Source organism: Motacilla alba, chromosome 2 (genome assembly GCF_015832195.1).
Source record: "Motacilla alba alba isolate MOTALB_02 chromosome 2, Motacilla_alba_V1.0_pri, whole genome shotgun sequence".
In the NCBI taxonomy this organism is placed as follows: Eukaryota; Metazoa; Chordata; class Aves; order Passeriformes; family Motacillidae; genus Motacilla; species Motacilla alba.
The window spans coordinates 42,284,595-42,342,163 of record NC_052017.1 but is presented as its reverse complement, the minus strand read 5'-3'; the positions used below and the strand labels follow the sequence as shown (position 1 = coordinate 42,342,163).

Sequence of the window (57,569 nt, the reverse complement as noted above, 5' to 3'; positions counted from 1 at the left end):
TTGCACAACCCTTCCCTCATGCAGCATTGTTGTTCTCGTGGAATGGAAAACACAGACATAGACAGAGGCAATCTTGTACAAAAGAACAAGAAGCCTTTATTCAAAGGAACCGCGCGGTTTTTATAGAGTGTTACGATAGATTCTATTTGATTGGCTAACTAACAAAAACATCTTCCTCACACACTGTCCTTGAGAAGGAGAAAAATAAGAAGTAGAAAAACACTACCTGCTAATTATTTCTTTTAACAAATTATCATGTCCTAGCAGCTCCCTCAAAATTCTCACAAGCCACTGTGAGAAACGCTTGCCGTTTCTCTCTCTTTGTCCCATGGCATCCACACAGCATGGCTACTCGATGCACTTGGCGCATTCCAGCTCGCCAGGAGAGGGTCTCCATGTGCCTCCTGGTCCCAGGCAATGCTCCTGACAGATGCTTTGTGACACCCGCTCCCTGCTGTGAGTTATCTCTGACGGAGCAAAGGTACCTGAAGTGTGCAGGCTAGAGCACAGCTCTGTGCAAAGGCAACCAGGTGACTGCTGAACGCTCTCTGACCACAGACTTTGCTTCCTACTAATCTTGTTATCAGGCAGGAAATTCACTCTTATCCTATTTTAACCTGCTGAACACGCAACATCCAAATCTTGAGCTTCTGTTGAAGATCTCTGAGCAAGCATCAGCTTCAAGCATCAGCTATGCAGAGAACCCTTCCCTTTAGATCCCAGCACAAATCCCATTTCTTTTACGTGCCAGTTGATTAATAGATGGAAACAGCATAGACATTTTAAGTAAAAGCATGGCCCAGAGGATGAGGGAAACAAATATCTATTCAAAATGACCTTCCTGAGTAGACCAGGTAGCTACAGGAAGATTTGGGATCTCATTATCATCATGACCAGCTCAAGTGCAAAGGCAGAATCATGGTCTATATCTAGAGAAAAAAAAAAAAAAAAAAGACAGGGATGGGCAACCAAATGGTAACTCCTGCCTGGAGTTGTGAAGGCAGACTGGCAGCCAAGAGGAAGACAGCTGGGAAGCCCAGAGATGGGGACCAACCCTTCCACAGCCAAGTCTCATTAGCAAGATATTAAGAAAGGTCTTTGCACTGTCTATTTGCTTCCCAACCACATTTGACTGCCTGTAAGCAGTGACAGGAGAAATAGGAAATGTTTTTATACCCTCCTCTATAGTTTCCTTTCCAGGCTGGTTATAGCCTATTTTACCTTGTGCCAGAAAATATGAAGCTTATGAAGTATCTGGATACAGAAAAATTTGTCAGTTTTCCAATCTGAATTTGATGTCTGCAAGATCCTAAGTGTCCACACTTCAAGTGTGTGCCCTTGTATATATATACATATATATATATATAAGATATTCAAACCTTTAAAATACTTGAATTAAAAATATCTGTCTTAGATTTGTACAAGTGAAAAGCTTCCTGTGTACAAAGCCCCTTTTTTCCCTCTCCCAGCATTAAGAGCTAGATTTTCTGCTCTGGCAGAATCAGACTTTTCAGTGCTTCCTGTTACATTAAAAATGGAATGATTGAGCACATTGTGTGTAGGAGTGAAGCAGAGTCTGTTTTAGCATCCAGCTTTATATGTCAGGAGAAGTAGTGATTAACTGTGATCCCTCTCCTGCCTTCTCCCATGCCATTACCTCCAGAAGCCTGCCGCTGCAGAGCCACATCCCTGCGTTTCCATCTTGGTGCCCAAGAGCAGCCTGCAGCAGCAGCACCAAGGCTGTGAAACCAAAGGCAGTCACACGGGGCAGGTTTTGAAGCCACCCTGGCACAACCATGCTGCAGCAGTACCTGACCAAATGCCTCACATCTCCTAGAGCTTAATAAACACTTTGGATTGCAATGCAGATCTCACCTCTGCTCCTCACTGCTCAAGTCTGTCATCTCTACTTCTCCCTCAGCATCCAACTCAGCCTTGTTTATTCCCCAGTCTCCAAACCTTCCCCTTCTTTCTACCACTGCAAGGATCATTTAACCCATTGTTTCCCTCCTTCCTCAATTTGTCTTTATCCTTCATTTCTCTTTTCCCTTTTTTCATGTATAAACTGTTACATAGCAATTGCCATTATCTATGCTGACAGTTCAACACCACAATTAGTCAAAATTATGCAGCTTCATCATTTCACCTCCCACTTTGGGATTGGGTTTGCTCATCTGTTGCAGAGACTGAAAAACTTTTGCAGTGCCATTTTGAGTATGTCAATCTTCCCCAGAGCAGAGCATCTCTTTTGCCACAGGAAACATATTCAACCCTAGCTGCAAATTCCTCTCCACTGAAGTCTCTCCAAGATGAGGGCAGTTTTGCAATTCCAGTGAACAACAGGTCATAGGGACAGAAATGAAACATTTTACTTTGAATGTCCCTGCAACTCACCCAGCTGTTACAATTTTTTCTTTTTTTTTAGATGCCCTCTAGACCTCCAGAGTGGAATTCACTTTGTGCAGGTAACTGGATTAAAAAACTACTCCCTTTTGTCTAAAAGGGCATTCATTCTTTGGTTTTCCTTGTTCTGTTGACACAAAAAGGTAAGATGACAATCCCTTTATTCTCTTCTAGTGACTATATCAGCTCAAATTGCAGGTATAGTTCCTAGATGTAACAGCCACTACATATCTCAGGAGCAAGTTCCACAACAGCAGGAAGAGATAAGGGAACACACATCAGCTCTTTGGAAAATCCTGCCCAAAAGGATCATGTTGAGCCTGACAGATTGTCCTTTATTAAGATGCAGATGAACACAAATCACTCCACACTGGGGACTGTGTTCCTCTGATCTAAAATGTGACCCCTGAGCCTCTTTCTTTAGCTCCTTGGCCTTTTCTCCAGTTTCCTCCCGCCCCTTTATTTCCTACCCTCCCACAGAGTAAACTCCTTTCAATTGAGCTGTTCACACCAGAAGGCACACATATACCCCTGCACCCACACTTCTGTCGAGTCACCAAGGCACAAACAAATCTCCTGTGATGCAAAGCATCTGAATTCCCCGCAAGTGGTAGGTATGCTGAATACCTGGGGGAGATTCTGAGTAGGACAGTGGGATTTTATATGTCCAAAATATGATTTCATATGTCAAAAAAAGGCTACCTTCATTTATCTGAGTTCTTCACATTACTTTTTGTGGAAAAGGTGTTCAGGTCCTGAAAAGAAAAAGCTGCCTAGGTGATTTGCTGTCAGGACCATTTCAGCAAATGGACTTAGGAAATCAACGTGGACAAAAGTAGTTTAAGGGATTTGCATTTGATGGGTGTGTGAGGATCATCCAGCCCTTATTTGGAGAAGGATACACACATTGCAAAATAAGCTGAGAAGATGTTTGCCATATCAATATCTCAACAGCCAACCTACCAGAAAGGAGAGGGATCTGCCTCCTTGGTCACAAGGAGGTTTGGTGTGCTCAGCACCCTGGAGACCCAGAAGGCATCTCTCAGATTTCCCAGACAATTTGGGAAAACTGTCAATAATGCAAACAAAAGCTGCTCGAATGCAGCCTGGCATCCACACTGCTCCCCAGTCCCAGCAAACAGGAGTGGGAGGGCACCCCAGTGTAGCAGCAGAGGCAGACTCAGTGTTCCCACTGCCACCACACAGTGCTGGGATGAGCAGTGGGATACCAGCACAGGAACAGCCTCTCCAAACAGCAGGAGATGAAACTGATTTTCAGGTCAGGCATTCTGCAGACAGAGCAAAAGCAACAAAGCAGATGTCAGGCAGTCTGCAGTACAGCTCTCCTCTTGCAGGCACCCCTTTGCAGCAGCAACTCTTTCAAGGGGGAAGGGGAGAAAAACCAGCCACCCAGCAGTGTGTTAATCTTCACAGATGGAGCAGCTTTAATGCTGTCTAATCCTCCAGAGGGAGGAAACAGCATTTCCTTTGTGCCAAGGATATCAAAACGGTTGAAGATGGCAATCTCCACTGACATTAACTTTATTAAAGGAGGGGTTTTTCCACAAGCTCTGAGAAGGCTTGGTCGAGAGCCAGCTGGAGATGCACTGCATGTAAACATCTACTCCTAACAACAGAAAACATCAGGCAGTCAGGAATTCCTGGAAGAATATACAGGCACCAAGCATGCACACAAACTGGAGATTGCATGTCACAGCCACACACATCAATTATACAGCTATCAAACAATTGCATAGCAGCAGCAATGTGAGCAGGTAGTTACTGCTGTTTGTTCTTCTTTAATTTGGCTCCTGTATTATTTTGTTGCAGCTATATAATCAACTTGTACTCTGAAGAGGGAAGTGGTGCCCCTGGGTTGTCATAACAAGAATACCAAACCTTCTTGAGCCACTTCCTTGGCAGCGAATGATTTTTACATGTAAATTGGATGCAGAAGTGAAAGAAAGGATAAGCTTTCTCAGTAAATTTTGAGTATCAGGAGCCAGCACCTAATTAAACTTTACTTTAAATAACAGTAGTATTTACATTCCACTAATAGATGCTTTCTTGCATCTAAATAACAAACAACTGTCACTTCACAATGGCATTGCATATAAAGTCAGTTCTTAAACAGTTTAGGTAGTGCACAATTCAAACATCATTTTGGATGTCAGTACATCTCACCCAGCCTGCTTGGGAAAAATGGAAAATTAAAGCTCTGGGTCAAGGATCTGAAATATAAAGCTCTACTATTGTAACAGAAGCAGAAAATACCCACGCATTCATCTCCCCTTCCTGGAGGACAGTTCAATTATCATCATGTCCCCAAGCAGATTTTGCACTGAATCACTGTGACATCTGCTAGGGAAATGAGCACAAATCTATATCTGCATGCAGCAAATACATTGGCAAGGTTGCAAAGGGGGGGAGGGAAATAAGTGTCACTTTTCACACAAACTAGAAAATGACAGCTTGTCACATCCATGAGTAAATACTAGCAGAAGTGAGAGGAGGCAAGATGCTTCTTCACCTTTTCCCCCCTCCATAGCATTAGAAAGATACAGATTAAGGACAAAACTGTGGCTTCTTCTTCCTTGCCTACAGTAAGAGCATCTGGATATTTCACCATCTGGGAACACTAACAATAATGGATCATATCTGCCATTGGCACAGGTTAGTAGAGCTCCCCTGAGTTCAAGGGAGCTGTGCCTCTTCCCTAGCTGAAGTGCCAGTCCAACACAGCAGAACCTTTGGAAACAGAATGTTTTTTTCTTTCTGGAAACAGAAAGAGTGAGAGTGCAGAGCAACATCCTTCAGGTCACTTCTGGTAAAGAAGACTTGCCCATTGCCTTGTCAGCAGCAAGGGACAATTCTATGATACAGAAGCAAGGGGTTTGGTCATGACTTGCATACATGCAAAAATCATGATGGATGTAATGTAGTTCAACTCTCTTTTTACTACATTAAAAAAAAAAAAAAAACATAGAAAAATGATAAAGTTAGCTTGAATACTCATGTATTTCCCCAAGGACAGGAGTATGCCCACAGACTACTGCTTCCAAGCCACTCACACATTAAAGCTGGTCTGTCTGAGCCCATGGGCACCTTTCCTATCTTTCAGTCCAGCACAAGAGGCTTCACCAGTTGCATCACATGGCAAGGCACAAAGTTGACTCCCAAGTGCAGGATGGAGGAAAGGCCATGGTATGATGTTACTGAGAGAAAATCACCTTCTAGCAAGAGATCCCTTGGCTCCAAAACCTAACACAGCTGCACCATCACACTGTGACCTCTCCTCCACTACAGTCACACACAAGGCTGGAGATGAAGGCAGCACAGCAGAGCACACCTGAGACTCAAATACCTTAGTCTCATGCAGGATGTGCAAGATGGATCTGACTTTACACACATAGAGGAAGCAGCAGCATCATTCTAAGCCCCTTTTAAGCTAATGATACCTTTTTCACAGGGTCACAGTAACCGCAGCTGTTTTAGAAGGAAACAGGCTCTCTCTCAAAAATACATAAATGGGTACAAAACCTCTGCATAGCACACCCTTACCTCTAGCAAATGCATTGCATCAACATTTAACGCCCTTTCATCAATTATGGCTTGTTTTCTGGTGAACCTTCACCACTGAAAAGCCTGTGTTCAGACATCTCTCTTCAGATATTCTCTGATTCAAATGGCAAGATGAACATGACTGTAAAAAGGGTATCATTACAGCTTCTTTTTAAAGAGATGTACAACCTTCCGCCCACTCTTTCTTGTGCTTTTGCAGTGAGAATTTCTTCCTAATTGGTATCCAAGTGTGCAGTCAGATCAATTTCTCTTCAAAAAGGAGTGCTGCTTTTTATCCAGATGAAAACAGATACTACAGACTTCACTTACAGGCTCTGATTTTAAAAACTACTCTAATCAGACTTTGATAGAACCACTCTGATAACAGATGTGTGACTAATGTGTTTCCTAATGTTATGATAATTCAATTACTAAATAAATAAATAAATGGTTTAAAATAAGAAAAACTTTAGGAATTTGGACAGTGGCAATGAATGCCTAATTCAGAGTTCAAAAGTCTCCTCTGAAATGTTGTTAGTTCATATCCTCCTACTTCTCCACAATCCTGATCTTTAAAACTTAGGATAAAGAAAGCTTTGAAATTTGGACTCTTGATGTGATACACTTTTTCATGTGAGAAATAATCTTTAAGCTTTCAGGAGTTACATATTTAGAGTCTGGTCTCACAATAAAGAACATTGATTCCTCTAGTCGATAGAAAAATAGAAACAGTTTCTCTTGAAAACTGCATTACATAGTTTACAACTAGGAACTGCCTGGGGAAAAAAAAAGGTAGAAAAGAAAGACTAGAGGGTTTTTTAAGCTATGTAAAGGAAGGTTATTATTAGAACTGCCAGAATTCTTTACACTGACATAATGCAGTAAGAACACTGAAATACTTCTCTACTAAATTATGGTTTTCAGCCAGGCACTTTAAATTGCTATTTTCACAAATCCACGTGGTTGATCTGAAGGGAGGCTGGCTAGAGCCATGCCACAAAGCAGAGGTGGAGAACAAGTGTGTGATCTGCCAGGTACCTCCTTGTGGGCTTGCCACAGCCTGACCCACAGCCAGGCTGCTGCTGCCACCCCTGCCCCAAGCACTGCCATGGAAAATTGCAATATTTTTGCAGGTCCAGGGACAGCAAAGTATGCCCTGAAGGGGAAAAATAAATGCAAGCAAGAAAGAAAACTTCAGGTTTCAAACTGACCTTCTTTCCAAAAGATGCATTAAAATGGTCTCACAGCTATCTTACACGCAGATGTACAAGCAATAAAAAAAATCATTGAGAAGTTCAAAAGACACCGGTTGCTTTTATCTGCCACACATTTTGCTTTTGAGCCTGCAGTTCTGTGGGGTTTCTCAGATGAGCAGACCTCTCTTCTAAGTATTTCTAAAACACCTATTGACTTAGATTCCTATCCTGCAAATCCTGACAGTCATTACATGCATACATTCTTGTCTGCAGTATCCAAAGTGTATTTTGTATCTATTTTATCTAGCCAATATATATTATATCTAGGACATCTTCAAAAATTACAAGCACATGAAACACAACAGAGTTTTATGAAGTATTTCTGTCACAATACAAAAAGCCCACCAGTTTTTAAATCAAGAAATCCTAGATAGGTTTCCCCATCAACTCCAGGTAATCTGGTACATTTCTCACCACTTCATTTACAAGAACTGTAAGTGGGGGAAGAGAAGGAGGAGAATTCTGCAGCTTCTGGATAATATAACCAAATATCCTCCTCCTCCTCCTCCTCCTCCCAAAATGGCTTAAAATAGTTTCACAGAAGACTCTCCATTTGGGGGTTCTTACTATCATGCCATTGTTTCAAGCTCTGCAACTCAGAGGATTGGGAACTGAGGTTGTATTTCTGGTAATGGGAACTGAGTCTGTAATACAACAGCCTGAACCAGGACTCCAAGAAGAAAAACAAAATAATAAAAGTGGGCTGCATATTGGGAAGACAGCATAGAGATTTAACATTGCACATAAAGCCTTATTTTCACACTCTTTGCTTACTTTCTCTTCTACTGGTGTCCAAATTGAGTTTTTGTCTTTCTTCTACTGCATGTGTTCCCTACTTTAAGGCCAACTGAGCAACTTTTCATTGTAGGGACTTGAGGAACTCAAAGCAAGACAATGAAAGTTTCCTTGAGAGCTAAAGCCAAGTCATGCCAAGTGAGCAAACTTTACTATTTATACTGATTAGGAGTTTGAGCCTCTCACTACTGTGTGGTATGTTATATCAAGAGCCTTCAGTCAGATGGAGATGCTTGGGAAAAACAAGAAGAAGGGAGTCACCTCTGACTGCCTGAAACTCTCAGCTGGGTCTCACATGAAGCCTCAAGGAAAACCAGAGCCTGCCTCCCTCTGGTCCTCTTTTCATATCCTAAACAGACTGCAAGAGTGGCCAAAATACATCCCGAGCTGCTTAACTCAGCATTTTCTACTTTGTCTATGCCCTTGCAGCTATTTAGCCCTAGCTAGTCTCAATATCTAAGCTCAGTGATACAAATCCCCTAATGAGCCTGTCCATTACTCTGCTGCTTAATCCTCCTCTGCCTCAAAAGACTGAGGATGGGACCTGCAGTTTAAATTTCTCCAAACAGATTTTCTATGTGTAAGACACTACCATGCATTTCCTAGCCAGCTTTATGAAAATCCTGTACTGTCCAGGTAACTCTAAGGAACAAAGCAAACTGTTTGGAGAACAGATAGCAGGAGCACTTATGTTGTCTTGCACCACTTGACCTTTGTGTTCATGTCACAGTAAGGATCCTCAACCAAATCAACTCTCTGGGCAATGATTTACTCTACTTGTGCTTCTCTGCTGGTTAAAGATTCCATGGTTTTTGTTTTTTGGAACCAAAGCAGAAGCCCACCAGCCTCTGTGTTTTTTTCTCACACACGTCGTGTGTGGGAAATGGATTTGTAATTCAAACATAATTCTCCTCTCCTCAAATCTCTCACTTCTTCACTTCAGCTGGGCTGCTCTTCCTCTCATGCCTACTTTCTGAAGGGAACATGACCCAAAATGGGAAAATAAGAACTGGGAATGGATCTGCAGAGCACAGGTGCTTCCTTTGCACAAATATCTGTAATAACCACTTGGCTAAAAGAAATTGGAACCTTAGCTTACAGTGAATGAGGTTTCCCCTTTTTCTGTGCAGCCTCACAAACCAGGCTGCATTATATGTTGGCTCACAGACCAATTAATTAAATTTAGGATCTGTTTTAGACTAAGAACTTGCTGAGATGAGAGCAAATGGCTGAAGGGAAGAGGCTGGATGACATACTCTGCTGAGCTGTATGTGAAGAGTGATGTGAAACTGTTTGAACTCACTAGTCAGCAGAATAAGATGACAGAGAAGGCTCTTGCTACTCATATTAGAAAAAATAATGTGAATCGTCTACATTTTTCTGAGGGCTTAACAGAAAAAGGAGAAATTAAAAGAAAAAAAATAAAAGGGAGATGTTGAATATGGGTATAATAAAGTGCAATTAACTCCATGTTGTGTGTAGAGCAATTTCCTGCAGCGCATCCTCCATGCAAATGAGGCACAGCAGGAACCAAGGTCAGTGGAGGGAGCAGTGCTTTTTTACAGAGCATTTACCTGTGGAACTTATCTTTTATAAATGATAAATAAGAATAAGGGTGACTAAATCCTGACAGTTTCAGCCCAAATTTGGATTCTGCTGTTCTAAGTACCATGTAAACATACGGGAAATCAAACCTGCCCTCCAATATCTGCAGTCTAAAGACAATAAGCTAGAGAAGGAAGGAAATGTTTATCACATACAGATAACAAGTGTTAGCTACATGGTAGCTTGCATCACTGAAGGGAGAAAGCCAGGCAAGTCAATTTACTTTAGGGTAGGAGGATAATAAAGAAGGACATTATGGAAAATGGGGAAAAGGGCTGGATAGGAGATGACTTGTTGATGGGCTTGATTTCCTGGTTCAGAACTCTGAACCAGGCAGAGTCAAGCAGGCACAGAGGTCTGCCTTGTGCAGTCTGCTGGCTGCAACCATGAGTCCCTGTGCAACATGGGACTCTGCAGAGGAACCTCCCAAAAAGTGCAGCATCTCTCCCTTCCCAGGCACAAACAGCCAGTGCTCCTCAGCATCCACACACTGCTCAGGCCTGATCATCCAGAGCCTGCATCACTCAGTAGAATGTCTCTCTCACCACTGTCTCTGAGAGAAGGAGACCCAGGCAGTGACCCAGGCTGCCAAAGCAATGCTCTGTAAAAACATTTGCTCCCCTTCCAATTTACTGTTTTTTGCATTTTCTGAAATTTCTCAGGAACCAAGAAATCCCAAGTGGCATCTTAAGGCCATCAGGATGAGTATACTCCATAATACAAGGCAGTACCCATGGAGACCCTTCTGGCTTTCTCCCTGCCTGCACAGATATTCTCTTTTTTAATGAAAACAAAGACTTTATGAGAGAGAAGGAGAAATGATGCACAAACAAGCCTATCCCAACATTCAGTCCATGCTGCAGGTCCATGTCCCACAGTTTATCTGAGAGAGCAGTATCCCAGCAATGCTCAAGGTTTAAATGCATGTATGCACTCTTTTAAGGCTTTCAGAACTTTGCTGGCACACCAAGCTTAAAAAAAAGTTTGAATTCTTCAAGCATTTTTCTTCCAGGTAATAGAAAAATGCTCCCTTTCTAAATGTGTATTAAATTTCTTTGGATTCATATATGAAGTGGACAATTCTGGATTTCTGCCTTCTCTCAGAACAATGTGCAAATGGGTATCTGTGCTGTTAACTCCCCTATTGATTTTGTGATTCACAGTGTAATCAATTTGCCTGTCTCTCCCCAATTTCTGCCTCAGGGCAAGGAGAGCTGTACTAATGGTATGGGACAGTGGGGCTGTCTCTGTTTGCTGCTGTTACAAATGCTGCTGGTCTGTGAACACACACTCTCAATTTTATTTTTTTTTTTCTTTTGCCTCCTTCCTCTCTAAGTGCACATTCACCTTAGGAGGTCAGCAAGTAGGTAAATCCCAGATTCCCATAGTAATTAGTATCCTCCCCATGTCTGCACTCAGGAAACTAAGAGACCCCATTCACAACTTACCAAGATTGTCAATTTGCATCCCTTGCCACCATGACTTAGGCTATTTCTGTTTCTCTTCAGTCATATCAGCGCTGTGTCTATGTTGATATTCCTGTATTTGTGGATCTTATCAGCTTGTGACTCACTGGCTAACTCTTTGCTAACACAACTGTGTGGTTTAGAAGAGATTTGCTTCAGCTGAAGCAGTATGTACTTTTTCTATCTTCCTGAAGCTCACCATCCTCCAGTCCAACCTATACTCTGCATTCCACTAGCAAGTAATACAACCTGTGGGTGTTTTTGCATCCTTCTTTCAAATACTGCATTGTCTTGGCTAACAATGTTTGCCAAAGTCTCTACATCAGCACATTTGGAGCTCTGGCATGTCTTTCTGCACTTCTTCTAGTTTTTAGATTCCATTTTCTAGTGCCTCCACAGTACTGGACAGTTGTTCAACCTTCTTAAATTTCCTAAACCAGCCTGGGGGTTTCCCTCTGCCTTGCAAATTATAATCGCTCAATATCATTGGTCAGTTTTGTGTTGTCTAGTTAATAATGTTCTCTGACCCCACTCAGTGCAGGCAATTCATCAGGGACCATGTTAACTCCCTCGAGGGAAAAAGCTGGTGTCTCAGTTTGCATTTTCAATTTGTATTCACATACTAAAAACAGAACAAGAAAATGCACTCTTCACCTCTTCTCTTTACTTGGTCACAATTCAAAAGTCTGAGGCATATCAACTGATTCAGAATCGGAGGAAAGAAAAAGTCTTATGACTGTCTTCATCTTTTGCTGGTACCCACTGTCTGCATAAAAGGCTTTTTCAGTTGGCCTCTGCTTCTCCAGAGCCACGTCAGCTGTGGTGCCATTTTTAGCTGTGACATTTTCCCCACTCAGAATATTTTCTCAGTCCATTATACCCCGTGCACCATCTGCCATACAATAGCCACACAGTGCCAAGGAGCCTGGTCACAGTCTGCTTTATTCAGTGGACGAGCCCTAATTGCTTAGCCTGGCACAATATGAGCCTGCCCACAGCACAGCCTCCCATTCCAAACGCTCGTGCCACGGCTCCTCCGGGGTACAGCAACCCAGGCCAGCCTGGCAGACAGCTGTGACCACCGATTCCTTCCGACACAGAGCGCCGTGCTTCCATGCACCTGCTGTGAGCACAGGAGGGAGCAGCCACGCCGCAGGCCCCAGGTGCCCTTTGTTCCCAGTGTCACGCTGAGAACACGGCCAACAGGAGGAGGCTGTGAGACTGGGAGCCGAGGAAGGCACTGCACGTCCTGGATGGAATTAGTCCGAGTGGTTCTGCTGTCCTGCCTGGTGCTAAAGAGTGCTGGAGGGGTGGGAACGGGAAGGCTGGGGTTGTAGTGTTGTCTCTAGCTTTGTATTGGATGCAGCCTCAGTAATGTGGGCCAGGTTCATCTAACCTGTTGAACAAAGGGCAGATGCCAGTTTTAGTATCTCCCTTGCAGGCTGTACAGTTGTTGGCTCTGAACACCTTGGGGCCAGCACTGTAGAGTGAAAACATCCAGTCTCATCCTTCTCCCCTGCGAGATGGCCACAGTTCCTCGAATCCACAGGGAAGTGACACAGACCAACCTGCCACGAGAAACACCACAGAGTAACACTCAACATCCTTGCTCCACCTCTGCTTCAGTGTGTAGTGAAAAAAGATGCCAAGGCTGAACACAGTCCTGACATAACCAGGGAAACCTCACAGTCCCACGGCTGTGACACCCCATCAGCCTGTGCTAACCAAGGAGGGAATACTTCTTGTCCCGCCCAAATACACCAGCACACTCTGAGCTGCTGCTCTCTCTGGGTCTGCTGCTCTCTCAGCCTGCACAGACAAAGGAATGTTTGATGTGACAATGACACATTTTCTTTTTGATCACTGGGTATTTAGAGAGGAAGTGGTAGGCCAGATGCTATTTCTATATGGTCGAAATCAGGACAAGTTTGGTAGAAAGGGAAGGGAGAATAACATAATGTACCAGGAGCCCAGTACCACAGTATTAATACTCACTTGTTAACCCCTACTGTAGTTCCCAATCAAAGTAACCTTTAATTGGAATGTCTCAAGGCCCAAATCTGTGGTATGGTGTGGTCCCTCCATCAAAGTCAGTGGGAACTGATGGCATAATGCAGCATTTTGTAAGATCAGGCCCTTGATAACAAGAGGGCTCTGAGCAAGAGAGCCCACCAGATGCATTTGTAGATAGCCACAGTGCCTGTCCTCTCTCAGTCCTGGAGAGGGGCCAGGAAAGAACTGGGCCTGCGGAGGCTGCCTGTGGGAAGCAGGTCCTTTGTGACACTTCTCCCAGGCTGAATATGCCTGCCAGTGCCACTCACCGCTGCCATGGGAAGCAGGAAAAAGCAACTCCCAGTCTGTTTCATTCCAGTTGCTGGGAAGGAGCCATTTGGATACAGCCTCTGCACTTTGCTTGGGGATAGGTTTCATTCATAGAAGCCTTTCCATGAAGTCGCTTGTTTTGGGGTTGGCAGATCCCACTCACTTGTGCAAAAGGCAAGGAGAAGCCAGCTCTAAATAAAGAGAAGGGAAGGTGTAAGAAAGGCAAGGAGATGAGCTATGTTGTTACAAATAAGTTTCTGCACTGGCGGCTAATTAGCATTTACACTACTTCAAATATTTAATATCCAAAAGAATTACTGTTCATAAAATGCAGTTGAGACAATTTTACATGTAGCTTATTAGCAGTAATGGATTATACTGAACACACCATGCTTAAAGTGAGATATAAAGTCAGCAATATGTAAATATAATTTTATTCTGGTCTTCCTCTTTCCCTTGAAATGAGAAGGGCTTGCCAGAGACAAAATGGGGATTACTAAAGTAGGAGAAGCTGTAAAATGGCAAACTAAACTGCAGCTGACTTCACACAGTAATTAATGAGAGAGATACTGCCTCTCTGGTCATGTGCATCCTATGCATCTCTGCTTGAATGGCTGCTCAACTGGAGAGCAACTCGTCTGTAAAACAAATAAGGGGAAAAAATGGGAGCAGCAGTTAATATAAACAGAGATTTTTCTAATATTTTTGTGGAATTAAAGAAGTGTTGTATTAAGGCACTGCATTTTGAATTTTGTATAAAGCACTGCAGTTCTTAAGGTATTGATGTAGTGGGACACAAAAAACAGCGAGCTGTCAATGCAACAAATTATTGCCTCATGGGTAGAGACAATTAGAATCCAAGCTGCCATTAACAATAATAGTATTTCACTGTTCCCTCCCTCACATTATGCTAAGAACATTCCCTCTAAATAACAGTATCTCTGAGATGCAGCTATATTTTCTTAAAAAAAAAAAAAAAGGTTTCCCTTTCTTTGATATCCAAGTGCTATTTAAGTAGACAAAAAAGAGGACTTGACTGAATGTAAGAAAACACTCTTAGTTGTCTGGTCTGCAGTTAATAATTTCCAGCTCCTCCTCCCACCCTGTTAAAGATTTAGACAATTCAGTGCTGGGACTTAAAGGAAGGTAGCACTGGTTAGTGGCTAGTGCCACCTTGTGAACAAAATCCCAAACACCCTTCCTTCACCATTTTTACCAAACTACTTATGCAGCAAAATAGAATAAAAAAAATAAAATCCAACTTTTGCACGAGTAAGTAACTTCATGATAAGAAGGTTATCCCATATTTAGGGATAAAACATGAGACTACTACTCCAACCAGGCCAGACAAGAGCTTGACAAAATAGAGACAGTCTAGAAAGAAGATAGATATTTTACAGTACAGCTGATGGTAAAAGAACCTATTCCTTTTTCACTGCATTTCAAACAACACAAACACAGGGATAACCAGCTCTCCAACTTCCCTATGGACTCCACAAGAGTGGGATTTGCAGTGTCCTGACCAGGAGCAGATAGGAAAGACAGGAGAGATCAGAATCAGAGCAGCACTGACACTTTTTATGACATACTAACATTTTTTATTACAAGCTGTGCACCTGGCACCACACAATTGTAGTTGAAACTGTGCCACTAAAACTAAAATTATTTTGTATTACTTAAGGCATTTTGATATATATTTCTCTTCCTCACCCACCTCTCCTACAGCCCCACTCCGTCCCATGGATTTTGAGTACCTACTTCATCAGGATTTTTTGATCAGGTTTGTCTATAGCAGTGGTTCCTCTTTTCCCAACATCAAGGGTCAGCAAGGAGAGGGATGCATTAGATCTCCCATCCTGAAGTGCAAGCCCCTTTGCCATCCTGGAGGTGCAAGCAGCTCTCAAGGAAGTCAGATGAATTTTCCCCTCAGCCTTGTCAGAAGGACCCTTTTACCATGCCCATTTCTAATTTGGGAAAGTACTTCCAGTTTTGTCCTTTTAACCAATCCTTTCCTTTTGAAGCTTGCATTGTGGTTAACTCTTCATCTCCTACACTTTAAAGACTTGATGTTTATAGCAGTAGGAAAATAAGAATTAGAGCTCACACCAAATGTAGCTCCTGGTTTCTTAAGAACTGGAAGGGCGGGACTTATTTCTTATTTCTTGTGGGGGGACTTCAACTTACCAGGTGTCTGCTGGAAAGACAACACAGCAGATAGGAAGCAGTGTAGGATGCTCATGGAGTGTGGGGAAGGTAACTTCCTGGCACTGCTGGTGAGGGAGCCACCTAGGGAAGGCACTGGACCTGTTGTTTGTGAACAGAGAAGGAGGGATGGGTGATATGATGGTTGGAGTCCATCTTAGATACGGTGATCACAAAAAAATGATAGTTTTCTATTCTCAGAGAAGGATGGGGATCAGCAGAATGACTAACTTGGATTTCCAGAGGGCAGACTGTGGCCTGTTCAGGAGACTGCTGATAAAGTCCCTTTGCCCCTCTGAAGGGCAAAGGAGTCCAGGAAGGCTGGACATGCTTCAAGAAGGGAATCATAAAGTTGCAGGTGCGGGCTGTCCCCACATGCCTAAAGAAAAGCTGGAGTGGAAGAAGAGAAGCCTGGCTGAACAGAGAGCTTTGGCTGGATCTCAAGGGGAAAAAAAGAGGAGAGTTTATGAGCTTTGGAAGAAGGAGCAAGCTTCTCAGGCAGACTACAAGGATATCTTGAAGTTATACAGGGAGAAAATCAGAAGGGTCAAAGCCCAAGGAGAACTTATTATAGACACTACTGTAAGAGACAATCAAAATGTTCCTATAAATACATTAGCAACAACAGGAGAGCTAAAGAGAATCTCCATTCTTTACTGGATGCAGGAGGAAACATAGTGACAAAGGATAAGGAAAAGGCTGACATACTTAATGCTGCCTTTGCTTCAGTCTTTAAGACTAACATTAAGTTGGTCTCTAGGTACCCGCTGAAGTGGAAGACAGGGACAGGGAGCAGAATGAAGATCCCATAATCCATGGGCAAATTGTCTGTGACCCACTACACCTATGGAGCCAGCAGGACTAGGCAAGTGATCATCCCCCTGTATTCAGCACTGGTGAGGCCACATCTTAAAACCTGCGCTCAGTTTTGGGCCCCTGAAAAAGGCACTGAGGTGCTGGAGCTTGTCCAAGGAAGGGCAGCAAAGCTGGTGAAAGGTCTGGAGCACAAGTTTCATGAGGAGTAGCTGGGGGAGCAGGGGTATTTAGCCTGGAGAATAGGATGTTCAGGGGGTGCCTTATCACTCTCTGCTGCTGCCTGAAAGGAGGGTGTAGCCAGGTGGGGATCAGTCCCGTCTCCCAAGTAAAAAGTGAGAGTACAGGAGGAATTGGCCTCAAGCTGCACCAGGGGATGTTTGGATATGAGGGAAAAATGTCTTCACCAAAAGGGTTGTCCAGCAGTAGAGCAGGCTGCTCAGGAAAGTAGTGGATTCACCACGCCTAGTAGTATTTTGGAGACTTGTAGATATGGCACTTAAGGACATGGTTTAGTGATGGACTTGGCAGTGCTGGGTTAAAGCTTGGACTGAATGATCTTAAAGAGATTTTTTTTTTCAGCCTAAACAATTTTATGATTCTTCAGTTTTTCACTCCAAGATCTTTCCCTTTTCCCCACAAGGCAGAAAGTGAGAGTAAGGGTTTGAAGGTAGCCAGGAAACCAACAGCAGGGCTGGGAATGGTACTTGTCATTCAAATTGCAGTGAGAAGTCATTCAGGAACCAGGTTTTCCATCATCAGAGCCAGTATCTCTCTTTAATAAATTAATAAAGACATAAATAAATTAATAAATTAATTAATACAGGATCTGCTCTGCATCAAGATGGCTTGCTAGTTAAATATTGAACCAAGATATAGGAGATAATTTCTTCAGTCCCATTTTCACACTAACTTAAATTTGAAGTAAGGAAAATATCAATCTCTGTGTCTTACCACAAGGGGGATGTCCTTTCTTCCTCTTCTTACCCATCTTGCATAATTGAATGGTTACAGTTTTAGGACAGGGATTGTCTCTTACTCTGAGTCCACAGCACCCAGGAAAATGCTGTCCCATTCAAGGGTTCCCAGGCATCACCACAACAAGCACGTAGTGAACATTTTCAAAGGGGTTTGTTCAATAGATTCCTTGTTGGAAGATGACATGTATTAAACTTGTCATTCAGGCTCCATTCACCCTGGTTTCTTAGACTCTCCTGTCATACTGTACAATCTACAATTCCAGTAATTTATATTTCTTTCCACGTCTTGAAATATTTAAGACACGCACCATAAAAATCAATAGCAACATAAAATTAGCTAAAGTAAAGATATATGATATGAAAGCAACATAAAATTAGCTAAAGATATATGATATGAAAGCAACATAAAATTAGCTAAAGTAAAGATATATCATATGAAAGGCTCCAGGAATTGTCAAATCAAGCCACAAAAGAAAATTTCTCATACTTTGGCTTATATTTATGCCTCATACTTTACTCATATTTATGAATGTAATCAGCAGTAACATATTCCCAACTCTCTACAAGGCTACATAAAACAGAAGTAACAGAGTGTTACACTGCTGCTACCTGTACTGCAAAATCATTTGAGTGTCACTGGAGCAAAGTCTGGCATTGCACATCTTCAGCTTTGTTTGGTATTTAAATAATGCTACTGTTGCAGCTACAGTTTGAGTTGCATGCTAGGATTTTGCATGCTAGGATGTTGCAGGCCCATTCAAACTCCTCTCTTGACATTTTTGAAAGATGCTTTTTTAAAAAAAAATTGTTTCTAAAGACAAGGATATTAATTTTTGGATTTTTTTTTTTTTTTTTTTACAGTACAACATAATGCTGCCTGACACTGAATTTCCTGCCAAACAATAGGCTGGTCTGGCACATGAACAAACTATGTTGCTGCTAGCTTGAACAAAACAGTCTTCCCCTTCATCAGTCATTCACAGGTAACCTTTTTTTTACAGAAGTACTAATATATCTTAAGATCTGTTCTAATTGCAAAGTCATTTTATCTCACTGATCTACTATTGGTGATTGAATCAGGCAAAGATCTCGCACAAAGAAGTCTGTGAAAATGAAGTACAAACTGCATATTATGGAATTGAGGTTAAAGCTCTCAGTTGCTAAGCTTACCCCCTCTTCAGTGGGGGGACCACTTGAGAACTCTTGAGAACACCACTGCTCTCCTTTAGGAGGTGAATGTGGTTAATGCTGTAGGGTCTGTGGTATTTTCTTTTTCTTTAAGGTTTATGGGGTTTGTAACTTGGAAAATAGCTTGGAAAGGAACCCTTAAGCCTAAGGGCAGGTTAGTATATTGTAGAGAGGAAAATCTGTAACAGGAAGATTTTTCACTATTCCTAAAATACATTCTTGGCTCTGTATTAGCTTGATTGTTTCAGTTTACTTTGAGGTGGGTTCTTGTCTCTTCTGAGTTTCATTTCTAACAGGCTTTCTCTGGGCCATTGTTTCCCAGCCAAGTAAAGGTCAAGACTACACAGATGATTGCTGATCCTTAATTTATTAGCTGCTTTCAAAACAAAACCACAACCTGAAACTGTTATTGGAAGCTGATCCAAAGCCAGCAAAAGTCTTTAGTGGCATACACTGGATGGAGCCAAGAGGGCATGCTGCTGTATCAGGTGGCAAGTCCAAACATCTGCATATTCAACTTTCAGTGACTCCAATTCATCTGGTCAAGAGGTCACAAATGTGTTGTTCCCTGAGGCAAGGTCTTAAAGGACTCAACCAAGAGCCCTCAAATTCTAAATGTGAGATCCGTGATTAGAGACTTCACACAGATGGTCACAGCCAAGTTTATGGAGTTGTACAGGATTTCAGAACTATCTTTCCAAAGGTAGTTCTGAAAAAAATGGTGGCAATGGTTTTGAGGTGTCTTCAAACTATTTTCATGTTTCTTTGAAATGTGGTTTGCAAATAAAACAAATAGAAGGGAACATTTCTTAGTTTGGTAATGAAAACAAGCCTCCTTTCCTCTCTCCTTATCTTCTTCCATTCTGCTTTTGAACACTCTGGTTTTAGCAAAATAGCAACAGGTCTGTTACATTGTAATGAAAAAGGCTTTTATTAGATGATAAAAAATCCAATTCAGTGTCCTATTTCAAACAGAAGTTAGAAGACAAATTTGGGGAGGAAAAATCCCAAAAAAGCACATGAATATCCTTACATTTCAGATGCACAACAATCCCATATGTATGAAGATATCATCATCCCTTTGAACAGCAGCTTCTCTGCTGTACCAAGTTTACAGCAGCAATCCAAGGGTCCAGAGAAATGGGCTGTGGAAAAATACTGAGTGGGGCCTAGACAGTCAGCAGGCTTGTCTACCTGTAATTTGCCTACTTTCTGACTTTTCCCGGTAGCTACCCTCATTTATTTCCATTCTAACTTCTCTGGATGCTACAGGCATCAGAAACCAGAGCTGCAGTTGATTGGTGCCATCTAACTTAAGACAGCACAGCACCTCAAAGTGGGAACTGTGAAAAAGCACTGAAGTGACAGTGAAGAATAAAGCTTTTTTCAAGTCAAAGGAGGAAAACAGAGCTGGATTTGTATTTTCAGTCACACAGCTGCCTTTCTGAATATTCCACATCATATATTTTTCAAGCATATAAGTTAAGCCTATGTCTTTGGCAAAGACTTTCAAAAGCAATCTAATTTTTCAAGAATGAGACCTAAAATTTGCTGGGAAAGAGAGTAAATGATCACAAACAGAATCATTTAAGTAGAAATACACAAAATCACTATTAATTTGGAAGAATCACGTAGTCTTTTTCTTGTGCCCTTGTCTTCCCTGATTTCACAGCACCCTGCTGCAAACACAATGAACAGTGCACATCAGCCTAGGAAGTGGGAATGAAAAAGGTTCCCTAATGGAACATCTTACCTGGCTAATAGCTTCTATCTTTGCAGGCAATGGCTCTGTGTGCCTCCCCACAGTGCAGGCTCACCATCTGCCTGCGCTCTAATAAATGAATTCACATTACAAACACAGAGCACAAACACACTCATATCCTGAGCCTACTGCACCCAAGGGTCAGATGTTTTTGCAGTGTGTATAACTAGCAAATGCTTGCTCCCAAATGTTTGAAATGGCTCACAATCTTTCCTAATAACAATCATAACCAGTGAAAAATTCATCACAGCTATACTGTGGTAAGGCAAAACTCCTTAAAAAATACTTATCTATTTTCACTAATTGTATCTCAGCAATATCTTTGCAATATAAAACTCTGCTTCCCACAGAGTCTTGCATGTGTTACTAATACCATACACAATCAGATGCCACCTTCCTGCCTCCCTGGAACATCAGCCTAATTTTGGAACCTGCAGGCTTCCATTTTCAAAATTTCACTTTTTAGATGAACAGCTTATTTAATTATATGTCATCCCTGATCTGTGAAACTCAGGGATTTTTTTTCCCCTAGAAATTTAAACATAATCTTCCATTTTCCTTCACACACTGATGCTCAACACTGATATCCTCTCCAAATATATATATATATATATTTCAACTAACTCTTCCATAAAGCACTTCCTAATTTTTAATTTGTGTCTCTCAGTATACTCATATATGCTTTTTTCTCAGTAGTTCATACTTCTAATGAAAGAAATGCAGTATCCACATAGTATAGACATAATACCTGTGTGGATTTCTGTCTAGTCGTGGCTTGTTGTCACACATCAGACAACATCAACCAAATTTGTCAGAAGCTGTCCTTTGACAGAAAGGACACACCATGTCAGAGAACTCAAAGACTTCATACTTCTGTAAATTTGATGAAAACAGATGACAGCCAGACCATACCCATGTCCTCACTGCTCATTTAACATCATTCCTTAATACATGCTGTCCAGTTCCAGGAGGAGACATCAGAGAATCCCACACTGAAAAGTGTCATTTAGGACTCCCTGACTTCAGGAAAAACCCTAATCCAAGTTCATACTTTATTAAACATCAGAGAATGTAAGCTCAGGGCACCAAATCATTAAAAAAATTGGGTTTTCTCAGTCCCATTACTTCAACAATTATTTCCTTCTATCCTAAATATTGCTCAGAACAGGATGTTGGCATAAAGGAACTTACTACTTATCCTTGCCAAATAAAGCAGCTAGTTCATCTTAAGGGGAACAAAAAGCAGGTCTTCTACAGACAACTGAGTCATCTCAGCAGCCTGCACTGACTGCAGACAAATCAAAGAACCATCAGGACATTTATTACAATCACAGCAGAGTGGCTTGCTTGTGCAAGATGAGCATGATTCAGTGCATATATGCTTTTTTCAAGTCATTTTAACACCATTATCCCTGATTACTACATCTCCCTAAGGACAGCTCTACACAGAATGGCTTGGGTTGGAAAGGACCTTAAAGATCATCAGATTCCAATCCCCCTGCCATGGTTCTTAGAGCCCCATCCAACACTGCCAGTGATGGAGAATCCCCAGCCTCTTTGGGCAACCTGCTCTGGTGCTTCACCACTCTCACAGTAAAGAATTTTTTCCATACATCTAACTTCAATTTCCCCTCTTTCGGTCTGAGCCAGTAACTGCTTATCCTATCACTGCAGTTTGTTCAAGGATACAGGGTACAGGTATTGCTGGCATGTGCTGCTGGTGAGCTTACTTGAGCTTGGGATGGCTGAAGAGTCCGGGGAGTAGATCCACTTTACTCAGCACTGCAGCAACCACATGCACCCCATCAGTTACTATGTCTCACATGATGAGGCAAGGATTTCTTGAAGCTGACTCAACTTCCTCAAACTTTACCACAGTTACAAAAATTTGCCATGATTTAAAGTTCACAGAAGCAGAGTCATAGAAACTAAATTAACCCTTCTGACCATTCATCTCAAAATAACATCTGCTTTATGAGAACTATAGCAGAAGATCTTTGTGGCAGGGGCATTAATGCATGCTGCTTTACTTTGCAGGTCTGACTGGAAATGAGACTGAATGAGATATAATAAAAAAAGTTAGAAATACTGCTCTCCATTTAACATGCTGCTACACAAAAAAAAAGTGTATACAGAGATACTGAAGCTATAGCCACACACAAAAACATGTATTATTGTTCTGGCAATAGTTCAGTGTAAAAAGGAACTCAGTGGCTGAGTCTATTAGCAAAGTCTATTGGGCTGATTCAGGTCTTCTGATTAATGTTTTTGATTCTTGCCTACCTCACATTTCCTTTTGGAGATGAACAGTTCATTGCACTTGCCTTTGCATATGATGACAAGCACACAGCCCCGTGATAAAGCACCATGCAAGGCATTCCTTCAGTCTCATTTATGTGCTGTATACTCCCAAAGGAGCAAGCCTGCAGTTCTGAAAGGCACTTGGAGTTACAGGCTGCAAGCACCACTAAATATCAATAGAGCTCAGACTACAGGTAGTCATTGCAAAACTGCCATGCTAAAGATGAACATGTGCTGATGAAAGCCAACAAATAATGAAAGCACAGATTAGGATAGTGCTGTCATCGTTATATCTCTTTTTAGCAATAGCTTTTCATTTACTGTAAGTGTTACTAGATATTTATTACTAGCATGGCAGAAAGAGCTAATGGGTTGCACAGCAGGGGCCAGCAATGCATAAATCTCTGGGATAATACCCTCCATAAAAAAAGGAGATGACATGTAATAACCCTCCTCAAAGGGTCATTAGGAGAATTGTGAATGATTTAAGCATTTTTTTCTCTGAGTCCAAAGATTTGTGATCTGTTGCAAATTTATTTCTAACCATATCAATTGAATAAGACCTTTGGCAGCTCCAATTTGTTAAAAAAAATTGACTGGTTAACTTTGTAACATTAAGCTTCAGGCTGGAAAATGATCACTTCTTTCGTTTCATGAGCAATACACCCAGAGTTAAGATCCTGGGAAAAAAATCATTATTATATCCTATGTCATAAACAGAGGGGAAAAGTCACCTCTGGTCCACATCAGATGTGTATGACTGGGTCATCTAACACACGAGTCCAGTGGAATGACAGCGTGAGTCAAGCAATCACGTATTCTTATATACAGCCAGAGATTAAATCCCTACTCAGAACAGGGCCACCCTCAAAGTCACAGGATGCTCAAGGCCTTGGCCAGTCCTATTCCAAGTATTCCCAAGAATGAAGGCTCCAAAACTTCACTGGGCCCTGCCCCAGCATTTGATCTCCCCTTAGTATTTCACTGGAATTTCCCCTGTTGCAAACTGTGTACATTACACAGGATCAGCCCAGGCCATTGCACAAGCCACCGGATACTTCTGGGCTTCCTCTGCTGCAGCGCAGCTGCTCAGAATGCAGCTTAAAGACCCAGGCATGATTTTGAAACTGCATCATCCAAGAACACAGAAAAGGTCCTGCAGTGCAAAGTGCCACAGTGCAAAGAGCTGTGAGGAAAGGATGAAGTTCCTTCAAGCAGTTACATCTGCAGCAGCAGCAGCACAGTGGCTTTTAGTGGCAGGAAGAGCAAAGACCAACACAACTTTCCTGGGAGTGATGGAAAAGAATTAAGACCTCTGCCCAGGAAAGAAGCAGCTGACTACACTTCAAATCAAAGAAAGTACTCCCAACTTGCTGATTTCAGTTTCAAACAGGAAATTGACTTGGAAAACTTCAAATATTTCTGCACATTACATGAAGAACATCTAAATTAATTAGGGATAAATACAACCTGATTTGCTAACATGCTTCTTCAAGCATGAAATCAGATAAAATAGGATCTGCCTTAGAATATAAACATTTGTTTACACATCTAAATGCTGAGCATGTTAAAAAGATACCATTATTAAAATATTAAGGCAGCTTACACTGTACTGCTCACTGAGTCTGTTTCATTCCTGTATCTTAGAAAGTACACTCAGAAGTCCTACAAGTACTGAAAGTAAATGAAATACTATAACTTTAACAAGCCTCAAAAATCACAAGTGACAGGGAACACAGGATACTTATTTTAAAACAGTTTTTAATAAAAATGGAAGTTTATTTATATGCTTTACCTGATCCTCCAAAAATGTTGCACAGGTTTTATTTTAGAAGCAGGAATACAGATGCTCAACAGGTTGCCTGCATCACTAAACTGTCTGAAAATTGAATTAGAAATAGAATTCATATTTTGTATCCTAGGATGGAAACCAACAAGAGGTACTGGATGCCAACATTTTCGGTTCACCAGAAAGATGAGCACACAGCTTATGTGCTAGTTTCCATTTCAAACATGCAATGCTGTTGCTAATCAGCAAGAACTTATGTCTCCCTGAAAGGCTTTTGAAACTTGCTTTGAAGAAAAACTCTTGGAACACGCAAGTCTTCTTTCCTATTCACAGTTTCTCGCTGCACATATTCATTGACCACTTGCTCATATCCCTCAGTCTTGAAAAGCTGAGATAAGAACTCTGAAAGAGAATTAAAAAAAGAAAAAAGATAAAATGTTATGTTTAAGCTATTTTTAAAACACCAGACAGCATTTATACAAGCATATGTTCTTATGTGTTACAGCATGAAAATCACACAGGCCTTCAGATTTCAAGCTGCTCTATGTGGGCAGACTGCTGAATAAAAATCAATAAAGATCTCCTTTGGAAACATCAACCTAAGCAAAACAGCTTGTAAAACTGGGGCTTAAGCTAGTTACTCAGTTGAATTTCCAAAAAATTGATGCATCTCTTATTTTTATTACGCCTTGCCATTCTCATTGTGACTGACACCAGTGCATTTTCCCCTCGTGCAGCTGACCTTCACTAGCTGAATACATCACTTGCCACAAATATTTCAAAGGCAATCCAGCTGTGCAGATGCACCTCTGCTCAGGGAAGAACAACACCCTATGTTACATGCAATTGCTCAACAGAAAAACTGACAAAATGGCAAAGAGGATATGGTGGTACCAAGACTCCACAAAGTTGAACTGAAAGTGTTTTCCATAAACAAATTTTCCTCAGAGCCTATCTCCCTTAAGGAAGGCAGAAGCACCTCACAGAGTGACCTGTGCAGCAGGAAGGTCTGCTCATGCTATTGACTTGTCACGTTAATTAAAAACCGTGATTTTTTATCTCCTGCACCTCAGTTCACTTACTCAGGCAGCAATTTCACAGTAAATTTAAGCTGTTCTAAACTTGTGTAACTTGATAGAAAACAAAGACATTCAATTTTTCACTGTTCAGGGGGATTAGCTCAATGAAACAGTAATCATGTGGGTACAGGAAGCACCACCAGAGATGGTGTGTTGAGGAAGATGAGACCACCCACTTTGGTGGCACTGCAGGATTATGTCAACCCAAGCCCACCGTGGCTGTAAGCATTGTGTGCTCGTGTAAAACGGGGACCCACACCAATGAAATACCAATAAACAGCACTCCACTGTGAATCTATTGAATCATATTGTAAGGAAGTTGCACATATTTCATAATATAAAACTACAACCATGCATTCCTCCACAAATTTAATATAATTTCAAACAGTAGAAGAATGGATTTTTTTTTTTCCCACGGAAGAAGTTCTGTGTTGTCATCTGGCATATTATAAACAAGTATAATTCAAATCACCCCATGCAGCAATAACTTGGTGTACCAATGTACTGCTAAAGAAATAAAAAATAGCAAGGGTTGCAAACTCTGTGAAAATTATGGGAGTCATGTCTCCAGTAACAAAAGAATTGTCAATATTAGGCAATGCTTATATGAAAATCTGTGAAATGGATGAGATCAAAATGATTAAAAATGGGAGTAGAGGTGATCTGTGAGACAGTCACAGACCAGCCCAAGGAAAAACAATTGCTGACACAAGCAATATAAAATAAATTCTCTCTTTTCCTCTTCCTCATCCCTACCTCAATTCTTCTTGCAAGGGAAATATGCATACTAGCAAGGAACTTCTCATTCAGAAACCATTCTAAAACACAATAAAAATGAAATTTAAAATTCCACAGATAGGTCAGTCTCTTATTTGTTCCCTTTAGCATCCATTCTCTTTGTAAGAGCTAATTGTTTAAACAGAACTAAAAATCACTCAATAAATAACAGTTCTATAAATGCTTCAATGAAGCTGTAGCACAGCCTGCATTATCTTAGATTTCATCATTGTCCTATGAAGAATAGGGGGAGCTCAGACAAGATTAATGGTTTTTATGTATCAGAAGCAATTAGTTAATATGTTATGGCATAAAATATGAATAACATTTACTTGGCTCCAAATCACTCTTCAGCAGCTGTATCTTGCTTTAGACTAAGAACAAAGAACTCCACAGAAATAAATTCACAGCTCTTGTTACACAATGCTCTACAAGTGATGGGGGGAGTAGAGACTTTAGCATGAGGAACTGGGAGTTAGAAGCTATAGCCAAGCTATAAATCCAATTCATTGTGAGAGTCTAAGAAAATTCCTTCGTGTCTCTGTGCTTCAAATTCTCCACCAATAAACTGCAATAACTACTCTTCCTCCTAAACTATTATGAGCACAAAAGAAAAACTAAATACTGTATCACATGAAAATGGTTTTTTGCATTGTCTTCACTAAAAAACAAACCCTAGAAGACAGAGTGACCACAGCTCATCAGTACTATCCCAGCAGGATTTGTGCACGAGCTTCTCAGCGCTGCAGTCGTGGTTCTGCTTTTAGAAGTCAACAGACCTCATTCTGCTCACCTGCACAAAGAATGATGCCAAAAGAACTGCTTACTTACTTCATGAGGATGATTAATTCTCTTACTGAACATAGGTCTTTTCCCCTTAGGTAACAAATCTGAATGAAATTCAGCTAATTCAGAAACTCCTGCTCTTGAAGAATTATAGCACATACAACAAGCTTATAAACAAGAAAGCGCTCCACGAAGTTCTGCCAGTCTAAATAACTGCTTCTTCCCAAAAAGGATGGTAAATGAAATAAACCACAATTTAACAGTTCATCCACACAAAATAAAACTTCCATGGACATGTTGGCAGTTCCCTGGAGAAAGCTGAAACAGTAGATGCACAGAAAAGGAAGCACTCTACAACATGTCTTACCTTCAGTAAAAAAATACGATCTTGTCCCATCTTGTCTGACATAAAAGTTTTCCCCGAGTTTGCTGCCTGATTTAAACCTGAGCATTGCATGATCATACAGGCCATAGTCTCGGAACAGGACACACTTGCCTGGTTTTAATACCTGTCACATAATACACACATGCTTTAAAAAGCTAAACAGATTTAGTCAGATATAGGTACATGTATTTGTGTACACATACAGACATAGGTAACTAAGACAAGGTAGATTAACAGTCAATACAAGATTACAAGAATACAATACAACAGTGAGATAGATATCAATACCTGTATCTATAAATAAATAGGTGGATGTAGATAGATAGAGATACAATTCATTCTCTGTGCAACAAAAAGATTGTGCAAAAACTGGAGTCTTTTAAAAATGTTTCCCCATGAATAAAAGACTACAACTAGTTTTAGAATACCTATTTGGATGCTGATCAGCTAAATTAGCAACACTCTCCTGTGGTTTTTGCAGGGCAGTCAGGATGAGGGAAGAGACGAGAATCTTGACTCCATTTTTCAGAAGGCTGATTTATTATATTATCATCTATGTTATATTAAAAATGTTAAACTAAAGCTATACTAAAAGAATAGAGAAAAAGGATTCATCAGAAAGCTGGACAAGAATAGAATGGAATGATTAACAAAGTCCTGTGACTAAGCAGAGAGTGTGACCCAGCTGCATCCTTGATTGATTATTAAGTAGAAACACTTAACATGGACCAATCAAGGAAGCTCCTGTTGCATTCCACAGCAGCAGATAGTTATTGTTTACATTTCTTTCCTGAGACTCCTCAGCTTCTCAGGAGAAGAAAATCCTGACAAAAAGATTTTCATAAAATATGTCTGTGACACTCTCCAAACACAGAGCAAAGAAGAAAAGACACAGTGTAACAAAAATTCCCATCAGGGCATTTTTTTCTGTTGGCTAGTATCCTGTTTAGCACCTGATTTTGTTTAATGGTTAACAATAAAATTTAGAATATCATGACATTTCTTTTTTTCATGGGAGAGAGAAAAATGTTGCAATATCTTGCAAAATAAATAAGAAACCATTTTAGGAAAGTGCATAATGGATTTTTTAAATTGTTTTTTGGTAAAGAAAGCAAGTTATCAAGAGTTTAGAATTTATAAATACATGGTCATTGCTCATGCTGATTCTAGATATCTAAATATTTATATGAGCTAAGAACCAATCCTGATATTGCAAAAACCCACCCTAATATTCCTTTTTCAAACTGAAAAGGCTGATTATTTGGCTGATAATAAGCCAAATAATATCAGAAAACACAAGACCTTTAATACACACATATGCAAAAGTAAAAAAATATATGTTGATTGTATCCCTCTGCAGTCAATCTATGACATCTCAGGAAAATTCAGAACAATAACAATTCAGGTCATTTAAACCACCCTTTGGATAGGCCTGTCCTAGTCTGTCAACAAAGACAGCTCATGGGGGTGAGTCTCTCTAGATTAATGTTGACTTCTGAACACTCCACTTTTAAATCACTACAGGTCAAATATGTTTCATAGTAACAGCAACATCCTAACTGCAGGTCACTGGATCTTGGGAAGTTAATTTTGGCTCACTGTCATTCACTCCTTATGAACACAGACAGCTCTGCAATATATAAACATTATTCACAGCATACAACCCAAGTCACAGCTTTAAAATCAGAGAGTCAGAGAGTGGCCTGGGATAGAAGGGGCCTGAAAGATCTCACCTGGTTCCAACCCCCCTGCCATGGACAGGGGCAACTTCCACCAGTTCAGGTTGCTCAAAGCCCCATCCATCCTGGCCTTGAACACTTCCAGGAGGAAGGCATCCACGGCTTCTCTGGGCAACCTGTACCAGCAGCTCCCTAAAGAATTTCTTCCTACTATCTAACCTAAGCCCACTCTCAGTTTGAATCCATTTCCCCTTCCTTGCCACTACATGCTCTTTCTTGTAGAAATCTCTCTCCATCTTTCCTGCAGGCCCCTTTCAGGTACATTGTGGTTTTCAGGGTAGTTAGGATAAGGGTGAGAGACGTGAAATTTTGACTTCGTGTTTTAGAAGGCTGGTTTATTATATCATGATATCTATTATATTAAAAATGCTACACTCAAACTATACTAAAAGAATAGAGAGAAAGATGTATTAGAAGGTGAGACAGGAATAGAAAGGAATGTATAACAAAGGCTTGTGACTCCCAGAGAGTCTGAACCAGCTGCATCCTTGACTGGTCATTAAGTGCATTCTACACTAACAGATAATAATTGTTTACACCTTGAAATTGAGGCCCCCTCAGATTCTCAGGAGAAGAAAATCCTGACAAAAGGATTTTCATAAAATATCTTGACTACAGTACATGAAGGCCATATTTTATGTATCTTTTTGTTACACTGACGGCATGAATTAGGCCTCAATCCAAATAATCTCACAATACCAGAATAAAAAAAAGGAAATTATAAAATATATTTTAGTCCTGCATACTTGGTGAACTAACAAAATACATCCATGGAATACAGTATGAAAAAATCACCATTGCAAGAGAGTAATTTTCTCAGAAAAAAATATACTTTTGAGCTAAAAAGAAGGAAAGCGCTCTAAAGGCTGTAAAATCAGTTCGTTTTACCTTGTAAATGTTCCTCAGGACAAGATGCATTTTGTCAGGATGAATGGCAGAAAGCACAAATATAAGTGTGACAACATCCACGGAATCTGCTGGTATATTGTCTAGAAGATCATCTTTGGTAAGATCACACTGGAACACTTTACATCTTTCAGTACTATATAAGGCATTTTTCTAGGGAAATTAAAAGAGCAAGCTTTCACTGAAAATTAGCAGCATTTGTTGCTACAATAAAGTAAAAATCTTGTGAAATTAATCGGTAGAGAGACACAAAACACAGTGGCAAGAGAATATTAACCTCCAACAGGTGGCTTCTGCAATCAGAAATTCTTTACTGCTAACTACAATAGTGAAACTACAACTAGTAGAATAGCCTGTTCCCACAAATTTGAGAAGTAATGTGCATTAAGACAATTCAGAAAATATACTATTTCTGCTTTACCCCTGCTTATACTCTTTAAAGAATACATAAACACTATTGAAAGAAATTACGTATTACAGGGTGATGAAAGTAAAGCTCTTAAGTTACAGGTAGACTGCAAACAGTTGGGGTTCCTGTCACGTAATCTGCAGCTGGGCTGCTCCAGCCCACAGTATTTCTGTGGGGAAAAAACAAAATAAAACAAAACGGTCTTGGCAAAAAATAAATTCAGCAAGAGCCATGGAGGCAGATGCCATTAAGTCATCCAAAATCCAGGGCTCAGCCCAACGTCATCTTGGGGTGCAGCCACAGCATCCCAGGGAGCTGCTGTCCTCTTCTGTTTGCCACAGGTTTTTCTTTCCATCTTTTGCATGACAAATGCTGTCTGTGTCTTGTGGTTCTTGGTCACAATGCTTTCAGTTAACAGATATATACAAATTTACCCATGATTACGAATTTAATAATCACTTTTAATGCCCAAAGCACCCACCAGAACTACTGCAAGGCTCCACTTTGGACTGCAGTACCCACGACTACGTGTAAACATACCTATTCCTAATCAGGTTACAAATCCCTTTTAAAATAATTTTCCCAGCCTTGTTTTTAAGGTTCTCCTTGGGCCTCCCTCTATTAAGGTCAGGCTTCCATGACAAACACAATTTTGCTTTTACTGCACAGTCAGCAGAGACACAGTAGTGCACCCAAAAAACACTATCTTCATAAATCATTCAAGTAATATACCATAATGCTCTAACTGACACTGAAAAGCCAAGTCTTGAGCGATGATTTGGCTTCTTACAGAGGATCTCCACTGAAATACATCAGTCTCAATTCTTTTGGCAAAGCATATTCTACCCTTCCTACAAAAAGGAAGCCAAGAGAAGTCTGTTTTTACAGTCATTTGTAATTTTAGAAGTTTCTAAAAAACCCTCTAAAGATGTTCCAAATATCACACCAACCTTCACATACTCAACAGCTCTAGGAGAGAAATCACAGGCATATGCAAAAATATTCTTATCTTCTTCTAAGAGTGGAAACAAGCAGTTCCCAACCCCACAGCCTGCTTCCAGAATGGTCAGTTTTTGATCTGCAAACTGGGGAGGAAGCAATACAAGACAAAACATAATTTTTGTTTTCTCATCATGTAACAGAGGCATTGTTCAACCAGCATTTTAAAAGCTATAATCAATTTTAATAATGATTCTTCAAAAAATAACCCAAAGTAGACAGCCACTGCATAATCTGATACTAAAACCAGACATCCCAAATTTCCCCAAAATTAGAAATAATTTTAGAACATATTAAGATTTCTTCAGTCATCTCTTAAGTAATCAACAGACTGTGCCATTTCTGTCTTATCTTTCATTCAGCTGTAAGGAACAACAGATGCATCTGGCTATTCCCCTTAACTGTGTTCAGCAGTCAGCCTGCAATTCTGGATGCTTTTCTTTAAAGCAGTGTACTGAAGTGCACCAGCTTGCACACAGAGAGACAAGCTGTCTACTTCAGGACTCAAAACCCAAATATTCCAGACTGCATCCTCAGCATCCAGGATGCTATGAACAGCATCACCATCCAGTAAGGGCCAATTATAAACTGATGCATATGATTCTGAGAAGTTATCTTTGATATTGAAAGAAAATACACAGGGCACTGCAAACTTCACATGTGTCAAAACCCAAATGGCTTTGTTCCAAGTATTATTAACTCCCCCGGAAACAACTGATTGGAAACAATCAATCCCATCTTTTACAGCAGAATTGTACAGATCTCACCTCACGACACGCCTTTAACTCTTGAAACTCTCTGGTTGTCCAGTGTCTGTCTTTGAAGAAGTTGGTGCTGTTTCTTTTGTAAAACAGATCCCAGTTCTTCTGTGCCTCTTTCTCCAGTTTTAGTTGTTTGAACTCAGACACCAAAACCTGATCTTTTGCCAGTTTTTCCGCTTCTTCAGGGCTAAGGACTCGAGCACTATGGCCCTTTTTTTGGAAAGCACCATCTTCAGTAGATGTTGGTACTATATTTAAGCAATTCGCTGACACCTTTTCTTGGAACATCCTAGATTCTTTCACACAAACATGAACACCAAAGACCCAAGAATGGTTTTTTTTCTTCAGTGTATGGTTCCATCACTTAACTTACGTAAAATAAGCGAGGAACTAGAAGCAGAATTCAAAATGATAAATAATTACAGTATGTACTTACTACAACTTTAGTGATCTGTCCCACCTGATGGACTTACATGTCACCAGATTTCTCTTAATTTCAGAAAACCTTCATCTAAACTAAGAACTGTATACAACATCGCACTGATGTCAACGTTAAAGAAGATACTTCAGAGTCTCCTGGTCTTCCCTCTGCATTCTAGAAAGCCACCCAACAAGAAAAAGCTGCTGCCGCTCTAACTTTATTTTCACTAAAAGAGACTTGAGAGGGAAAGCAAGGGCTTTGTTTCTCATTAACCTCATATAGAACACTTCAGAAAAAAAGTGTTCTAAGAACAGATGACATTTAAGGGTCACATTCAAATTAATGAAACAAAGTGTATCCATATTGGCATTTCTCCTTCCTGCTCTTAGCTCTGTGAGAAAACCCTGGTGAAAACAACAGCATTTATAACACCACGTCACCTAAAGAAGAGAACAAAACCAGTACTGAGGCCAAAATGTCCAGAGCTGGCCAGTGCCAGCATTCATCCCACTGCCTCCTCCTGAGGATTCATACTGGTTTCAAGGATCACAGGTGGTTTTATTTTCAGCTGTTAACAAAAAGAGCTTCATAGGCTGGGAAGGGAGTAAAATATTTTCACTGATGTTAAACTGGTTCTGACATCTGCCTTGTCATAAACATGCAGATCCTGGATGATGGAACATGGGAATTAAATCCTGCATGGCCCAGTAACTCCCAGGGAAGCCCAGGCAGCAAACGCACACCACTTATGTACATCAGTGCCCAGAGCCAGGCATTGGTGTCAATTTACCAAAAAGGAAATGAGAAAACCACAACAATACACACCCTAAAACAAACAAACTAACAAACAAAAGTACTACTTCACTTCTGTATTTTATCTTATGATAAAACACATTCTATGATTCATATCATGGATTGTATGTACACGTTATACATGCTGTTTATGACGCTATCATGATATATACATGTCATAACACAAACATAAAATACGGAAGCATGCAGATGAAGTAAAGAACTGTCAGAATTTCGTCCAGGGTCACAGACACACCCCCTTTTCCTCCAAGAACAGCGCAAGAGGCTGAAGAAGAGGCTCCTTCGAAAGGATGTCTCTTCAAAAAGAGCATATGCTCAAAACAAACAAACAAAAACTTAATCGGCAACACTTCTGCCGTATTTCTACACACGCCTATATCCTGGGCACGCTCCATTATTTCATCACAGAACGAGCGCAAACGCAAACAAACAAACGCAAGGCAGTCCTCTCAGTGACGCATCTGCTGCGGCGGGAAGGCAGCGCGATGATAAACTCAGTCGCAACAGCCCATGCTTAGGCTAAAGAGCCTTTTAAAGGTGTTTAATCCAGGGCTAAGCCCACAAACATGTAACACCTCTGTGTGATCCTCCGGTCCCCCCACGCGGAACCGGCTTCCCTCTGGCAGCTCCTGTCCCAGCGTGGCCGGGGCTTGGCTACCCCGGCCGGGAAGGAAAGGAAAGCCCCTCCTGCCCTGCTCCTGCCCTGCCGAGGGCGGGGAGCGCCGGGCTCCCACCTCCCCGGGGACCCTCCCCGGGGCAGCAGCCCCAGCCCGGCCCGAGCCCCCGCCTCGCCCCGCCGTACCCGCCGCCAGCCCCGGAGAAGGTTCCCGGAAGGGAAAGCCGAGAATTTCCGGGAGGACGCCGGGCGGCAGCGCACGGAGGAGAGGGAAGGGACCGGCCGGGCCGGGAGCGGGGCCATGAACGGCTCGGCGAACTCGTTGCTGGACAAGGAGGAGCACCCGCTGCAGCTGGGCGAGAGCTTCGAGCGGCGGCCCAAGGCCTCCTTCCACACCATCCGCTGTGAGCGCCTCCCCCGCGGCCGCCTCTTCCTCCCCGCTCGCGTCCCGTCCCCCGGCTGCGCTGCTCCCGCTGCCGCGCCCGCCCCGCCGCTCTCCTCGCCTCCTTCGCTCCGCCGTCGCGGGGCTCCGTGCCCACTCCGTCCCCGCTTTCTTACCCGCTGCCCTCCTGCCCCCTCGTCGCCCGTCTCCCCCTTCCCTCCTATCCCCTTCAGCCCCCCCACCCTCCGTTCTCTGCTGCCCCTCCGTACTCATCTCCCCCTTTCCCGCTCCCTCGGCGCCCCTCTTTCCTCTCCGCGCGTGTTTTCCCCACAGAGGGGTCCCGCCCGGGAGGAAGGGGAGGGTGGATGCTGGCGGGGAGGGGGTTTGAGCGAGGCAGGCCAAGGCGAATGAACAGCTTTAGAAAGTTTGCCAATAATCGCTTGGAAGCATGAAGAGTCCCCCCCCCATAAGGGGGTGGCTTTGCGATCTTGTTTTGTTCTCTTTGTGGCAGTTAACTGCAGGACAGGTGCCACCGTAGGCCCGGCCTGGAGAGGCAGCCGGAGCATCCAGAGTTGGGTTTTTAACTCGCTGTTTTACTGATGAAGCAATGTGTAGCCCAGCAGAGCTGTCCCTGGCTGTCCCGACTCCAGCCAGCTGTAATAAATCACTGTGCCAGGAAAGCGAGCAGAAGGGACTCAGACACTTACAGTAATGGCTAATAAATGCAAGATAAATCCTGAGGTAGATTGTTTTGAAGAGGAACTCATTGTATTACCGTACTTGAATTCTGTAGGGCAAGAAATCTGAGCAAAACAAGTCCAGTTTTTATTACTAAAATAACTGGTAAACCATCAAGAGTAAATGTAAAGAATACTAAACTTATAATTTAGTCGTTTTCTATGAAAATGGGGAATTTATACAAAAAACCAGTAGGATATTTTGGTTTATGATGCACAAATACAGGCCTGGAGTCATTGCCCATATTCATACACCACAAATAGTAGTTTTAGTGGTACTGGGCACCCAAGTGAATTAAACCCAAACTATATCCAGGTGGAAATATACTGCATTTCTAGAATGGAAAGTGCTTCAATAACCAACTTTCTTAAGGGATTGCAAAGCCAAAAGTCTTCAGACTACTACTAGAAGAATGCAGTTTTGTTTCAGAAGATCTTTCTGAATGCTTTGTTTTCCATCTGTGACTTTCAAATGAGATTTCTTCGTTGTCTTGTTATATTTTTTCCCCCTAACTGTTGTTCTGGAATGATTTTTCTGGGATCCAAACATTATATTATTGCCATAAACCTCTTCACACAAACTACAATGAGAGGCTACATTTGTTTCAGCCTTCTTAAGATACTTCATTCCTGTACTGAGAAACTGGATTATCCTTGAAAAACACATCTTGAAACATTTGATTTTTGGGAAAAGAGCTGTGGGTATATTTGGAGGGAAATACGTGCTCTTGATCTACATGAGGATTAGCCAGGCACGTGCTAACAGAATGGAAACAATTAGTTGAGTGTTTGTTTAAAGTAACTCTGTATTGCTGTGCCTAAGAAAGAAGTCTGGTACTGATATTCCCTCTAAGTTGGTGACTGTGCTGTTGAAACTCTTGATCCCGTTTTGGCAAAGACACTATCTCTTGTACAGCTGGTTTATTTTATTTAGCAAGCTTGCACATAAAGTAGGTGGGAAACAATAGCTAGAAACAGATTGCTCAGATGAAATTGAAGGCTGTGATTTGATCTGGCAGTTAAGGCATGAGGATTAAGTCAAGTGTGTCTGATTCTGCTTGTTGTGCTGTCAAAGTAAAACTCAATTAAACATTAGCATCCTCTTAATGAGAATTTATTACAAACCAGGGTTTGGAGTTTTTCATAGTGAAATTATATTTTAAATTTGTTCTGAGGTATTAATTTCATAACTAATGCGGTAATTAAAAGCCTTGATCATGAATATAATTGCACCTCTTCAGATGCAGGGATGCTAGAGTTGAATGTAGGCTTCTTATAAAAACAAACACAAAGCAAACTAGCCTATATCTGTGTGACTTTATTTCAATTTGTCTAAATCCTCTCTCAAGATATTAGAGGTTCTGATAGTTTGGGGTTTTTTTGTGTTATGACATAATAGCACAACAGAATAATGAGGGGAAAATACTTTTGACTTAAAATGTTCTCAGTTCAAATGAATACATTAAACAGAAGTGCCTTGGTTGGGAGACAAAGCATTGTACAACAGAGCAAAAATACCTATAACAAGTGTTAGTTTAAAGCCTGAAAAAGCTTAAAGCACTGTAAAGTACAGTGCCTCCCCTTACTGATACTTTCTGTCCACAGTGGCTTTGGACCAGCATGAAGCTGCTGTAGTAAGATCAGCACCTCTCTCTTTCCTCAAAAGTGAGAGCTGAGATCTCCTCCACCCATGTGGAGCTTTTAGCACGACTGTGGAGGCGAGATGGCCCTTAAAGAGCCTGAAATATCTCTAAGACTAAATAAGTGGGTGTCATTAAATTGGTGTTTGTCACAGAGGAGTCCTCAGGTTTGCAATTGGCAAGAGCTAAGCAGAGCCCAGGGTTTTGGAAGTTGTTACTCTCTTGAGCTTGGTTGGTACAATTTTACACTTGCTGGTAAAGCCAAATGCCACTCAAAGCTACAGTTGTTGTGGCAGGCAGAGGTGGTAAGAGTGCTGTGACCTTCCCAGGGAAGTGTCTTTAAAAAGACATCCTGGGTGGAAGGGACAGAGTCTTCGTATGGGGTTCCACCGAGGATCTTTATTGAGCTTCTGCCAGAAAAGGATCCAGGGAAGAGGGACTCTCAGGCACAGTGAGCAGGGGTTTATATAGGGATAGCTAGGCGTGGGGGAGAACATCCGAATGATTGAGATGAGGGCACAGGAGTGGAACAAGGGGAATGGCCAGTGGGATGCATAGAATCAACATACTGCGACAATGCATTTTGGGGGAAGCTTTTTCCTCACCACGACCAGAGGTTGTTGCTTAAGGGCTGTCCTTCAAGGGGACGGTAGTCAGCTTCTCAGCCAGTTTACCAGCCTCCACAAGTGTCATTAAATTAGTGTTTGTCACAGAGGAGTCCTCAGGTTTTGGCAAGAGCTAAGCAGAGCCAAGGGTTTTGGAAGTTGTTACTCTCTTGAGTTTGATTACAGTTACAGTTTTACACTCGCCTGTAAAACCAAGTGCCACTCAAAGCCTGGGGTTTGGAGAAGTCTGCTTTTGGTGTTCAAACACAAGATCTAGAACCTTATTTCCATTTCACAAAGGAAGCTTGGAATATGGTATTGGCATATGAATGAATATGCCAATACTATGAGAATATGGCAACATGACTGGGTTGCTACATGCAGACACAATGTACTGGTGTGTTATTCCACCCTGCTGTAAACACTAGTGTGTGTTTTACCATTCCCTATAATCACAGTAAATGTCTGGTGGCTCTTTGCAGGGCACGTTGATGCTTCTGGACACTCTAACAAATGTAATCACAATTGTTTTCCTCTTTAGATGATTTTAAGCCAGCATCGATTGATACGTCTTGTGAGGGGGATCTCCAAGTGGGTAAAGGAGATGATGTTACCATCACTTTGCCACATATTCCAGTAAGTCTCTTATATATGTGCTCCTGTTTACTCTCCAACAAATTTGCAGTGTTGTTACACTCTAATGTAAATGCTGTTTTCACTTTCTTTATTAACACTGGGGGTTCAGTATTTAAGCAGCCGGACTTGTAGTTTGTTACCTTAGGAAAGGACTGTACAGTTGGATCTTTGTAAAGGGCTATATTTGTAAGGTTGCCAAATTGTTCTTTACTTTGATTCATTCCTTCCTGCTCTTCCTTGAAAGACAAGGAGACTTTTACTATTAGCTGAAGCTGTACACCTGGTTCCCATCCATTTTTAGTGCTGTGTCTTGCTGAAGAAAGGCAGTGCGACTCAGGCTTCAGTCAAGGTTGGATGTTCAGAGCCCATAGGCAGACCTGTAAACATGTTCCTGCCCTTACTCAAACGTGTGCCGATAGGGCATAGAGGGTTCCCTGCCTTTGGCTTTATCAGTGGAAGCAAGGGGGCAGTCCTGGTGAGTGGCCATGAAGTAGTTTCCCATCCACTTCTTTCCCTAATGATGCCATAAAGATCTACTGTGTGGGGATGATGGTCAAACAGCAATAAAACAAGTGATCAATCTGTTTATAGGTGCAGCTGGTTTGTAATTGAAGATTCAGTGGTTTCCTTACCAAAACAAAAGAAAGTGCTCATGTGCTGGAACTGGATTTGTTTATTAGCTGAAGTTAATGCTATGTGTCAAGCCAATAAACCAGAATTCACAGACATCAATGGGTCTGGTAGCTGCAGGGGGGCACCAGTCAGTTTGGAAGCCATGTGTCAGATCCTTTTGGTATTGTTCTTCCCAGCACGCCCATGGCTTTAATTGGTAGGTGATGGTAGTGTGATAATTCTCACTGAATGAAGCTACAGCCTGCTTCACCCTGCTCCTGTTCATTATATGGCTTTGGTCAGTGCTGCAGGAGGTCACATACTGGTTTTTGTCTGTAGAAATGATGAGCCTGGTAGTGCTATTGGAGAGCAAGTAACAGCACAACTAACAGCAGCATTCATCTTGGATTAGTTGGAAACAGAGTTGCTTATTCATTTTTTGTGTTGAGCAGCATCACTTGTAATGTTCCTTTTCAAATCTCTGTACTGAGGAGCTTAATTTGATTATCTTCCCCTCAGTATGAGCAGCCTTGAGTTCATGGTATGCTGCAAAGGCTGAGGCAGCCAAGCCACTCTGTGTATGTTGTTCCAAGGCAGTGCTGCTTGTGTTCTGGACAGAGCTGGAAAACGCTTGGCATACTGGAAAAGAATGAGAGGTTTTGAGATCGTTTCATCCTGACAAGTTTCACTGAATTTCTTGGATGCTGCTTTGCTTCCCAGTTGTCCAGCAATTGGAGAGGATTCAAATTCTGAGTTGAGGTTTTCTTTTTGAAATTGCCTAATCCCTGAGAATATCTCTGATAATTTGTTGGTGGAAATATTTTGGTGTCTCTTGCAGCTTGGATAAATTGAAGTACTATTTCTACATGTGGATTTAGTGACTTTAATACTTGAAGAACAGTCTGGATTAGGGAAGGGAAAATTTCTGCTTGTTAGACTACTACAGAAGAAGATCATAGACTATCATAGTTGGAAGGGTCCCCACGAGGATCATCAAAATCTAGCTCCTAACCCTGCACAGAACAATCCCAAGAATTACATCATGTGCCTGAGAGCATTGTCCAAAAGCTTCTTGAACTCTGTCAGGCAAAAAACCCTCACAGGTCAAAACAATTCTGTCCTGTAATCTGCAAAATCTGTAAGCCACTGATACTTAGGCACTAACATAAACCCTTAAACATTTAGTTTTAAGTAGAAGAGTGGGACTTAATTTGCTTAAGCACTTCACTGCTACTTACTGTTTAGCCAAAATCACAGTCTTTGCTGCTTTAGGAGGCTTCTGGGTAGCAGAATGATAGCCAACAAACTTTGATCAATTTTCATTACGTTTGTGCCATTATACGTTTCCTGGCTTAGTTGTCAACAGCAAGCAGGATTTGACTTTAAGCTTTCTTTTTACTCTCCTAAATGTTGCTTTCCTCTCTTAAATGTAGGAATGATAAAAAATGTAACATGCCTTTGAAGACTAGACTTTCTCGAGACATCCCTTCTGAATCTTACTTCTGAATCTCTCTTACTGTGTCTTTGTTAGGAGCTCAGATTTTTCACACTTACTGTTCAGAACCTATTTTAAATTCAAATATATTCTATCTGTGAACAACATGGAGAATAGGAATTGCTTTCAGAGTAGTTAAAATGTGATTGTTCATTTTTGCTACTCAGAATAATATATAGGAGAGTGCAGTTTTTTTCCATTTGCTCCCTGATTTCAGTTGCTTTCCTACAGCATGTGCAAAGGTTCATATGATTAAACATTTATTTTTAAAAATACATTCTTTTATACAGTATCTGCACATTACAGAGAAGCCAGAGAATGTTTCATAGCTGAGAACATAAACCCTTGAGTAACAGCTTTTTGACATGGCCAGGTGTGTATCCATTCTATTACATGCAGATAGACCATGGATTCAGCTGGCTGTAATGTTAAAACCAGGTGTATGGGCCAGGCTGTGCAAGGATGCAGCACAGCTGAGCATAATCTCAGCGTTACCAGTTAGCCAGTGTGCACCAGCACATGAGCTTGTTGTCTTTTTTGCTTCTCAGTCTAAGCCTTTAGACTTTTAAGGCTCTGTATAGTGTTGTGTGGACTTGGGAACTTTCTGGAAGGCATCAAAATACCCCACTTGCCTTTGAGAAGACATTTCAGTATAATTGCATGGGCATATGCACGCTAATCTGACTTTGAAGAAGGCAGCTGCTCTTGCATAGTTTGTAAGTGACAGTTGCTTGTACTCCACTGTGAAAATACTGCCATATATATTTATGTAAAATATACGGTGAAGTTTAAATTATTTTTCAATTGACCACATATTTCCTTGGGCAATAGTTCTGCTACACAAATATTTCTTATCCAATCCCATGATTTCCAGGGCAGAAATATCAAGAAAATTTCTGATACTTGTCAGGGACAGCTATGCAAATTTAGTTACACTGCCATTTTGGGAATGAGAACTGTAAATAAAGGCAGCTATGGAGAAGATGTTTTGTCACTACAGAGACACTTATAATGATGAAAGGCATAATATTGCTATGAGGAAATGTCTGATCTACTGCACATTTTCTCTGTATTTCTCTCTTCATGAATGAATATTTTCTGTAGGAACTAAACATTAAGTGCTTAGCCTCTTTTTCAGAACAAAACATACATTCCTTCCTCTTAGTATTCATAAATTTTTGGACTGGGTAATATAACCAAATATGTGCTCTTTCTTTGTACCAGGGTTCAACTCCACCAATGACTGTGTTTAAAGGAAATAAAAGGCCGTATCAGAAGGACTGTGTGCTTATTATCAATCATGACACTGGGGAATATGTGCTGGAAAAACTTAGTAGCAGCATTCAAGTCAAGAAAACAAGGTAAAGCTGGGGACAGGGTTAATTGATAGGACTAATTATTGATGAAGATTCTTATTAAGACTGGGTTTTGAAACAGGACTCTCTTATTTTGTAGTGATGTCTAATTATTAAACATTAGCTTTACATGGCCAATTATCATGCCTAAAAATGCAAACAGGAGTGTGAATTCAAGAGTGAAGAATTTGTAAATTCTCCACAGCTGAAATGACATAATTATAATTTGCAGTGAAACACCTGTGATGATTTGAGGCTTTAAACGCTGGCTGAAGGATGGGATGTGTTTCAAGAATCTCTAGTTGACCAAAGAAACCCATGAAAATATTAGACTGTCAAAAGGATTATTGGACTTTCTAGGTTTGTTCCCTATAGCTTCCTATGGGAGTCATGATGTTTCAATAACATAATCTTAGGGAACAAAAAACACTCATTCCCATATTGGATAAGCAATATATTAAGTGGAACACAAGTACAAAGCCTCCAGCTGGTGAAGGTGGGCAAAGCTGTAGAAATAATGGTTATGGTGTTTTACTTAGAAGAACTGATGGAGCCAGAAATCCTTTCTGACCCAATACTCTGCTGGACAAATGCTACAAAGTATGCAGCTGGAAAGTTTTTAGCAGTCCTACTGCTCTGCAAGTACCTGAAGTGTCTGGATCTTTCAGCATCACTGAACCACAGGTTGAGACATAAAAAAAAAACAGACATTCAAATTAAGAAAAAACTCTTGAATAAGTTTAGAAGTTTTACATTAAAAAACACTTTGTTGCAGTATAGAACCCCTAGCTGCCTAAACTACTAGAAATGTGGGTTGCGGCACATTGGTGTTTGCCAGGAACACCTTGAGTTCAAGGTAAATGGACTGTAACTCTCCTCTGAGTCAGTGATGTGAAAACTCATCCATGTGGTGTTCATCTCGTCCAGTGGATATGAGCACATGAGAGATGAGATTGGAATTCCCAATTTCAGTTCTGCTGGACTTTGTCTGGGTGAAGCTTAAGTCAGAAGGGAGCAAATAAGTGCAGGAGAGCCTGAGTTCTGTGAGATGTTTGGCTATACTGAGTCTCATGTGAGTAAAAATACTTCAGATTTTCTCAGGTAGTAAAAAGTTGGAGGGTCCCTGTTGTGATGAACAATGCTTTGCAAAGTCATTGATTTTCTAGATCAGAAGTGCCTTTTATTTTCCATGGCTACTCTGATCTTTAACGACCTGTTGACACTCTGTGGGAACAAGGCTTTTAGTGTTAATACCTTGATGACATTCACAGGGGAGTAAGTGACCTTACTCCACATAAAACCATCTGTAATTCCAAGAGCATAATTAATACTGGAAATCTTTGACTTCTACCTTCCTTGATACAGTGAGTATCTTGCCAGCTCCTCACTTCTGCTGTAGATAGACTGTAAGCTGCATTAATGTGGTATCAACAGCTGCATGTCACTGATGAATGAAGAGGGGGTTCTGTGTGAGGCTGAATCTAGTGTTCACTGAGGCACAGAGATATCCCAGTAAATGCTCCATGTACCAGCTCTGCTGCCACAGGTGGTTTAGGTGAATCCCCAGGAAGTTCGACATGGGCTTGTTTAAGTTATCTCGCATTATGGGATTAGCTTCCAGACACAAAGGTTACTCAGCTGGGACCCTCCTAGAACAGAATCTGAGCTCGAATATCCACAAGCTGTTTCTGTGCTGCACTGCATAAAGCCATAACCCCAAAGGCTTTGCTGTTATGCAATAAATACACCACACCCTTTAACCTTATTATGGTCTACTGTAAAGGAACCTGCTTTAGGTCTGTGGTTGGTTTTTTGGGTTTCTTTTTCTACCAGGGGTATTGACTGTTCTGCAATATCACTCACATCAGAAGTTCAGTAAAAGGCAGAAATGCCTGGTTTGAACTGAACAGGTTGGAATAGTGTTATTCTAGAGACTATTTTCCACTAGGGAAAGTGCTTAAACTGTTTTGAAGGGCTAACAGCAAATGGATACAACCCAGGAATTAAATGCTTGTATGCTGTATTTAGCAGTAAGAGTGATTACTCTAGCCAAGTTGACCTCTAAGAGAGTTCAGTTTGAAATGATTTAATTGCAAGTGAGAAAATTGTTTCTTTTGCTGTGACTGTTTTAAGCAGGATTTGTTGTGAATGGATTTGTAGTTATTTTAAATTTCTATGATTGATCATTCTTTTTTAAAAATACAACTACTAATTGCTAAATTAAAGCCTTCATTGTTGTTCCAGTAGAGAATTTGGCATCACTGAACCACATCTGGATTTGAAAATTCATTTTGTAAGGATGTTGCAGTGTAGTTGTATATGTTTCTTTGTCATCGAAAGTAGGTGTTGCATACAGAAAGCTGTAATTCAATATTCATCTTTGTAAAACAAATTAGAAACTTGTACAAAAAGAAGTAATGATGCATTAGCACAAGGATATCAAAAAAGCTGGACATAGTTGCACAGTACCACTAAATGTGTCTGGTTGTTTCTTCAGAGCAGAGGGCAGCAGTAAGATCCAAGCCCGAATAGAGCAACAGTCTGCCCGAGCATCTCAGCCTACTTCACAGTTCAGAGCCCCAACCAAGCCAGCAGTTGGACCTAAAACTTCTCCTTTGAAGGATAATCCTTCACCGGAGCCCCAGCTGGACGATATTAAGAGAGGTAAAGAAGGGTTTGTAGTTTCTTTGTCTTTCTTCTTTATAATAAAAACTATGGCTGTGCAATTTCTAAAAACATTCAGGGATTAAAAGATGGTACTTGACATCTGGGTTGACTTCTTTATATCTTGTTTCTTTATTCATCTTAGTAAAGTAATTATTTATTCTCTTCTACTAGAATAGCTATTTATACTGCCATCTTCTCTGGCATGAGAAAACTTTCTGGATAATTTTCTCTCTTCCAAACTATTTCTCTGCTCAGAAAATAAGAAAAAAAACTAATGTGAATTCAGAAACCTGTATTTCAGTGCTGGACCAATTGCACGGGTGTCTTAGGCCACCACAGCACCAATAACAAAGTGTGATGGTCCAAGGTCACTTGGAGAAAGTACCCTGCACTGAGCAAGGTTGGTGGGATGGAAGGGCTAGGCAGCTGTGTTCCCCGTACAAGACAAGCTTGCACCATGCCAAGCAGTGCTAGTAGGGGAGGAATGAGAGAGTGAACAAAGCTGCAGCTTAGCCTCTTCCACAGCCACTCCTTTGCAGCTTTGACACACACGCCATATGGCTGCTAAATTTCTCTTTAAAAAGTACCTTAGAGGAATCAAATCACTCTTCTGCTTAGGCAGAGCTTTGTCTTAGTGTTCTGCTGTGGGTAGGATGCACTTTCTTTGCCCATGCCCTTCTTTTGCTACTGATGTGATACCTGTTTTTGCTATGGATAATACAGTCAGGATAAGGAAGACTTTAAATTTTTGTTTGGTTCTTCTCTGGCACCGACACCAGACACAATTATTTTATTTTAAGCTTGCTCTTTCTGTCTGCTTTTTTTTTTCTGGGTTTCTTTCTCTTTTTGCTCTGTCCCATATAGCTATTTTTGTCTGTAGAATTAGCCTATATTAATTGCCCAGATGAAGTTAATTACTCAGCAGGGTATTTTTTCAGTTCATGGTAATCACTAGGTGACATTTTTGCTGCTAAGCTGTGTGTTTGCATAGGTGCTGACTGGTCTCACTTTTCTGCAGCAGTGGTGTTTTCAATACTTGGATGCTGGTCAGCAGCCAGAATCAGCATCTGAGAGATTCTGTTAGCTACATTGTTATTTTTATTTTCTGTATAATAGGCAAGGAAAAAGATAATAGGTGATAAATCAATTTTTTTTAACTAAATCAGTTGTGGATTTTAAATGTCTTTTCCTGTAGGGTATAATAAGTTACTTAACATTCGGGGCACTCTTTTGTATATGTACAGCAATTTGTAAAGGTTGTATTACAGTAAAATAATTACATTTGTCTGGGGTGACACCTATTCTAAAAGATCATTTTCTAGTGGTCTAAAGTATAAGTCACATTGTTCAGAGCTATCCTAATATTTTCTTGCCACCTGATAAACTTTTATATGAAAGTACCTCCAAATAAATAACCTGAGGGGTTTTGTTTCCAAAATCAAGAGTTAGAGCACCTGAGCTGTACTAAAAATAGGACTTTAATTTGGTGCTTTATAGGGGGAGTTGTACAAAGCCCCAGAAGAGCCAAAAGCCTGGGCAGGGGTGTTTTTGCTTATAGTCTGTAACTTTTTCCAGCACTGATGATCTAGAGTGTCAGCATTGCTATGCCATTTGTATCATAAGAACCTACTTTAAAAAGGCAGAATTAAATGGCACCATTCCACAATGAAATGTAGTCAATGACCTGTAAAAGCTGTAAGGTAGTCTCCGATCCTGTTATCTTCCCTTAATGTGTGTTTTTATGAACACAGACTTGTAAGTTCTGAAGAGCATGTGTTCTTTCCATTCAAATAGTAGCTTTAGTTTTGGTTGAAGTACTTCCTCTGTATGAAAGAAAGATAAACAGAAAGCTGAAATTCTGTGGGTTTTGTTTAATGAGCACAGCACAGAACTTAAAATTCCCAAAGGAGCTTCTTGAAAGGATCTCTGGCACTTTGACACTCTCTTGCTTCCAGTATGCCCTCCTTAAGGGTGTGGTGAGACATCCAGCCCTCATGATGTCTCACAGTTTTAAGGCAACCTCAATGCAGGTTTCTGCTTTCCCTGGTACCCTCAGCTGTGCATTTCCACCCCTCCCTTACAGATGAGCTGGAAATGAACTTTCAGGTAGGTCACTTCTGTCCCAGTACACAGCTGTCCAAACAACAGTGTCTGAGGACAGAGTCAGAGCATCTGGGAATTGAACCACTCCCTTCCTTCATGGACAGAGGCTGTGTCAAGGGTTTTGCACAAGTGGATTCCTTTCCTCTTCAAGCTTCTATATTGTCCTCTTGCCTGAAGGGAGCATAGGAGAGGGTAGGAGCTGGTTCTTTTGAACTCTCTCTCAGCTACATCTGATAATGTCTCATTAAGCTGTGAACATTTGCACACATAAACCACAATACAGCCATTTATTTGCACAAAATAATTGACATTTATCAGACCTATTTGACTAGAAATGTTTTCAACAGTATTGACATAATTACAGCATGCAACACATTGATATTGAAAAATTACAGCATGCAATAATATTGACATGATTACAACATTTGAGAAAAAACCCCACAGAAACATATTTCAGGTTTGAAGACTCAGTGCTTAAACATCTGAGCAGATTTTACTTACCTGGAATGTAGCTGTGGTATGTGAAGATTATGCCATAGCACTGTTTGTCTTTTAAGATCACCTCAGTCAAATTTTCTGCACATCAGTATGAAATACTGCCTCTTCTAGCTGCCATCTCCACATGCTCAGGGTGCCAGTATCAAGTTGATTTCTCCACTTTGCATTCTATTATTACCAGTAAGTGTTCTGCTATAGGCATTCAAACTTAACCCTCCCTAAAGCTAAATTACTTTTTTCTGGCAGTCCTTGGTATTCTTGCGGTCTAAGGTGAAGGCTGTAGTTAAAAAATCTGCACAACCTATTGGAATTGAGAGAAAAAGTAGGAACTTAACTGTTCCTTCTGGTATTTAATACTGAATATATACAGAAGACAGCCCTGTTGAGAAGGGTTGCTCTGTTTGGATAATGATTTCTGACCTTTAATTATTTTTTTTTTTTTTTACTCTAAAACTTGCATTGCCTGCCAGTGTAAAACAGTCATTTTGTCTTCTTGAAAGAAATTTTACAGCTGTAACATGAAATGTAGAGAAGTTAAGGTTCCCAAAGCAGTGTCAGTCTTTTCAGATGATGTAGACTCAATTAAGGCAAGTGCTCAAAACTGTACTGTATGGAAAGCTTTTTTAAAAGTAACTGCTGCATATCCTGACTCTTGTCATCTTTCAAATTGCAAAGGCGCGTCGACATGAGGTGTTAGATCTTAATGTCACAGAAAGGAAAGGTCAAATTCTTTAGTTGTTCAGCTTAGAATATATGTACACATACACACACAACTATTTTAATTGGAAGCACCATGAGGAAATGTTTAAACCCATGTCTTCAGTACCTATAGCTGTACTAAGCATAGCAGTCAAATGGGAAAATGCAAAATCGAACCATTGTAAAGCAGCCTTGGTTTTCCTATAAGGCTTTGATGTCGTCATTGGCTTAGTCACTGACGGTGTGAGACAAGAGTGTTTTGAACAGAATTCCCTAGTGGTCCTGCTGAATTTCTCTTGACAGTCTTCTAGTGGTGCTGCAGCCACCAGAACGTTAGTGAAAACAACTGCTTTTCTCTCATCTGCTCGGACAAGATGTTTAAAATTCTGGGCTCAAGGAACGAGAGACAACAGAGATCTGAGGGGAAGCTGTCAGCCTGTGAGACAGAAGTTGACTAGAAGATGGACTCTGACCAAGTTTCTACCCGTGACCAGTGTCACTGATAACAGCCTTAATTTCCCAGTCCTTTAGCTTGTGATACTGGTTCTGTTTTGCCTTTTCTTGCCTCTGTTCAGCATAGTGGGCTTTAGCACTACTTCCAAGGCATTCTCTCATTCCTTTCTCATAACCAAACCTCTTTTGTGGGCTCTTAGTTTTCTGCTTCCCCAGCAGAAACCTCCCATTCTTCATTCTCACACTAATCTCCAATTCTGTTTAAAATTGGCCAGGCTAATCTTCCTTTCCCATTGGTCAGACAGCATCACTTCCTTCAGTGATCTCCTCACCTACTGTATCGAGTCCACGCTTCTTGCTTAAGTTTTTTTTTTCCCTAATTCTCTGCAGTGTGTTTTTGTTTTAACTTTTCCCTCTCACCACCAAAGCCTAAGATCACCTCACCTTCTTCACTCTGTTTTACATATGGGCTCTATGTTCTCAGTGCCAGCATTCTTCCATTTCAGCCACAGAGTCCAGCTTTGTAGTGATACATGTGTCATTCTCAGGCACTTGTCCTGCGTTAGCCTGGTCTGTTGTATTTTTTTGCACTATGGATTGTGATAGGTGATGGTGCTTGCTGCAATCCAGGGTATTCTAACAATGCATTATAATCACTGTAATTTGCAACTAACTCCATCACTAGAAGAATGTAGAAATTTTACAACATTAAGCTGGGGGGGGAAAAAAGTTTAAACCTGGGCATTTTAAAGAGAAAGTGCCCTTATTCCTGGTTACCATTCCTTTAGCTTTCCCCTCTTAATTTCCTCGCCTTAAATACAAGGAGGGTCTATAATCTGAAAGCTTCAATATGAGTAGGCTGAGAACAGTGATTCACAGGTGCTCATTTGTTTGTGTATCAGACTCCAGGCCTGAAATGTATTTTTAAAGCCTGCAAGACTCTGTTGAGAGGCAATAAGGGAGAAAGATATTACAGTACAAAGTAGTATCTGCTGTTGACCAGTTGAATCAATATATGATTCTGTTGAATCATTTTTTCTTTCTCTTCCAATGGTCTCCTATGCTAAGTCTTCAAGCTGAAAGAGTAGGTTTTACCTGGCATACTGGTAAACTACAGAGAGCACAGATGGTATAGGCAGGAATCTAGATGTAGGAAATAAATTGGAGAAACAGCACTGTTATCCTTAAATACCTGGCTAGAGTATAACCATAGCACTTGAAATTGAGCTCTAAACCTTGAAAGTGAAAAATAGTGATTTTAAATCTGGCAAAAGAAAACACAATTTCTCAAACTAATACATGCTAAGTTGGAGGAATTCTCTCTAGCAAATATTGCAGAGGCTGGAAACTTTAGCTGTTACTCTTTTCTTTTTATTGGGCTATTTTTTAGCCCAAGGAAAATGAGTCTTATTTAAAAAGGGACTCTCTACCACATCTGGCCTAACGTGAATTACTCTCGGCATCAGTTCTCCACTTTTTAGGTGGGGGTGATAATACCTCATCTTTCCCTTCTTTCATTCTTGTCCCTTTAATCTGTGAGTTTCCAGGGCAGGCACTGAGTTCTAACCCTGCGGGTATGGTACTGCTGGCACAACAAAAGCCTGAATTTTCAGGGTTTCACATCCTGTGCTTAATATATGTGTGGATGTTGTTCTCCCATGGAAACCTGCCAAGATGAACTGAGTCATTAGATACTCAGCCTTGTGGGTGGACACAAAGGAGTTGTCCTCTACTAGTTTTTAGGCCACTTATAATTATGACAAATTTAACAATATTGTATAATTTGGGGTGACATACCTTAACTCTTTAGTAACCAGTCATTCAGCCAACACCAGCTGTTGCTGATGAGGCTGTTGTGGTGCTGTCATGAAGTTCCAGTGTTTCTTTGCACTGGAAACCCTAGAGTGGGCAGTGTCTTTAGTTGTATTACTTCCTAGTTTCAGAGTAGGTTTGTTATTTCCTGGCTATTTGTAAGCTCTATAGCGGGTTATGGTATTTTTGCCACTCCCCAGTATGTGAAAATTCTCAGCTATTCTCATCTGTCCCACTGCAAAGTCATTTGACGTCATCCATCTGCTTCTGAAGTTTGTTTACAATGGGCTGTGTGACTGTGTTGAAGCAGTTTCATACATTACCTGAAGTCAAGGCAGTTTCTGTTGTGATCATTTGCCCATGTCCATGTACCCACCCCCCAACACACCATTTTTTGTGTTTTCCAAAAGCCTAAATGTCACCAGCATCTAACAATTCAGATTTAGATTTCCTCGATCGGCTGATGTGCTTACTTTGTATGTAGACCATAGCCTATCAGAAATAATGAAGCTGAAAGTGCTTTCAGGAGTGTGAAGTATATGAAGAATAATTGTGGAAGTGAAGGTTTTATGATAGTAACCTGTGCTGTTGCTTCTTTAAATTTAGCTACAGCAATAAGTAAAAAAGTTTTCAGGATTTTTTTGTTTCACTTCCTGTCTCGATTTTTCATGTGAGATAGTTTGGTGTGATAAACTATACTTGACAAAACCATTGCATTTGCATATTCTTTTCCAAAATTCCGTGGGGCCCTGTTTATGGTATCAACCAGATGAATTCCTTTTTATTTCAGAGCTGAGAGCAGAGGTTGAAATTATCGAGCAGATGAGCAGCAGCAGTGGAAGCAGCTCATCGGATTCAGAGAGCTCATCTGGGAGTGAAGATGAAAGCTCCAGCAGCGAGGGGGAAGAGCCAGCACATGTTTCCCCTTCCCAGCCACCACACCAGCAGTACAACAACAGGAATGCTGTTGCTAATGGCACCAGCAGGCCACAAGGAAGCAATCAGCTCATGAACACGCTCCGTAAGTAAATGCTTGTGTCTTACCACTGGTGAAAGCTGATTATGACCACTCATTTACTTAGCATGATAGGCTAACTTCATGAAATGCCTTTTGCCAAATAGTAGTTCCAGGGAGTTGAACTGGCTGAAATACATGGGCAGATTATATGAATAGGGGACTGAGACTTGTCTGAAGGTGTGGAGAGCCTGTGGGCATCAGTGCAGTGGTCCCCATTGTCCCTGTTGGATCTTGATTCAGGCCTCCAAGTAGCCACTGATGTGGGAGGATCCGGTGCACTGGAGGAATTATTTTCATGTGAATACACGGATTAAATGGAAATAGTGGGTTTGACACATGTCAGTTAAAGGTCTGTAAAGAACTGTGAATGGCTCAAGGCTCCTGGGTTCCTAAATGCAGTCTCTGTGGTCTTCATTATTGCTTTGTCAGCATATTTATTGTGTTGGTCTCAGCTGTATTTTCACAAATACCACATTTTGAAGGGAAATTTAAATTAAAATTATGTTAAAATATTGCAGCTATGGTGTTACAAGCATTGAATCAGTACAAGCTCACGTCACCCTTTAAAAAGTGTCAGGAATATTTTTTTAAACCATAGTTCTGTCCCATGAGACTCTCTCTGGGGACATGGTGTGCATCTGTGTTGCTCTTTCCTTACGCTACATCAGGTGTATATTAACTCAGTGGAGTTAAAATATTGAATATTCAATTGCCATAAATTGTTCTTAATTCCTCCTGAGGCATATTTGCACACATCTCTTGGCACCCATTCACAGGGAATCACTGGAGTCTGAATACAGATATGTGTAGCATCTCCAGCTTTGACAAGATAAGTATATTGTACAGACCACACCAAAAAGCTCTGCTGGAAAACTTTGAGGCCTGCCAGTCTTCCTGCCAGTAATGAAGGACCTAGTGAAATCCAAAGTTCAACAAAGTCATTAGGACTGTGTCCATTTCCCTATTTCTGGTTATGAGCAGCCTCCTTCTTGCTTCTCCTCGACCTCAATACTGCATGGGTTTGATGATCTGAAGCCTCTGACTGCAGGAGAATCTGGGAACTACTAGGGTAGCTCCTCTATTCATGCAGTACTTTTTGCCTTTGGATTTAAAATACTTTTGTGCGGGGAGAATCACCCCTAACCCAAGTTCTTATCTCCCGTGTCTTGTCTCTCTGTCTGTTGAATAGATGCCCTGCAGCTGTTTTGAGGGGAGGGCAGTGGGAGAATGCTGGAAGAGTTAGGTTCAATTATCAGAACACAAGCATGGTTCTTGCCCCTTTTTAACCCCTCCGTGTCACCAAATCACCACAAGTGTTCTGCAAAACAGGATCAGATCCAGTAGGTTTGATCCATATCCTGGCCTTTCATCTGATCTCTGCACTTCGGAGGGCAGCCTTTACCTTCACAGCACGTGTCAGCTTTGTTCAGCCTTGAGTTGTGATGGCTTTAACAGCCTTTTGGTTTATTGACATGTGGAGGCCTTGCCTTGGCTACCCAAATGGCCTTACACCCCCAAAAAAATCTGTTTTTAAAGGGTAAAGAAAGCCAAAGAATTCCCCAGTGCCTTGTTCCAGAGCCATATATGGAGCTTTGCTGGGTGGAGGCTGTGGAATGTTTTCTCCAGCTGCTAGCATGGAGAGGGCTGTTGTCCCACCTGGGAGCACCTGTGGTGGCTCTGGAGACAAGGATGCTTGGTTTGGCCTGAATCCAGCTATTAGCCCCATGCAGCTCTTGATGTTCTTGGGCAGTTTCATTAAATCACAGATGATGTTTGCATTCATTTCATGTGTTATTCTTATTTAAACCTTCCAGTGTAAAAGTGACTGTTCTTTGGTTTGATTGCCATGAAATGTGAATTAACGCCTACTCACTTGTTGTGTGTTGTTGGTTTTTGTTTTCCATAGGAAATGACTTGCAGTTGAGTGAGTCTGGGAGTGACAGTGATGACTAGAGGCTGAGCTTTTGCTGTTTCTGTTACATATACATGAAGAACTAATTTACCTTGAAGTGATCCTATTGCTTATGAAGAGGAGCTGGCACAGAGATGGTTCCATGTGTGGAATTTTAATAGAAGAAATGCATAGCCCTACAAAATAGCAGATGTTGAGGACTGTTTTACTGTGTGAATTACATGTATATATTGTGTATATTCTTATTCTGCTAAAGTTTTAAGTACATATGTACAGTGGATGAGCCAATGTATGTTCCTGTCCACCATCTGTAAGTTTAACATGTAATTATGTGAGGTCATCTAAAAATCTCTTGTTTGTAGGTATGTTCAGCGCATCATGACTTTGTCGGGGGGCTTTTGTATATAGGGTGAGCATGTGCCTACAATGAATTTAAAAAAACATGCAGGAGCTAGTGTGTGCACTGAAGTGGGACTGCCATAAATTAAGTTTCAATACTAAATTGATTTCTTTGGTTTGGGACTTTTTAAATGCCTTTTTATTGGTATTTATGGTTGATTTAATAGACTGACTTTTAAACAGTTGGACAAAAGGAATGATTAAACCATGTTTGTCACAAACCTTGCTGCATCAGTGCCTTATAAGCAGGTTTTTTAAATAGGGCTTCAATTCCTGCCACCTTCCCTGTATGGAGCAATACTGAAACCTCCTCAGATTGCTTCTGCAAACAAGAGCTGTGTGTCGCACACAGTCTGCTGTGCTCCGAGGGCAGTGACTCTAGCAAGATAAAGGACACACATCAATCACCTAAACTCATCCAAGTAAGAATCAGATAATCATTCTCTTTAGAAACTGAAGGGTCTCATTTAACTCAGACTTTCAGACCTAGTCCTCAGAAACACTTACAAGCCCAACTACTAGTGACACTGCAATGCCACAAACACAAAATATTTGACTTATTGAAATTCTAAGACTGGAGCCCTCTTTGCAGTTTCCTAGAGAATGCAAAAAGAAGAGGTAACAAAACAAGCAGCCATTAAACAGCTGAAGTCTCTTTCCCACCACAGTTGTAAGGGTAGACTTTAGTCCATAGTGTTCATTGGATGAGACCTCTTTGTGCTTGGCAGGAGTACACAGAACATGAAATATTTGCCAAGGGTGAAATTCACCCCTGTTTAAAGGGTATTTAAAGGGTGCTTAGTTGGATTATTATTAACTTTTTTGCTCACATGGAAAATGAGTGCCATAGGCAGCCTCTTGTGACTTTTTAAAATCAAAATTCTGCTGACATAGGACAAGTTGCACCTTAGTTGTGGTGTAATCCTGGGGAATGGGAAGCTGAATCAGATGCCTCTCCATTCTCAGGTGTCTGCTTTGCACTGCTCTCATCTGTCAGTTTGTGTTTTAACTCCTGTTTGTTTACTGAGCTCTGTCCTTTTTTTTAACATGTTGAAGAGCAAGGGGACAATTGAAGGGAGATTTTATTAAATGGTTTATTTTTTTGCATTAGATAAATATTTAGGCATATTTTTGCATTATTGTACATACATTAAAATACTTTGGTTTTTTAAAGTGTTTTGTGATGTAGGTATGTATTTTAATGGACAATTATGAAATATACTTGATGAAAAGCCACAATTGCTCTTGGGGTTTTTTTTTCTGTTCTCTTTCTTTTTCCCTGTTCCCCCTCTAACAGTAAAAATGGTCTGTTTTACAAGACTGTAACAATTTGGTTGGAATTTCACACATTGGTACAGGGGATCTGCGTGGTATGCTTTGCACTCTAACAAATGTTAATGCTGCTCCTGACTCTCCCCTAGCTAAAGATCTGAATAAGCAGGGAGACATTTTTCTGATGCCATTTCCCCATTACTGGAGCCAATGCCTTAGTTCTGTTGATATTATTTGCACTCAAATGGAAAAGCAGCAGAGTGCAGCATTTTTATTCCTTACTATCCACTACCTCCTCATGTACTCTAAAATCCAGGACATGCCATAGGGAGTTTATTAATTATGTGTAAATAAAAGATACGAAACTTTAGAGGGTAAGATAGCACCCGGCTACATTGATTTGAATCGCTGCTTTAATTGCTGATTAGATCAGCAGTTGGGAAAGCTTCATTCAGATAATCAATTTCTGCCTTGTTTTTGTACTTTAGGCCATGTTTCCCTGCTCACCCCTCCCTGACAGATTTTTTTCCCCTTCTCTGTTGGTAACCAAATTAACATATTTTCACACAACTGCACCACTTTTAAACTCTGTTTGGCCGTGCTTTGCATCCCCCTCAGATGCATCATATCAAGGGTAGCCTGGTGTTCGAGAGGCCCTTTTCTACACGCAGGTGAGTAACCACAGCCTGCTCGAGGGTGTGAGCCAGTCTGTCCCTATGAGTGTGTGACCAGCCCCTCCCTCCCTCCCTGCCATTGTCCCAAGCAGCTCCTGCCATCTCCTGCCTGAGGAGCTCTCTGGCATCTCCACCCTTCCCACAGTTCTCAGGTACTTGGAATGTATTTTGTCAAGGTGAACCATGCGTAGGCAACTTCTAAGATCTGAAGAGGTGGCTGCCACCACCAGCAGCAATATGGTGATTTTTTTCCAAATACACCTGTGTGTTTTAAAGCCATTGCCAGCCTGACACTTTGATTGAGGCCCTTGAAATTTTATGGTTTTTATATTAAGAGACACTAAATGTTGTCTATCTGTTCCTATTAGATGTCTGTTCATTGGTTCATAATTTGCAGTAAGTTTCATTTGGATGGAAAAATGGAATCCAAGCAATTATTTAGAATTTTCTTAATTAGTTGGCAATATATTTAACATGCTGGAGAAATTGTTGACTAAAATGTTTTGATTAGGCTTGTTAATGAAATAAAGTATTCCTGATTATTTGTGGTAGGTTCTAATCCTGCAGGATTTTATATGCCAGTTAGTTAAAATGTGGATTAACAGTGTATGTGGAGTACAATTACAAGAATGAATTGAAACTAAGGATTTCTTTGCATTCACAGAGAGCTGCCTGCTGACCACGGCAGATGAGCAGTTCAAGGCAGCTTTGGTTTCTGATGGTTTCTTCTGTTCAGTGACTTCATTCATTTCAGTGCTTTGACTTTCCTTAAACTTCACCAGCAAACGTGGCCTGCTTATGACTTCCCATAACTAGAATTGCTGTAGGAGTAATAAACAATCACGATTTAAGTAGCTTGTCACAATTTCAAATATTGTTACAAATTAATTTTTTTTTCATAAAAAAGCTTGGTTTCCAAAGGGACAAATTCAATCATCTGCTTGTCCGGGTGAGATGTCTTAAAATACAATTGCAGTAATGCCTAAGCTCATGTTCCAGATTTTAGTCGTGCAGAAAAACATCCACCCATCTCTGCCCTTGTTCCAGCCCCAAGGGCTGACCAGCCCTGCCAGCAGGCACGGCTTGAATCACTCCAGCTAAACCAGAGGAACAGCCTCCTCCGGGCAAAAGGTGTCCCTGTACCCTGATGAGAGTCACATGTGGAAGAGCGGGTGGCACTGCCCTTTGTTGTTCCACTGAAGCATCTCCCTCCTCTCACAAGTCTTGGCTGAACTGATTTTGTGGGGAAGGCAGCCTGATGGAAAAAGGTTTCTCTTCAGCATGTCTCAGAATAGCTCTGCATTTCACTGTGGGTAGTACATCTATTTTGAAGATGCTCTGCCTTAGTTGAGTTGCAGTTTCCTGTATTATAGTCTAGATATAGGCTTGTTTATGTATGGAAAGACTTTGATGTGCCAAGCTTTACAGTCTTTTTCTCTCCTTCAAAGTCCATTTACTTGAGTTGTCAAAAAAACCCAAAAAGTTCAACAATCTGTGCACATCTACTTTTTTTTTTTTTTTTTTTTTTTTTTTTTTTTTTTTTTTTTTTTTTTTTTCTCCTTTCATTTGAAAACTGAGAGAAGCACAGCCTGGAAATGCATGTGTTGGAGAACACTTATTTTCAGTAATTGCCTATGCTTCATTATTCAGTGTGCTAGCTGCTGAGTCAGAGAGATCCTGTGGAAAACACAGCTGCCCAGGAATGGGCATCTTGATGGGATGAAGGCTTCGGATAATAACTGTGGATTCAGCTGCTGATGGTGAATGACATCATCTTGGGTCTGTCTGGTTATTTACAGTTCGTTATACCCACACAAATGCGTGTGCTATCAAAGGGGAAAGAGTATTGCTGATGCTTGCCTCACAAAGAGAAGCTGCCACGTTGGGGACAGACGTGAACTAAAAGCTGTTGATCCTACACCCAAACCCTGTTCCCAAAAGATAAGTGATCAACAAAACTAACAGTCAGTTAGGCAATAGCTGCCTCTGGTTTATGTGAGACGGGTGTGTATACAAATGGGAAAGTCTCTGTTTCGCTATTGCTTCCTATTCCCACTCCCTTCCTTTCTTTCTTTTGTAATTCCATTACTTCTAGCATAACTATGCTTTCTGCTGCCAAAAAGTCCTGCAGGAATTTACAGGAAATGGGGTAGGTGTTGAAACAAATGCACTGGCTGTATTCATCCTTGTTTTAAACTTACTGTAAATACTGTAAATGACAAAGACCTTGTGAATGGACCCATCTTCCTCCCCCTCCTTGTCTTTGCCTTTATTAGGACTAAACAGTATTCCTTTGGACAAGAGAAAGAAAGGGCAAGATGACAGAGGGTGAAAGACATCAAGCTGATGCTGCATATGTTGAGGATGCTGTCATGGAGCCATGGCCTGAGCCAGCCTGACTTAAATTGTACACAAAATTAATTCTTACCATTGCCCTGTGGCTGGGAGGAGCGAAGGTTGGAGAAA

The 57,569-nt window shown here is 41.0% G+C and overlaps 2 protein-coding genes across 3 annotated transcripts; one reads left to right on the top strand and one right to left on the bottom strand.

Annotated features, from left to right (window-relative positions):
- Window positions 1-19,498: 19,498 nt before the first annotated feature.
- Window positions 19,499-34,453, bottom strand: METTL6 (methyltransferase like 6). 2 transcript variants are annotated; one of them, XM_038128461.1, is made up of 6 exons: window positions 34,321-34,453; window positions 32,291-32,674; window positions 31,475-31,609; window positions 30,098-30,268; window positions 27,453-27,594; window positions 19,499-24,845 (listed from the first exon to the last, which is right to left on the bottom strand). In XM_038128461.1, the coding sequence occupies exons 2-6, from the start codon at window positions 32,570-32,572 to the stop codon at window positions 24,697-24,699; spliced, it is 879 nt and encodes a 292-aa protein (XP_037984389.1). In that variant the 5' UTR covers window positions 32,573-32,674; window positions 34,321-34,453; the 3' UTR covers window positions 19,499-24,696. The 2 variants fall into 2 exon arrangements, with proteins under 2 accessions (XP_037984389.1, XP_037984388.1); XM_038128460.1 differs by lacking the exon at window positions 34,321-34,453 and having other exon boundaries at window positions 32,291-33,192.
- On the top strand, window positions 33,751-54,414 carry EAF1 (ELL associated factor 1). Its single transcript, XM_038128462.1, has 6 exons — window positions 33,751-34,538; window positions 38,040-38,134; window positions 41,466-41,602; window positions 44,094-44,260; window positions 50,619-50,849; window positions 52,753-54,414. Exons 1-6 carry the CDS (start codon window positions 34,436-34,438, stop codon window positions 52,797-52,799), a joined length of 780 nt encoding a protein of 259 aa, XP_037984390.1. The 5' UTR covers window positions 33,751-34,435; the 3' UTR covers window positions 52,800-54,414.
- Window positions 54,415-57,569: the final 3,155 nt, after the last annotated feature.

Bases quoted from the DNA above. Each gene is read 5' to 3' on its own strand.
- METTL6 (XM_038128461.1), bottom strand. From the start codon at position 32,572: ATGTTCCAAGAAAAGGTGTCAGCGAATTGCTTAAATATAGTACCAACA. The intron at 31,610-32,290 runs GTGAGATCTGTA...CTTCCTCCCCAG, and splicing joins AGTTAAAGGCGTGTCGTGAG to TTTGCAGATCAAAAACTGAC. The intron at 27,595-30,097 runs GTAAAACGAACT...ATTATGTGACAG, and splicing joins TCCTGAGGAACATTTACAAG to GTATTAAAACCAGGCAAGTG.
- EAF1 (XM_038128462.1), top strand. From the start codon at position 34,436: ATGAACGGCTCGGCGAACTCGTTGCTGGACAAGGAGGAGCACCCGCTG. The intron at 34,539-38,039 runs GTGAGCGCCTCC...TTTCCTCTTTAG, and splicing joins CTCCTTCCACACCATCCGCT to ATGATTTTAAGCCAGCATCG. The intron at 50,850-52,752 runs GTAAGTAAATGC...TGTTTTCCATAG, and splicing joins TCAGCTCATGAACACGCTCC to GAAATGACTTGCAGTTGAGT.